Genomic DNA, 71008 nt, shown 5'->3' with positions numbered 1-71008 from the left:
GGATAGCAATGTTGGTCTATCGGCATAGGATTATGTGTTTTCCTAAACATGCTGTGTTGCTGCGTTGCTGCACGGTGTGCCACTTTGTGCCGGGTGTAAGATAGGGCTCTTAGTGTTGTTCCATGAAAAGTGAGACTTGTGTCTCAAAATGCATTTCATAACTACATCGATACACTCTGGACTATATAGCTGGCTATCAGTGTAACAAAATTCCAGCTCCAAACAGAGGCTCTGATACCAAAACCTGACATTTATCATTTAGCCTATTTCTGTAGATTGTGTTGCCTTTTGCAACGTGTCACAGCTGTGTGACTGCATGCTCTGTCTCTGATGTAGAGTCTGCAGGGATTAGACTCCCAGTAAAGGGCCAAGTAGCTGCTCATATTAAAGTAATTCAAAAGACCCCAGCTGCAAATGCTCTCACACACACACACACACACACACACACACACACACACACACACACACACTTTGCTGGAGAATGTAAATTACTGGCCACACACATTAACACAACACTGTGCATATGCAGACTTGCACACGAGCAGGCACACTCTTAACAGGAATTGACACAGAAGATAATGGCCTCATCCTTGTGTCTATCCATTTACTAATGTCCCATATGTGCTCGCTTGGTTGGAATACATCCTGTATGCCTGCCTGCATTTTCTTCAATGACTCACAAAGTGCGAGTGCATCTCTGGTGTGTAAATAGAGCGTCTCAGTTAATGGAAAAATCCATCTAAAAATATAATTTCTAATCATTTTTATTTTTCGAACCCTCGAAATACAGTCTGCTGTCAAGCCAAATTCCTACGTATTTGTATGACTCATCACAAATAATGTGAGTGGCTTTCAAGTGAAACCTCTGAGTCGTAAAGGGATTCTTATATATTCCGATTTTGTTGTAATTTTTGCTGAATTGGATTGCTGTGAAATACCGCAATGTGTATGCAAAATCTGCTCAGAAATTGTTGTGTAGTTGCTGCACCACACTCAGATGAAGGATGTTGCTACTGCTCCTCACTTTGCAGTAATATCCTGCCACATGAAAGTTAAGCTTCATAAATGATGTCTACTTCACTGGTGATCTTTTTTTGCTCTTGACCCACAACCTCACTGATTACTTTGTTGCTCTTCAGCTCTTTTCTCCGGCTCTCTATCATGCAGCCATTTGACGTGTGTTTCACGACTTATTTTATCTACCTCAGGAGAACAAAGACACAGAACTGGGCCTCCCAAGACTCCTCTTACAGTTTGCAACGGGAATATAATCATATTGATTTGTCCATCAATGTACTAAGAGACTACAATAAGAAACAGGTGAGAGCCTCCACCTGAAAGCTATTAACTTTGCTTTCATGTGATCTGTCTATTTATTTATCTTCTTCTTTTTGACTTGAAGAGTTACAAGATAAGTGACAACAGGGCAGCAGCAGACCATAACTTAGCCTTGTCTGGAGCCTGATTTCTCTTTTTAATGCTAATAAGAGAAAAGGGGGTCAGGAGGGTTGGTGCCTAATGACGAGTTAGAACATGAGCAGTTCTTTAGACATATGAGGTGAATAAGGACAGGACAGGAGATGCCTTGGGAGGAAGCTATCAGTTTTACTAAAGTCGATAGATTAGGTTTCAGACGATTTCACAATGTGTCTTAAACTCAGAGGAATTCAGTGTGAGTGTGTGCATGCTTGAAGCGTCTCACTGAAGAAAACATTGAGTAAGGATGACTTTCAGATTGTCACTCAACATGTTGATACCAACACATCATTTGGATTCTTTTAGACTATCGTTCACCAGAGCTTTGTTCACAACCAAACACATTTCCTCAACTGTGACAACTGTAACTCTTAAATATCAAAGTGAATGAGGTATTTTTCAAATGCACACACAAAAATAAGAATTTGCATACACGCCCTCACACATCACTCACACATGCACACCAAAGTAAACCTCAGGTGACGCCTGGAGTCATGTTTGACTTGTATCTCTGTGGATAATAGACAGCACAGGGGACGTCAGCATTAAAAGTAGGTTGCCAGAAAATAAACTTTGGGGGAGAATGTTGTTCAGCACACAGAAATTAGATCGGGAACAGTGATTCATCACATCACATAGAAAATGACAGCTAAGATTGCACTAATCATGTGTTAGCTTAACTAATAAAAGCAAATAAATATGTATTTCTCTCTACTGTATAAGGCGGTGTTGACTAATGTCTCACATATGCAGCTCTTATGGGGTATAAAATCAGTCATCTTTAAATCATAGTTTAGCAGTGTACACATACACACAATATGTGCATGGATGTGGTGCCATCTGGTAGTGATACACAGTAATTCACCAACATTTTGTGATTCCTTCATTTTTACTTGTCCCACTATTGACCGTCCTGCCAGCAGCGAACTGTGATCCTACAGGTGATCTGTTACAATCAACTATTTCCAAAAAATAAAAAAGTGGTAAAGTCAGAAAAATAAGTGCCAACTCGTTCATATTATCAAGAAAAATAGTTTATTGAAAAGATAAAGGAAAGGCTTTGAGAAGCAGTTTTAAACTTTACAACACAATCTAACATTGCTGTGAACAATGTCAGCAACTTATTTACACTACTCCTGGTAGTCACAGTAACAATGCATTGAGCAACACCAAGCACTCAACTTGTGAACCACTGGTGCAAGGAAATAAAGAGCTGGATTGAGATTCGGAGTTTCGTGTGCTTATGTTTCATAAGACACAAACATGATAGTTAGAAGGCAACGATGACATTTTCAGTAAATGCAATGTAATGAACAACCAGCTGCAAAAAAAACCAAAAACATTTCCCCACAACCAGAGCCGCCTAAAATTCAAAATGTCAAAGTCACACAATCAAAAATGATATGGATTAAGACACAATTTACATCTACAGCACATATACTTAGTGGAGCTTTGCAAAATCCTCAATTTGACATACTATGCTCAAAGTGGAGGGCCGGCAAAAAAACACTATTTACAAAAATATCAATGACCTTTTAATGCTACTCCCCTTTCACTTTCCCCTTGTCCTTGCTCTTGTCCTTTGGTATACGGCCCATGTTGTAAAATTCTAAGTTTGGCCTCATGTCGGTGAGGTGGGCGAGCCGGTTGGACATGGCGAAGAAAGCAGCGATGGCAGCGATGTCCCACGCATCGTCACGGTCAAAGCCCACTTCCTCCAAAGGCTGGAAATGCTGCTCTGTGATGGCGTCGCTGCGACACACAGCCATCGCAAAGTCCAGCATGGCTCTCTCCCGAGGTGCCAGCTCCGCATTCTCATAGTTAACAGCGACCTGCGTGAAAATAGGGAGGTAAATAATTACACATAGTGGGAAATTTAAGTGATTTATTTAATATATAACTTTTTTGAATCACCAAAAAAAAAAAAAATGCTTTTGCTCTGATTGATTAAAATGTCTAGTATAACTTAACTACACTTTAGTGACAACTGCAGTAATTGTGTATTATAAAAAGCAAAGGAGGGGCAAGTAGTAAAAATCAATTAAAGTTTATACCTGATCGCAAAGAGTGGGTTTCTTAGAGTAGATGCGGTGCAATGCACTGTGGGATACCACACAGTAAAGACATTTGTTGTGGACACTGGTAGCTACTACAATCAGCTCACGATCTGCCTTGGTCAGTCCGCCTGGAACACAGTAGACATCATATTAATGTGAAAACAATAACATACACTTACACAACAACAATAATATATAAAGTACACAGCATCAGAGCAGGCTGGCTGGTTTTAGTCAATATGGTTCTACAGATAAAAGAGAAACTTGTAAAAATGTAAAGTATGTGTGCAGAGATCCTGTGAGAGATAAGACGCAGCCTGCATTATTGAATGTGCAAGTCTGATCACCTGTGGAATGCAGTACATAACAAAAGCCAAACAGGGCGCAGCCTTGTAAAAGGAGTTTGCATACTGCCAACAAAAGGAAGACAAATAACATCTTGGCTTACTTAAAGTGGTGGATGATGTGAAGTCTGACCTAGTAGCCGGATAACGGGTAAAGTGTGAATGCTGGGGCCCTGGAGCATGTTTCAGGAGCCCAAGCGCTGTCCTCAAAACATTCTATCACCGCTCCCGAGTAACACCACTTGCATTAACTGCCACCACAGAGAAACATAACAAACACACACACACACACACACACCTGTCTCTTTGTTCATTAGTTCATTGTAGTAAGCAAAGAAGGCTCTGAACTCTGCTGGTCTATGAGAAAGGGTTTTGAAGACATTGGGTAAAAAGCCTCCCTGTAAAGAAATAAACGGGACGTTTAGCAGATGAAATAAGAGTCGATCTGAAGAGTTTAATACGTTGTTTTGTTTTTATACCTTTGACTCAACTTCCTCCATTAACTCTACTAGGTCATACGGTAGATCTTTTCTGTACGGAACTGGATACCGACTGACGTTCTCCGGTGACGGATCGCTGGAGAGAAGCCTGATCCCCGCTGCCTTCTGTCGAGGCACGCAAACCGACCGGAGAGACGCCTGGACGGAAGACAGGAGAGTCACACGAGTCATACGGAAACAGCACTAGCAGAGCTCAGTAGAAACGTCGTTAGTCGATAGCTTACCAGCTGTGTGAACACATGGGGACGAAACAACTTCGACACGAGAGTACTCGCCATTTCAGTCCGAAAGAGGAGCCGGAGGGAGCGTCAAAAACGTTAAAGTAAAAAAGTTAAGTAAGTTTGGTAAAAACATATATTATTTACCAGTCTTTCCAACTGTCAGTGGCAATATTGTTTTACTTCGTTGTTATATATGGTTGATGTTGTGGGTCAAGTCAAACAGCTAATCATAAAGTCGTACTGTGTCACGCCCAATGTTTTTCTTCTTCTTCGGTTTAAATTTCAGCAGACTAGACGCAGCCACGACCTGTTGCTGCCCTCCACGGTTTATTTGTAGACCTCAACTGTGTGCGTTATATCATTATGTAGAGTCCAATACAATGTTGAAAAGTTGGTGCTCCATCAAGGCGTGCTTTATAGTTTCTGCATCCCACAGCTTCCACCTGGATGCTCACCCACCATTGCCAGCCCATTGATTCAGTCCACAGTGACCCAGCCTTTGCCTAGTTATTAACACACTGTCTCGGCTGTCCCTTCTTGTATTTGGCTCCTGCTGCAATGTTGGCAATATAAAAAGAGATTTAAAAAATGCCCGTTTCCTGCGTCACTTTTTTTGCAATCCCTGTGTTATAAAGCCGTTAGACTTGAGCCTTCCAGACGAGGTAGTACAAGATAGGGGCTTGAATTTGAAGGATCCCGTACCCACGAGTTGCAAAAGAAAGTGCAAACACTCTTGAGTTACATATCCTAAACATTATCGCGGGAGTTTTGCAATTTGGTTTACATTCTAGACACGACCGTTAAATTGGTTGGTCAGTCTGTACTTTCTGTCCCTATATACAGTCTATTGTCCCACAGATTCACAGCCGGGGTCTGAACATTTCCATCTTTTTTCTTTCGTCGCACACATGCTATAGTTATGACCCCGTGCAGGATAGCTGGAAAAGGCAGGAGTTTAGAAGAAACTTCTGTGGTGGTACACGAAGAGCGTCTTTCTGCCATTGGTGGAGATCAACACCAACCTAGACAGCGTCGAGATGTACAACCCAATGTTCATATGTTGATCTCGGGTTTTAAAAACATCTTTAACTAGTAGTGAGGTGTTTGATGCACAGGAAGCCAAAAACTGTTTTACAACATAATTTTTCATTTCTTTTATTTTGACATTTCAACAATCCTCCAAAATATTTAAACTTTACATGAGAAATTGCCAAAAGGAGGAAGAACAGATTGAGATATGAGTCCCTGAATATGAAACCGTGGCATCTCATTCTAAAATCTACAATGTTGGAAAGATGAGGAACCCACTGAAGACACTTTTATGTATTTTTCCACCCTTCCACAGGATGACGTTGACGGTCTCTCCGACATTCAGCTCAAGGATTACCGTGTTGCTGGTGGTGTCACTGTTATCTGAGCCGGTGAATTCCCAGGTGCTCACTTGGTAATGCCTGTTCTTCACCAGGATGGCTCCTGAAGTGTGACCGGTGTAGCCGAAAGTCATGAATGAAAAGTGATAAACGCCTTTCTGTCGAGCAGTGAAGATGCCTGTTGAAGAGGAGAATGCAATGACATCAATAAGTTATAAAAACATTTGTCCTTACTTGGTTCTTAATACATTTTTCTACTCAACGGAAACACAAATAACCACCATCTTCTCAGTTAGATGATAAGATCGATACTCTTATGTCTGCATGTTAAAAATGAAGATAAAGCCATGCAGCTGGTTAGCATAACGATTACAAACTGGGGAAACAATTAGCCACCTTTATTCTAAAAGTAACAAAATCACCTACCAACACATCCTAAAGCTCGAGGGACTTATAGGAAACTTGTGGGAAAACTTCAGATGCCGTGGAAGGAAGATTTTGCAATGTTCTGACCATATTACGAAATCAATGTTTCCCATATGATATCCAATAATATAGAGGATGCATTCTATTTTATTAAAGATGCATACTTTCATATCGGTTAATCATTGGTCAGTTTTCTGAAGGTTATGCATCTAGAACATACCTGTTTTACAGTTGTAAGCGAAGCCAACGTTTGTGAAGACTCTGTTATAGATGAGAATATTGTTGGTGCTGTTGGTGCCGTTGGTGCTGGGTCCAGTGAACACATCGTTGGATTCCATTATAGTTGCAGAAAAGGCCACCTTGGCATTGACTGACGAAAGAAAAGTAAACATTGTTAAATTCAGTTGTCTGCGTTTGGCATCTTGAACCATTACTTACTATACTTTCCCTTACCTTCTGCTGTAAGGCGCATCCCCCCTAATGAGAGTTCACTTTCTTCAGTTCTGAGTTCTGCAGGAAAGAAAAAAAAAAAAAAAAAAAGTTAAACATAGAATTTACATTCTACATTTATTAAAAAAAAAAAAAAAAAAAAAAAAGCAGCTCAGTAATTATCCATTTTCAGCATACAAGTTGCAAAGCTTTAGTTAAGGGATTGTACTATCTCGTCGCTCTTGAGACAGTCAATGTCAGCCTTCCGCAATTTTCAACATTCCTGAATCCATCAACTTCAGCCTTTTGATCATTCAGTTTTGTGCTGAAAGCTTGAGTCATTATCAAAAGGACATTTTTGCAGTCAATTCATAAAAACACTTGTTAAAAAAAAAAAAAAAGTTTTACGATAATACAGACTTCTAAAAACTTACCGCTGCTGTCATTTTGTGTTGCCGTAAAGTTAGCTTCAAGTTGCGTCTCCGTGGCATTCAGTAGGGCTTCGACTTTGACTTCAAGCTCCCGGGCCGTCGAGTTAAGGTGGGAGAGTGCCTTCTTGTATAGAGTCAGCAGTTTCTGTGTGGCATTGAACGCAGCCCCAGTTTCTGCCTCCAGATTTTCAAGTTTCTCTTTTCTCTCCCTTAACTGCCTCTCAGTTGTATCAAGTCTCTCCTCAATCTCACTGATGTTTCCCCCGACTCTCTCCCCGTGTTTGACCAGCTCTCCAACTTCTCTCTTCAGGCTGGCAATGTCAACTTCCTGTTCCTCCAGCTTTGTCTTTGCATCTCTCAACTCCATCTCAGTTTGTGACGCCATCTCTTCTAGGTCCTTTTGTGCGTTTGAAACATTTGTCACTAACTTTTCAAGCGCACTAATGTTGCCGCTTGCAGAATCAAGCTGCAGTCTGGTCCTATCTTCCATAGCGTCAATTCTCTCTCGCAGCAGCATTTGGCTCTCTTCAAGTTTTGTCTCAACATCATCGAGGTGTAAAATCTTTTTGTAATTTGAGCAAAGAGTTGGCGTTTCTTGTCCTTGCTCCAGGTCACACCGCCGTCTGTGTGGGAGTTCTGAAGATGCCGCTCCAACAAAAGCCAGAAGAAAAACCACCATGGTGACCATCTTCAGAGATAAGTTAAGGTTCTTTACTTGACCAGTCTGCAAAGTTAGGATTCCTGTGCCAGTCTCGTGTGGCAGCTCCCTTTTACCTTTTTTGAGGTGGGCGTGGCAAAGGGTCATCAGCAGAGTGGAAACACCTGAGCTCATCAGCAACACTGGCAACACATGGGCCCTTTGTGCCAATGCACTCTTTTAAAAACCCTGTTTATTCTCAGTAGGTCCCTGTCTCCTGCCTGAGACACTCATATGTTTTTTGGTTGACATCATGGTTTGTTTTCAAAGCTATACATTACACACTTTCCACTCATGCACTCACCTGCACTGCTGAAATTACTGATTTCACACACCACTGTTAGTTTAAGCTTGCCATTTATGTTGCCTTTAATTTAATAATTTGTTTTGTTGCGTGAGTCTCACTCGTCACTGTCGGTTTGTGACGAGGTTGCAACAAGAGTTTTCTTACATCTAGGGAATGTCCCTCACCACTTAAACCACCAAACCTCTCTCTTTGATTTTCTGCCATGTGTAGACTTCTCTTACTATTCTGACATGTAACGTAACTCAATCGAAACTTCTGCTGGGTTCACGCAACAGCAATGCAAAAAGGAAAACCATCTTTATGATTCTTTTTCCAAGGTAAATGCAGATTCTATATAAAAATAACTGCTCACAAAATTAGCCCTTTTGAGCAAGAAATGGATAGGGGTCTGTGGTTTTAACATAATTATTATGTCATGCGGTGCTCAAAAAAAATCCCATTCTGAACCCCGTATAGTGCACTTTTAATGGTATGCGCACGATTTGACAGAACAAGACTAGAGACGTAATGCAGCAGAGAAATGCCTGAAAGGGATGATCCAAAACAATCAAGAGCAAAATCATTCATTCATTCATAATTGTGTGTAATAAAAAAGAAAGTGCACATAACACTTCAGTCAAATAATGATGTGATATAAACAGGCCAATAATCTAATAATACAGTGTAGTTTAGTCTGGATAATCCTGATGATCCTGAGGAGAGGTTGGGCCAGGCTGGCGTACTGATGACCGGAGTCCGGTTCCCCCTCATGACCTTTCGAGAGGTCAGGGCCATTAACCTACGCATAGAGGGCGTCTGAAACAAAGAGGTGTAACTCTGTGGTTCAGCGCTCAAGGAATTTGGTTTCAGCCTTCCAGAAACCCAGGATCAGTGCCGGGTCCGATGTCCCAAAGACGCCCTGGTTGTGGTTGGGGGAGACCAGCTGAACCCAGATGTGGGACAGCGCATACCAAGCAGGGAACTGTGGCTTGCAAATGCAGTGGTATAGGTTTGGTGAAGAAGATTGAGTGGAGGAGGCTGAATGGGATGCCAGACAAGCCAAATATCAGGCATGGAGTGGCAGCAATGTTGGGAAAGTTGTATGTATTTGGAGGATGTTACCACTACTGCAAGGATGACATGATAAAATCTGCCTACAGGTAAAAGGACACAACTGGTGCACAAATATCCTCTTCTCACTTTGAATAACCTATAATCTAGGTGGTAAGGAGGGGTACTGCATGAGAGTGGGGACAGATCATACCCACTCTCATGCAGTACCCCTCATCATCGCCAGGAGTCAGTATAGAGCGCACTGGCAGCAACAAAAGCCCATCTATCTACCCTTTGCCCCGGAAATGACTTAACAGCGAACGGTCGCGATTGAGCGGCGGATTCTGTCAAGACGCTTTGGATAATTTATCAAAACAAAAAAAAAATTAGGAATTGAACATTACGGCAAAATGTTTTACCATGTAAGTATGTGTAATACCCTCCGCGTGTGAGCCGGATATTAGCCGTGTGGTGGTGTTTTGATTTATCAATGTGTGCCGAGCGTGATCGGTTAGCGTAGCTATTGTAGCTCAACAAAACTTCTCAAACTCCTCCACGCTGTGATTAGCGTTGTTGTTGTTTTATAGCCGGGCAGAAACACCACCAGCTCTCTCGTCTGTGATTAACCAGATGCAGTGTGGCGGCCACCGTAGTATCACATACATACCTTAAAACGGCATAACATCTACAACAGTGTGCAACCCGCATTATCAATGCAAGCGGTGTCTTATAATGCGTGTATTGTTTTGTGTTATCAGATTTCTTTGGAGCATGAAATCTTACTACATCCGAGGTATTTTGGCCCTAACCTCCTGAACACCGTGAAGCAGAAGCTGTTCACAGAAGTGGAGGGTACCTGCACTGGCAAGTGAGTGGCTGCGAGACTCAAGTTCACCTGTCATTTCAGTGGAAGTTTAGGTTGTAACGTGTAAAGTGTAGTGAACTTAATAAACCCTATGCACAGGTGAGTATGTGTACACGCTTTTAGGAAGAGGCAGAAATCTCATCCTCTGGGATAGAAAATTTGACAACTTGTGTAATAATTTGAAATACTTTAGTCATTTTAAATTATGGCCTGTGGAAAACATTGCTTAAAATTTAAAATTAAAAAACAAACACAATCAAAGGCAACAGATCAGGGCTTTGTTTTTTTGATCGATATTTGTTACACCCTTTAAGTCATCAAGACGGTATTCACCTGCGTCGGGAAGTTATTAACTTTGCATTTATATTCCCACATGTTATTGATTTATGTGTGTCCCTCCCTTCAGGTATGGCTTTGTCATCGCAGTCACCACCATTGACAACATCGGGGCAGGTGTAATACAACCGGGGAGAGGGTTTGTCCTGTACCCCGTCAAGTACAAGGCCATTGTGTTCCGCCCGTTTAAAGGGGAGGTGGTTGATGCTGTGGTCACTCAGGTCAACAAGGTATGGGACAATACAGCTTACTGGCCACGATGCAGATGTTTAAGCTGGAACATATCGTATCTGATGACATGTGAAATCTGACATATTGATACTATAATAAATCATCTTGACACTGCACTGTTTTTTATCTAATTGTCCAATGCCAAGATGTGTACATTTGCTTCTGAAAAATTGGCACAGTAATGTAACTGGCTATTTGAATGGCTAAAACTTGTGTTGTTAAAAAGTAAAACAAGGTGCTTTGTAATATAAATCATAAAGATAACATAGATAATTGTAAACACCCATATTTTATATTGGTTAATGAGCACATCTTTTAACTTTATCATAGTAAATGTGCCTCCAGTGGAGAATTTATGCTTCTGTAGTGGTTGATGTTTTGAATATTTACTAAGTGATAAATAGCTGATAGTGGATATTTTTCTCTGTTTCTTGCAGGTTGGATTGTTCACAGAAATTGGTCCCATGTCCTGCTTCATCTCTCGCCACGTGAGTCAGCATGAAATGTATAGTTGTGACCGAAACGGTTCGCTTTTGTAGACTCTTCGGTTTATATCCTCTTTGTTAGAGGTTGACCGATTAATCGGATATTTTGCATATAGAAAATTGCTGACAGAAGTAAAGCATGTCATAAACGTCAACTGAAACTTTCACTTTTGTTCTTTCAAAATAAATGTATGCTTTGATGTTTAGTTCCAGATTTATTTTTGAATTACTTTGAGTCTGATGTGTCCGATTATTAAGATGTCAGCTAATTCCTGTTCCAAACTATTGTTATTATATCTGCCTTTAAAGGTCCACTGTCGGTTGATCTCTAATCTTTATTTTACAAGAAACTTTGTGTTTTCAGTCCATCCCTTCAGAAATGGAGTTCGATCCCAACTCCAATCCTCCTTGTTATAAGACAGTTGATGAGGTAAGAATTCATTAATTGTTGCTTATTAGCAGCTGGAAGTTTAAAATAAACACCAGTTTTTATTTCTATAGATGTTCCCCAAATATTTTCCTTGCTTTGCCTTTGACAACATTTAAAATGAATGACCTCGTACAAATCCAGGTAATTATAGTAACGCTGGGGTAAACAAAGTTATTTTTTAGACAACATAATAAAGCACGAGTGAAATAAAAGTACAATGCCATACATTCTGGATGCAAAGTAGTTGCAGTGCTGCACACTGTTGTGGTCCTATTATTTTACTGTTCCTGAGTCTTTGATGTTTTCTCCTCTTTTCAAGGACATTGTAATCCAGCAAGATGATGAGATTAGGCTAAAGATTGTGGGAACAAGAGTGGACAAGAATGACATTGTAAGTGTTTTTCTATTTCGGATCAGATGTTACACAGCAGTTTATAAAAGTGATGTACTGTATCTTAATATACGAGAAGTTAACAACAAGCTTTTCTCTTGTTTCTCAGTTTGCCATCGGTTCTCTCATGGATGATTATCTGGGTGAGTATTACACAGAATATAGTCATACAGGTTCTGAATCTGTTCGTCAATGTGAAATTATTCTGCACAGTAATGTGATATAGCTTCAAATGTTTTATTTTCTGTTTTATAAATGATTGTTGAACTTGCCTTCTGTACTTCCAGGTCTTGTGAGCTGATTCGCCCCAGAGGGAGTACATTTCACATGGGACATTTTATGTAGTAGCTTAGTTATTTCGTTGTTAAAATTAATATTTTTCTACACTGATTGATACGGTGACAGGTGGAGAAGCCCCATAGCGACATCATTTTGTTATAATGCTGCACAGTAAATCCAGGATAATGTTTGCTAAATCTATAGCAAGATGGCATACAATGCAGAAGCAGAACATGTATTGTTTCTCTGTAGAATTCACAATTTCTATCTCAACTATATATGGTTTTGTTTTTTGTACACTGACTGTAATAAAGTATTTTATTTGTTATATCTTTGTATCGGTTTTAAATGTCTCAGCATGTTAATATGTCAGAGCATTGATCTTTCTTAATCTGCAAAAAGACTTGATGCACAACTGCATCTGTGTGATGTGGCAAAGCAACATGAGGCGACACGTGAACGCGGAAACGTCGCAAGTGCGCGCACGACTCGCGGACGTAAATACGTCAGTAGAGCGCTCGTTCTTTCTTTCTCTCGTCCTGAAGATGGCGGCGGGGGTGAGTAAAATGGAAATATGCACTTGGGGTTTTTCTTTTCACTTTCCTGGCACAATCCGCCGTAAATCCGGCCCATCTGCACTGCTATTGAGTTCCTTTTAACGTAAACGACGTTTTAGGTCTGTTAGGTAGCCGTTATTGAGTGTATTTACGAAGAAATTCATTCAGTGTTCGTAGAAACTACAGTTAGCTTTTTGCTATCCTGACGTAGCATTCACAGAATGACGCCCCTCTTCCGACCCAGGCTTGTGCCACGTTGCCGTGACTATTATCTAGCTGTAAAAACGTATTGTTGCACTTAAAGGTAATTTGGCACAACCTTAGTGTTTATGTCCTGTGTTTGAAGGTCTACGACAAACCGGTACTCTCTTTGTCTAAAGCTACTTTGGCTAAAGCTATATTACCGGTATTGGTAGCTAGCATTAGTTAGCATTTAAAGCAAGCTGAAAACCACGTGAAACAATAGTTGCTCGTAGTTGACGTACATTTGGCATTGGTAGCCGTTAGTTTTATCTAAATAAACTAGACTCCAGCTTCACCCTGCTTCCATTCCAGCCCAGTCTGTTTTAAATGGTCGTGCGTCCAGGTTTATATAGCATTAACCATTTGTGTCAAGAACACTACCAGACCAAGCTATCTCACTCAAATGTTTCTGTGGCTTTATTTAACGCACCACTTGTATTTTCATAGATGTGTCGGTGTGTCAAGACCTTTCATATTGTATTTTAATGTAATATAACTAAAATACAGCCAGAATACATCATTTTTTGGTGTCCAACCATTGTGAGTTATTGGCATGAAAACATCTTACTGTTGCCTTAACTTCTGTTCAACATGCTAGCAAATATGTGATACATGTATGCTGAAGTCATGTGTATTTTTAAGTTAAACAACTGCTATTTTCTCCCCTTCTCCAGACACTATACACGTACCCAGAGAACTGGCGGGCCTTCAAGGCCCAGATTGCAGCCCAGTACAGTGGGGCTCGCCTCAAAGTCGCCAGCAACTCCCCTGCCTTCACCTTCGGGCAGACGAACCGCACTCCTGCCTTCCTCAACAACTTCCCCCTTGGCAAGGTTGGTGTGGTTATGATGTGCTTGTAGGACCTTTTTAAAAATCCAAAACGCATGTTCACGGTAGCTTAGTGTCGATGTTTACAATAGCAATTGCAAATTAGTCACTGCAATCAATTATCATTAGCAAAACTGCTTGATTCTCTGGATTGAAATGTGTTAAATCATTCTTGAATTCTGCCGTTGTTTGTAGGTACCTGCATACCAGGGAGATGATGGTTTCTGTCTGTTCGAGAGTAATGCCATTGCTCACTACTGTAAGTTATTATTAGTATTCGCATGATTAACTGAAGTCTCTTATGCACTATTCATCTTGGTGTGCATCCGATAGGTCCGTATTTATTGATTACCTTAAGTTTTAAAGGAAGCGGAGTAAATGCTGCTAGGTTTAAGGGACAGGTTCTCTGGGGTCAACAATTTGTGGTGGTCGTCGTCGCATGAGTCCGCCAACAATTCTAATTCATAAATTGCATAAACTACAAATATTAACTAGCTAGCTTATGTGGCGCAGGTCACTGTGCTCTAGCATGTGCGTATCATGGGTCCATGCACACATGCATTGAATCCAGTCATCAGAGGTGCAACGGATCGGATCAGCGGAAAAGGAGTAAATCACTTTTAGAGATCCCTGTTCATGTTTTTTTTGTTTGTTACAATAATGTAAATGAAATACTGAATCACTTTCAGTGACAGAAAAGTCTCTTTTTAATCAAAAAGCTGATGTCTTGCAGTATTTCACAATTCATCTCCAAAGACCTAGATATAAACAAAGCTCAACTCTTTGGAGGAAACGGATGATCCCCAGTCTTTGGGCAAGGCAGTGTCCAGTCATGGCACCAAGTCTTAATCTGACAGGGGAAGAGAAACTAGAGACCATGTTCATCCCAGTCATCTCTGTTCAGTGAGTTAAAGGCTGGTTCATGCTATGGCCACAGTAACAAGAGACTTACCTCAGCTAATTTAAATAAGACAACTGCTTAAGTTTTATTAGTTTCAGAAAAGGAGCAAATATAACTTTTAGAGATCCCTGATGTTTTTTGTTTTTTTTGTTACCGATCATTAATGATCCATATTGGTCGATACACATCCTTGTTTAATTATAGTAGCTGGTCTACAAGGCTCCAGGGTTTTCTTTTTACACAGTCCCAAAAATCATTTCAATTGTTCTCAGTGATAATCACCAACATTGTCCTTTTGATGTGTAATAAATCCACGGTTCATTATTAGTTATACCCGATAGACCAGTTAAATGTTTTAAATGTCTGTTGCACTGTTTGCTGCATTTCATCAGACTTTGTAACTAGTCTGCACTTGAAACTGCTTGTGGCGCATCCTGTTGAAGACAATACTTTAATACTACAATGCATAGTTAATGCCATGAAAACCAACTTTCCGTCCGCTCAGTGTTTAAAATATAGAAGGTTATGACATAATGATTAAAGATATTCGCCTTTCACCCACAGTGAGCAATGATGCCCTGCGTGGTGCCACTCCCCAGGCCGCTGCGCAGGTGCTGCAGTGGGTGAGCTTCGCTGACTCGGAGATCATCCCACCAGCCAGCGCATGGGTCTTCCCCACTCTGGGAATCATGCAGTTCAACAAGCAGGTTTGCAACTCAGCATTTTCTGGTTAAGCTAAAGACTTTAATTATGATTTGTTAGCTGTGGTGGGAGGTTGGTAACTATTTTATTTGGCCAGAGTGGCGTGTGCTGTAGTTGAGACTTGGCACTTGACCGTGTCGTAGACTTTATATGTTGTGTAATTTTGCATAATCATTCTTCTGTATGGGTCTGTCCAGGCCACAGAGCAGGCCAAGGAGGACGTGAAGAGGGCCCTTACAGTGCTGAACCAGCACCTGAACACCCGTACCTTCCTGGTGGGGGAGAGGGTCAGCCTGGCTGACATCACTCTGGCAAGCTCCATGGTCTGGCTCTACAAACAGGTTTGGCATACACACAGCACATAACCGGTACACACTGTTAATAATAAATATTATTTTGTTGCAGCACTTCTTATGAATGAGTTAGGATGCTCTCCAGGAGGACCTAACACACCTCTGTCCCCTGTAGGTCCTCGAGCCTTCTTTCCGCCAGCCTTACCCCAACGTGACTCGCTGGTTCGTCACCTGTGTCAACCAGCCCCAATTCAAGACTGTCCTTGGAGAGGTCAAGCTGTGTGACAAGATGGCTCAGTTTGATGGTGAGTAGTCGGCAGTGAGATCAGAAGACGCACGTTGCTGGCTGCTGGAGCACACGGTGTAATTTAAGAGATAAAAATTTGACATGCACTTGCCTTCGACTGATACTTTTAATTTTTCAGCTGAAATGTCAACACAGATGTGTAACTACATCTTATGGAAGGGCTGTATTCTGTTTACATGTCTCGTTAAATATGCAGATAAAGATAAATGGTTGTGGTTAAAGGATTGCACCAAAATAACTGGATGGCATTTGACAAATGGCTATTTACTTATTATTATTTTTAAAGTGTTACAATAATGTAAATGATCTCCTGAATCACTTTCAGTGACAGAAAAGTCTCTTTTTAATCAAAAAGCCGATGTCTTGCCGTATTTCACAATTCATCTCCAAAGACCTAGAAACAAAGCTCAACTCTGTGGAGGAAACTGATGATCCCCAGTCTTTGGGCAAGGCAGTGTCCAGTCATGGCACCAAGTCTTAATCTGACAGGGGAAGAGAAACTAGAGACCATGTTCATCCCAGTCATCTCTGTTCAGTGAGTTAAAGGCTGGTTCATGCTATGGCCACAGTAACAAGAGACTTACCTCAGCTAATTTAAATAAGACAGAACTGCTTAAGTTTTATTAGTCTTGACGCCAAAACCAAATAATTGCAACAATTAACAGAAAATATTTTTTTCCGTTTCTCCAGCCAAGAAGTTTGCCGAGATGCAGCCTAAGAAAGAGACGCCACCTAAGAAAGAGAAGGGAGGAAAAGAGGCAGCCAAGCCCCAGGAGAAGAAGGAAAAGAAGAAGGAAGAGAAGAAGCCTGCCCCAGAAGAGGAGATCGATGAATGTGATGCGGTTTTGGCCGCTGAACCCAAAACCAAGGACCCCTTTGCACACCTGGCAAAGAGGTAACAAGATCTTTATGATTTCCTTGTCTAAAGTATGTTTCCTCACACTTCAGCTAATACTGTGTAGATAAGCAGTGGCAAACCGTGTCCCACGGTGAGCTAATAGTCTGCAGGTTGCCAGTTGATCACTTCAGCAGATTATTGAGTTTATTTGGTGCATCTTAATTAGGGTTGGGTATCGTTTGGGTTTTTACCGGTGCCTAAACGGTGCCTGAACCGATACTTTTTTCTTCAAATTGAACAATATATTAACTGTTTAAAGTATACTATAAATACAAAACACTTGGCTTCAAACTTTTTAACTTCAAACTATGAACAATATATTAACTGTTAACAGTTTACAGTATACTTATATAAATAACAATAAATACAAAACACACACACACACTCTGTACACACACTACAGCTTCAAATTTCAGCAATTCTTTTGCAGAAATATGAGCATATTTGCCCTCTGGCGAAATAAGACCTCTCCTGACTTATTTTATTTTATTTAACCAGTTGGTGGCGCTAATGCGCCAATTCATCGTTTGCCAACCGCCACTACACCTCAAAGAAGAAGAAGAAGAAGCTTCCGCGTGCCTGTGTTGTTGTGCTTATGAGCGGCAGCGCTAAGTACCCGGATGTCGACGGAGGAAGTCAGTAGCCTGCCAGCCGTATGACAGATCTCGTTCTCGTTTAAAAAAAAAAAATAAATCATGGCCGAAGCTTCGCTAGAATGATGGAAGGGTTGTAATAATACTATAAGTGAGGAGCGGAGGACCGACGCTATCGTTAGCATCGGTCCTAGGATGAGCTAACCTAGGACGGAGTCATCAGAGTAGTGTAAAAAAAGTATTTCAATCGTCTCAGGCACCGAAAGGGAGCACCGAAATCTGCGTTGCATTTCGGTCCGGTAGATACCGGTCGTATAGGAACCGGTACCGTACCGGTTTTCGGTACCCAACCCTAATCTTAATGGCATATTGAATGCAAAGGCTGAACACTAATCTCAAAACTGATGATCCCCAGTCTTTGGGCAAGGCAGTGTCCAATCATGGCACCAAGTCTTAATCTGACAGGGGAAGAGAAACTAGAGACCATGTTCATCCCAGTCATCTCTGTTCAGTGAGTTAAAGGCTGGTTCATGCTATGGCCACAAACCAGATTAAACTTCAAGATCTACAGTTGTTCCTTTTCTCTGTAAGACTTGTTAAGTTGTGTAAGTAGTCCGTAGTGGCTCAGTTTTCCACTTCCTATAATGTAGTCCTACAATTTAAGTAAGCGGACAGCAATGCTCTCTTTTTCAAAATTATTTTTTCTTTTAAATTGCAAAAAGAAATGGTTGAAATTGGTGTGCAGGGGTAATTAAGAATCGAAAGTTTAACCAAACATGTACCTATGCGTCTGGTCGTAGCCTTTATGATTAGGGCTGTCGCGATTAGTCAATGACGTCGATGCTGAAAATCCTTGGAGCTACTAAATGCACCACGTGTCTTTTTTTAATTTTAATTTATTTTGTAGTGTAGCCGCTTAGAGTACTTCTAGTTAAAAGTATGAATTTTTCATAAAAGCACTGGTGACTTTTGCCAGTCTGTCTATCCTGAGCCTTGTATATCAGACAGACACTATTATGACAAAGACTAAAAAGCTCATTTATGGGAGCAGATCAGTCCGGCGGACACAATGTTGCTGGTGAGCGTTGTGCTTCTTGCTCTAATCTTTCGGCTGTCAAACTATGCGGTGACGAGGGCATCCATACAACGTATAAAGGCAACAAGTCACGCAAATATATGGTAGCCCGAATAGATAATAAACATGAAAGGGGCGATGCTAGTCGCTAATCATACAACAGTAGTCAGAGTGGTGATATGTTGTCATAAAAAGATAAAAAAAGCATTCGGAGCTCTCTTTCATAGAACGATGGGATGAAGCGCTCCCCAGGCTGATTTTGTTTTGTGCTGCATTATACAGAATATTGTCAAAATACAACGGATATATATTTATGACCCAATCTTATTTTCCCTATTTTTCTTTTCTAGCGCATTTGTCATGGACGAGTTCAAGAGAAAGTATTCCAACGAGGACACCATGACAGTTGCCATTCCCCACTTCTGGGAGAACTTTGACCATGAGGGCTACTCTATCTGGTACTGCCAGTACAAGTATCCTGAGGAGCTCACGCTTACCTTCAAGAGCTGCAACCTGATCTCAGGTGAGACTCAGCAGCAGCTGTTTAACCAAACGCCATGAATCAAAAGTGAATCACTTTTCTTTTCTTTTTTCAGTCCTGCTTATTGGAGCAATAATACTGTGAATTTTCTCTGTGATGACTGATTCATGTGTTGGCGTGAGTTTCCGTCATTTGTTCAGGTTTGCTCCCGTAGTCTGAAAACAATGAGTGTTTTTTTTTTAATAGTGGTGTACATCATGTTTGGGTTCATGAATCATCTGGAGTCTTGGTGTAGATTCTTTAACATAAACCAGGTTCCTGAGTGGTTTTGGCCCATATTTCTGTGTAGCTGAGCTCTTCTGTGTTCATTGACATCATGCTTGGAGAAAGGATAACAAACCAGGATTAGTCGATAATCAAAGCTTGTTCTTGTTTTAGGAATAATTCACTTTTGAAATCTTGGCTGTTGCTTCTCAAAAGTTGTAGAATCAGGCAACCCCCCTTGTGGGGGAAAGCATATGGTCCCCAGTCTTTGGGCAAGGCGGTGTCCAGTCATGGCACTATGTCTTAATCTGACAGGGGAAGAGAAACTAGAGACCATGTTCATCCCAGTCATCTCTGTTCAGTGACTTAAAGGCTGGTTCATGCTATGGCCACAGTAACAAGACTGACCTATACAGAGAGAACGACCCTAAAGGTGTCTTAGTTTGGACCGTATCTTAAGTTGTCGTGGATCATCCAGATGAACTTTAAAGAAAATGTTCAATGAAGTCCTTTTCTCAAATGTATGACTGCACTGGTCAATGTGTCATTGATATTACTTTTAATGTTTTGACTTGTTTCTATTGATTTAATATGTCTTAAATCCCTCTATGTTCTTCACAGGTATGTTCCAGCGCCTGGACAAACTCCGAAAGAATGCCTTCGCTAGTGTCGCCTTGTTTGGCACCAACAACGACAGCAGCATCTCTGGCATCTGGATCTTCAGAGGCCAGGACCTGGCCTTCCCTGTAAGTTCAAAGTCCTGACTTGATAACATCCCCACCCTCAAGCATGTAGTGCTTGTGTTTGACACACTGATTTGGGCAGTCGTTCATGTGCATAGTTGCTAAAACATGCTGCGGCTAAACATTAAACCAATGTTTCCTGAGTGACGACATGTTTGATTAGATCATTTAGATCCCCAGTCTTTGGGCAAGGCAGTGTCCAGTCATGGCACCAAGTCTTAATCTGACAGGGGAAGAGAAACTAGAGACCATGTTCATCCCAGTCATCTCTGTTCAGTGAGTTAAAGGCTGGTTCATGCTATGGCCACAAATGATTCCCAAAATCTAAATATTAGATGTTTTAGGTTGATGGGTGTCTTCCATGCTGTTTGGGCTTTCGGCTAAATTAAGTCAAATGACTAAATTAGACTGAACAGATTGCATGAGACCATGTTCTAGTAAATCTTTTCTAGCTTGACATTCTTGAATTTGTTACACCGAAGCGCACGTGGTCTGCATTTCAATGCACACCATGCGATGGTCCAATTACTCTCCACTGTCAAGTAGTGGCACATTATCAATTCATTAGACCCGACGGTAATTCACTCTTATTAAAAACATGTGTTTTTATTCCCCTCTTAGCTATCTCCAGACTGGCAGATCGACTATGAATCATATGACTGGCGCAAGCTGGATTCAAACGGCGAGGAGTGCAAGACCATGGTGAAGGAGTACTTTGCCTGGGAGGGTGACTTTAAGCACATGGGTAAAGCCTTCAATCAGGGCAAGATCTTCAAGTGAGAGGACACTGGGGACGTCTGAACAAAAGCACTCTACACTCTGCTGTCCCGCACTTAAAGTTGATTGACTTTCAGCCACCACGTGCTTACTTTACTGCAAGAATGACTTTGAATTACAGTGTTTAAGGCGGGAGTGAATTGTCTCAGTGGCCCCAAACTGTTTTTTTTTGTTTTGACCTGTGAAATAAAAGCATTTTCCACAATGCCATCTATGGGATATGTCTGTGGTCTGACTTACGTCTGATTTTTCTCTGTAATCAATTTAGTGTACACAATGAGCAAAATATGAAGAGCTCTGCAACAGTTTTTCCATTCACCTCCAGTCAGAAGTAGAAGTGGAAACCTTGCTACAGTTCAAGAAAAGCTGTTTTCCCAGCATGAGTTCCCTGGTGCATGGTATAACATAACGGTGCCCCTTTCTGACCACAGCGACTGGCAATGCTGTGTGTGTGGGGTCGGCAATACGTCACAAGTTAAACTTTAAACCAGAAGACTCGGTTAAACAAAGCTTCTCAGCTGGCTGTCAAATCATACTAGACACATTTCACCTGTACTGCTGATGTTGTGAACGGGTGAATACATTTAGCATCTCGACTGGGAAACTTTAGTTTTATAACGCTTGAATTAGTCCCCGAGGAGCAGTTCGTCACCGTTACACTTACATAAGTGATGCTGCTGTCTTCTCTTAGTCCAGTAGGGGGCAGCCAGAGACTTGGAAGTTGGAAAGCCCTTGAGCGTGTTGACTGGGGAACATCCAATAGGGAGAGAGAATTACTGGGCTGAGCTCTGGTTTGCTCAATCTAAGACAAGAATGTTGTCTGCTTCAAACTATGGCTTGTTTTGATGTTTCTGGTACTTTCCCAAAGAGCGGACGCCTGAAAATATTTTATAAAGAACCTTGAATGCCCTTTAAACGTCTTGTACAAGGCCATGTGCCTTTTCCTTTCCAAGTTTAACAGACTGCATTGTAAAAAAGAAGTCTGCATACTGACTACAATATCTTTTAAGTAGACTGACACTTTAAGTTAATCCACTAAATTGTATTTTATCAACAACCTGCATTGTTCTTTGTAAATTATATTTGAGGATGACTTATTACAGGCAGATATAAAAACTGTTCTAGTTTGACCGCACTTAAATGTAGAAATGTTTTGGTGCCTACTTCTGCAAGTTGGTATTGTTGATCTTTACATTAACAGGAATAGAGTATGTGTGTAGTCTCTGCATATATATATATATATATATAGCCATTATTTAGACATAAGACTGAATGCCTAAATCAAAAAACAGACTTCTTTCCTAATGAGTGAGGGAAATATTTCTAAAGCTTCAGGATTTGTGTCCCAATAGAGTAAATATTGGACTGTGAATACGAACTGTTTGGTTTAATCGGACACACCCAACCATATCAGTTTGTGTTGCACTTTTCCTCATTTGATTGTTCCCACACCTTCAACCTTTCACTTCAGCTATGACTGAATTCTTTGTTTGGTGATTTATTGTGTGTCGTTTATAGCTGCAGGTAAAATAGGACACCTGGGACGGCCCATGTGATTTATTTATCTTCATAATACAAATTCACATCTTATTCACATCTTAGAATGTCGGTCTCGAGATGTTTAGTAATATATTTAGCACAATCAATCCTCGTTTTAACCCTAAATATGTTAAATCTAAAGCTGAAAAGATCTTGGGTGGATCTGTTTTTCTATGACACACACACGCACACACACACACACACACGAAATGCACAAGAAAGGAATCCCATCCGGGAGTGAGTCAGAGCTGTAATTTCTTCCAACCTCAGCGTGATTCAAGATCCTTTTGGTTCAACCATCTTCCGCCATAGTGTTGAATCAGGGAGGCCATTTTAGTTTGTTCTGTAGTCTCATGGAAATCAGAAAATGGAAATGTTCCCACAACAGCAAAGCGCCCAAGTCCTTGAACACATGACTCACCCATCCTGTGGATCGTGGTGGAAGAGGGCTGTAACTTGAGCAAATAACTCCAACTTCATCGCAGCAGTTACAACACCGCTGGTGGCTAACCCTTTGATTGCTGAAGGAGTGGTGTTACAAAAGCCTTGTAATCTTGCAATCAAATATGAAATTAATATGAGGAAAGCACAATTCAGTTTTACACTCTTGCAGCAAGTTTCCTTTGCAAAGGCTGCGATATTCCAAACTGTTTTCTGATCCTTATTTGTGTTTAGTAACTTTAGAGTTAAAAAGCAAAACTAAAGCCAACCACAAGAACAATACGCAGTTTTATGCCAACAGCAACATTCTTTCTTCCAGCCCTGCCAACCATCCTCGCCCTGGTCTTTATTTCTCTCTTGGCCACACACTCACTACTACTTCTTCCTTCCTCTCTTCCTCTTCTCTTCCTCTCTCCTTGCGCTCTGGACATATTTCTATGTCCATACATGTGCTGGTGTTGGGGGGGGGGGGGGGGGGGGTTCTTAAAAGCTGTTGCAGCAGCTAGGAGTGGTGGCGAGGGAGGAACACCAGAGAGAGGCTGTATTGTTTCACCACATAAGGTCCCTGTGTGGCTGTCAGCCCCCTGTAGCAGCTTTATGCATGTGCTGAGCATCTGGTGGTGGAAGACACATCTGGTAAAGAGTGAGGCGGCCGGTGGGGGGGCTTGGAACAGCGAGGAGAAGGGCTAACACTGGGGAGTCTGAAGCTGACAACTGACAAAGTTTCCTTTAAAGAAGCTCAATACATTGCAGATGCTGTTGCTAAAGAAGTTATTTTCTGGGTTTAGCGTCTTGGTGACTCGAGAAGTTATAATCAAACAGTAGAATGAGCAATTTATTTGTTGTTGTAGCCGCAAATAACATACAGTAAATAGATATTTCTTCCCCTTTAGAGATGTTTACAGCTCTGCCACAGTGTCTGGGCTTAATGGTCGAAACAACATTGTGTAAGTAATGTCAGACTGTCGTAGGAGCGTCTCAAGGCGAACAGAAACAACACTCAGCCGCCACACGTAGAGTCCCACCCTCCGAGTTTTATGGAGTTTCCCTTAGACCCTAGTCTGGGTTTGGGCTTGCAACCCCACTGACACAAACACACTAAACCTGAACAAAAGCAAAGGGGGCAGGAATATGGATCCTTAGTCAGCACTTGAGGGCTTCTCCACCTTAAGCATGCCCCCTTTGCTTTTGAGGTACAGCCATGTGAATGCTAGACTGGAATTCTAGGGAAGGCAAGTAAGGACAGTGACAAACGCATGTAAAGCAGGGGAATTATGTAAAGCAGGCAAACATTAGACGGTGGTAGAAATGCATTTCTACATACAACCTGATGTGATCTGTTTCGATTAGGCAAGAAAAGTGACCTTCGTATTTTAACCTCGGTTCCGGAGAGAGGGGCGTTTCTTCCCATTGGTGCACTTAAAGGGGTTTGAACCTTTTCTCTGCACTACAACTCAGCATAGTAATTTAGTACTGGAATGGAATGAGGGAGGTCAGGGGTGGGTTTGCTGAAGGGGATATCGCTGAATAAGGCAGGGAGAGACAGGATGATATGTTACAGCATCCAAGGAGGCTTTGCTCCATAACAATGCTTGCAAGTAACATCCTTAAATTGAAGCGGGACATTGTTGTTTGGAAATGGGATTATTTATTAGTTATTTCTTGGTGGGTTTGCGTTGCCCTGCAACAGAAGTTGCCAGTGTGAGAGTGGAGAGGAAAGTGCGTGACAAGAAGGAAGAGCGAGAGAGGTACGGCGGAGGGAAAACAGACAGCCCCTGCGCTTTTGGACATGAAACCCCAGAGTTGCCTCTGGCTCATATTACCAGAATCTGGAGGTGGGGCACTGAGGGATATTGTCAAACTAAAGGAAAACTGTAATACGCAGCACGACTACAGAGTGTAGAAATATTGATAACTGTCATGGAAAATAATAATACTAATTCATTCCCTTTCATCATACTTCCAGTTGATACACTACCTTCCAATAATATTCAGAATTGTGTTTGAGAAATACTACCTTTAAAAGTTAGTCGTCAGCTTCGCCAGCACTTTGTGGTTTGGGTGTGTGCTGAACCTTCAATTTCCCTATTGGCCCCAGGCTATCCATTATCTTCCCACGAAACACAACTGCAATTGTACCTTGTTGAAAACAGGTACTTTGCAGGTATAAGAACTAAAATCAGCACTGTTTAGAGTAACTTACATTGTTTTTAGACATTTAATAGACTTCCGCCTTCATTGTTTGGTTACTAAAGAGGCAGTTTAGGTCTGGATGAGCTTTCTGAACAAACGGGTACTCCAGCCCTGCATGTGAACGTATAGATTACAGTTTCATGTATTGACTTGTTGGTGGTGTACGATGTACATCACACCCAAAGAAAGAGTAGGAGTGTTGGCCCATTTACAGCTGTGACTGGAATGTACAGCTAAGGAGGGTTTCTCCTTCCGTTGAAGCACAACAGATGGCTGGTGAGCCAAAGGGAGGAACAAGTCTTGCAAAACCCTTCATTCCCTTGGATCAATGATTCAAAACAGTTAACAGTGAGAGATTGTCAGACACTGTACAGAAAGGGATCACATGGTGGGCTGTCATATGCACACACAGAAGTATCTGTCTCGACATGAATGTGTCAAATACAAGGAGTTTCCAGGGACTGATATGTTGAAACAATTGGGCATCAGTAATACACCTAAAAGTAAACTTGTAGCGTAATTACTCTGACTGCACATTGTGACGGCAGGCCAAGACTTGTGAAAGGTGTTCCCAGCATCTGTTTAGATGAGTCTAGTGTGCAGACATGAAAAGAACGGGTGGGGAATTATCTTCTAAAAAATCAAAAAAAAACAATCACAAACAAAGTAGCGCAAAATTCCTCCCTACATTACCAACGTCTTTGTGGCATGTGATATTTATCCATACACACACAGAGCATTGCTATGGAAACACCCCTGGAAGTACCTGCCCCCTTGCTTATTATGTTGCTATAGCAGCCATCCCAGAATAATTTTCTCTGTCTCTGTCCCTCCCTCGTGTTCGTGACTCACAACTTGCAGTGGAAACCACAATTCATCTGTCTCTCATTCCCCTTTTTTTCCCCCCTGTACATTCTTCTCTGTACCAAAGGATCAGCTCGCCTCTCTGAATCATCGACGTGTGCGTGAGGGAGCACGCAGGCGCTGTGGGCGGATTCCAAAATGATTACCAATGATGAGTTACTATGGTGAAGGCAAATATCAGGCGGGGTGACCTGCGTGTTTGCAAGATAGTGTCGGCTATCTTGAGTACGGCACACACTGTCGTTAGCTGACTGGGATTTCTTTGTAGTTGTAATCTCTCCATGGCTACGCTCTGCTCTCGGTTGTTACTTTAGGTCCACTTTGTTTCGAGAGGTTGCAATTTGTGGTCTGCTTACTCACGGGGCTCCAGGCACAGGGATAGCACAACATCACGTGTTGCATATGATGCAACACGTGATGCATTTGGTAATTAAGTTAAGTTAACTTTTTGCACATCATCTCTCTTTTGCTTTAGTTCCATTGTCCCTAACTCATTTTCCAAGAGGATGAAGAAAATCCAATTATCTGTGCTAATTCAATTAAATTAAATTGGATTTCTAAAACAGGATGAGGCCAATCCTTAACTTTCACAGCAAATTAGTGAAGAATTTTCCTATTATATTCAAAGCTTCACTGGTCTCAGTATAAGCAAATAAAGAATGGAAGGAAGAGCCAGTGATGTTTGACTGCGGTTAACAGTTTAAATTTTGTTCAAATATGTGTTGAAATTGTTTCTGGCAAAATGAAATTAAATAACGTAAAAGTAAGCAGCAGAATGGCCCCTTTCGTCATTTTATTGTTATATATTATAGGACAATTATATTTAAGCATAATATATACGCAGACTTTCTTTGTTGTTGCAGTCTGAGGTGGAGCGAATGTTAAGTACTTAATATGCTGTTAGGTTACGTAATTATATAGCAGTATCTAAATGCTACTGAATTTCTTTATTGCATTCCAGCACTGATTATAAAGAAAGGGTTTCACTTTTCGAGATAGTAATGACTATATGTAAAGTGTGCAGTATTTCAGGTGCTAATGAATCAGATTAGTCTGAAGTTCTATTTATTTGCACACAACCTTGTTAAACTATTTACTTAGAATATCCAGTTTGTTAAACATACTGTAAAAAAAAAAAGTTGAAATTCAGGTTATCCAAAAAGTAATTGTATTCATTTTATTTTATTAGCATGTAAATTTAAAGATTAGTGAAAGGTTGAGTTTGAAGATGGGTGTGGTCAGAGCGAGGGCACTAGGACAGTAGGGGGGTAGTAAGAGGAGAGAAGGGGCCATTGACCCCATGGCCTCTACTTTGATTTGAAGACATTTTTATCTCAGCAATGCAGTCAATAAATTATAGATTCAAACAGTCAACTCATTTGTAATCCACTGTGTTTTTGTTAATCATTCACATATAAGAGATACAATATAACACTGTCAGGAATACACAGGAATAGTTTGTCTTGTTGCATTTATTGAGTTAAGGACTCTGACCTGAGAGAGCCGATGCTGCAGGTGATCGATCACACTTAACTTACATTCGTCAATACCTTTATACAAGAGAATCTGGTGTGTTATTTTTTAGGATTCCCTGTACATGTGAAAAAGAGTTCCTATCTCAATGAATCTACCTGGTTAAATATAGGACACAAGGTCAAGTGCACTTGAAATGAACAGTAACACCAAAAGTAAACAGCAGTCGGAACATATCGCTCAAAAATCGCCTTTTTGACTCAACTTCAGCAATAGCACATTTATTCGTTTATGTGGAGCACAAGTTGAATCTGTAGTACACTTGCTTTGACATTCTTCAACACTGACAATGCCTCTTTGACAGTCTTTATCTAGTCACAACATTGACAATGTTGCATTGTGTGAAAAATCGAATGAAATTGGTATACAAAGAACTCTTCCATCTGCACACAATATGATATGTGTAGTGAGTCCCTGCTTTTATTGCTGATCTTGACAATGACCTTTTAAGTTAAATGGCATTTTTAAGTGACCACAAATGCAGCAAACGAGATCAGTTTCAGTGAATGCAGGCCATTTGAATGGGCTTGTTGTTTATGTAAATCGTATACAGTTATTGGTTAGACATTACAGTACTCTCGCAATAAATGTTGTTTTAGTCACCTTAGTAAACATGGAAAAAAAGAAAGATAAGAAAAGGGAGACAAAGAGCAGCGAACATTGAGTTACATTCTCAAATGTATTTTGGCGTAAAACCCTTCTATTGTATCTCATGTTCTCACAAATTATCTTGATGACTCATACCACCGAGGCCATGTGCCATGTACACTGTGTGCATTGTCTGAATTTAGGACAGAACTTCAGCTGACAATTGTGACACTTTGCCAGTGTAAGACATGGGTTTTCTCTCTTTTCATCGCATTCCTAACCTTTTTCAGCTATCTACAAAACTATTGTTTATTTGTTTGGGTTAAAAACTCTGTTGAGAGTGTGTTCAGATAGTCCCTTGTGTCGGATTAATCCTGCATTACGCAATAAAATGGGCAACTTCCACCCATCTGGCTCTCATGCCAATAATGGGCTGTTGCTCAATGATAGAATTTAAACCATTATTATATCTAGGTGTGGTGTCAGTTTTGCTTAATCGTATCACAAGTTACAGTTCTGCTCAGAGGCCAGTGCCATGTGACTTCCCTTATCCTGCGGGAGATATTAATCATACACACACAGTCACAATTACACACACACACACACACACACACACACACACACACACACACACACACACACACACACACACACACACACACACACACACACACACATTCAACCGTCCATCCCCATATAATCCTTTGATTTTCCTCTCCTCGACAGTCTGAGCTGCCTTGTTTTCATTGTAGTCATGAGCCGTGAGTCATCGAGCTCTGAGCCAAGCTATTTGCGCTGGTTCTCACTGGCTGACACACCTAGGACCAGGAAACACCCATTCTCACATATTCTTGTATTCAACTAGAATGACCTGCCACAAAGTGGTGAAAATAGGGTTTCAGTTCGTTTAAACATGCCTTGCATGTGTGCAAATGATCTAATTTGTTGTTGTGTATTTTTGTCCCTATTGCACAATCCACATTTTAGTTCCTAATCTTGATCCTGATCTTCAACTCCTGTTGTGGATTGACTTAGCTTTAATACACAACAGGTGAATCAATAAGTAATCAGGCTGTTTATCAGATAGTCACCTCATCAGTGTAAGAATGAGCTTTTAAGTTACAGTGAAGGTTCATCAACATGGTCATTCTGAGTAGTAAAGAACGTGCAGAAGTGCCAGTGTGTTATTTGACCTTAAAGTTGTTGAGTAGCACACAAGCCTACCGCTGTTTACATGTGCACACACTATAGGATACCTTGAGCTGGAACTGTTCTTCAAAGGGAACAACGGCCACACCTCAGTGGCAACGAGTCAAATGTGTGGAACTGAGCAAACCGGTGCAGTAGCAGGACACTTTGTGTACATATTATAATCATCCTTTTCACCGATTAAGCCACACGGTTGAAAAGTACCAGATGGTTTCTCTAACATGTGGACAATATAAATGATCTCTGCAGTCAATGAAGTGAAATGTAATGTCATGCATGTTGTCCACCTACTCATTCACAGAATAGGATCTAAGAACTTTCTGAGCCCTACGGTAATGTGAAAAGCATTGTTTATACAGTGGTTGCAGTCCAAAGAGTAAAGCAATGCCACTCTTGCAAACAGAGTTCTTTAAGATCTGAGTTTATTTTGCACACAGAAGGGATTACTCCTTCACTTTTATCTCAGCATGCTCACAATTACAGACAAATACACACATGCACGCACATCTTCTTTTTGAGGAGGAACTGCACCCTGTGTTTGATACAAAACAAAATCAGAGCTGTCTTGGCTCATGGTGGTGTAATGTGGTAATATTAAAGTATGTGTGCGCGCGCATGTATGCTTGTGTGTGTCTGCGTGCCACTCCCTGTTCGGTGTTTGCAAAGCCACGCAGTAACTTCCTCTGTGTCTACTCCTTGCATGCTTGCTATTTCACCTCACTAAGCATGGGTGTGACATGTACAATGAGGAAAGGGTGTTTCAAAGACACTGAACATTGGTGTGAGAAATGAACATATCCTAAATAATTTCTAACCAGGGTGAGTAAAGTAACTAAACTGAGTTAAAAAAAAATAGAAATTCTGTTCTGCTGCTTAATTGCCAGTAACAACACTTAAGTACCACAGTCTACAGTTTGCTAGCTAGCAGTGGTGTACTGGCCACCTGGCATGCCAGGACAAATCCCTGTGGGCCGCCCCATCGGTGGGTCGGTGGACTGTCAAAGAATCCATTAAGTTTTTGCCAGCCATCCAGCGCTGTCTGCCTTCTTACCGGCCCTGTCTGTGTGCGCTACTGCTGCGGCTGTTAGATGGTGGCTACATTGTTTTGAGCGTCACAACCTACCGGAATGACATGTTTCAGAATCAGAATTGATAACATTTTAAAAGTCCTCAACCTTTCTCTTCTGCTTACTAGTAGCAACGTAGCCCTTCTCAGTTAGCTTAGTGTTAGCGTGAACCCTCTACAGCACCGGGCTTCCCTTGATTGCACTTGACTGTTATGTTCGTGTCCTTTCCTTTGATAAAGTGTAGGTAATGGGAGTACACCCATTTTTAAAATGTAGACTGCAGATTCTGCAGCCATCTCAGCCATCGAATTTTGGCATGAGGATAATATACTGTAATAATATCACCAACATCCTATTAGTAATGTGTTGTATTACTTTGCTACTGTTTGTTGCTAAAAGCAATGTGTTACTATAAGGTGTTACTTTTGTAAGCATCACGCCCAACACTGGCAGCAACGGCATTGTAAGAGTAGGATAACTGAAACATCATTCAGTACATCAAAGCAGTAAGAGGAACTGTACCATGACTATGGCGCCTCACTCTTAAAACAATTTTCATGTGACTCTGGCTATTACAAAAATATGCAGGGGAGAGAGTATTCAAAATCTTGGACATGACCGAAATGAAATTATTTATATATAAAACATGCAGCTCTTAGAATTCAGTAAGACTTAATTCAGGGCGGGCATTGTTAAAACAAAAAACTTAGAAAATCCTGTCTTGTAAATACACACTTTGCCTTTTGTATGTAAGTAAAGGACGTACTCCTGAGTCATTTTTTGTTAATGATAACTTTGTGTCAGTTTGTGTGCAGTAGTTTAAACACTGTAATAACATGTTTATGCCATTGTCCAGCATATCACATTGTGGTGTGTTACTCTGTGTATTTTATTCTTACTCTGAAATGTGAAACAAAAACGATTTAAAACGCAAGAAGTGAAGAAACGAAGACACAACTGGTTTTGACTGCTACACTGATCACTGTGTAAGCATTTATGCACGGCAGTTAAAGTCTGCTGATGGCTGTCAGTTATATTTACACAAAATATGCAAAGCTACCCTGCTTGAATAATCTATTATATGACTCAAACAATATCTTGTCAGTCACTGCTAGTTGCTCACTTTGATATTATAAGTACTTTTGATAAAAGCAGTTTTAAAAACTCTGACTGCTGGTAAAAGTTTAGTGATAAATGTATTATGGTACATTTGATATAGTTATTTTATAGTAAATAACCTTTTCTCTCCATTTTCGTTTAAAGCTGAAGTTACTTTTCCTGTTGCGTGTCACCGGAGCCCTCTATCAGTGGGTGGTCCCACGGCTGCTGTGAACCACTCCCTCGCACTGATCCCCTCCCCTGAATTCCCCTCCTTCTGCAAACCAGGAGCCCTACCCATGCAGCTCCCTCTAACCACTCTGCACAGCCTAGAGGAGCAGCCACACGGAAAAAAAAGTTAAAATCAACTCAGAGCAGCGGAGGGCGGGAGAGAGGGGGAAGAAAACGCCCTGGGAACTTGGTCTTGATCGAGAAATAGGAAAAGAGTGACAGAATCCTAACAAAGTTGTGACGGGAAGAAGTGCTTTTCTTGGGCTGGGAGAAGAAAACAGGACAAGTTTTCAAGGATGCTCAAGCCGGAGTGAGGCTTCTTGGGCGCAAAGACTGCGCACAGGTAAAGATGCACTTTTTTTTTTTACTTCTTTAGATTTAAGTTCATGCTTTTTAAAAACTGTGTTTGTGAACTTTGTTGCCAGCTGTGCTTTGCTTCAATATTGCTGATTGTTAATTTTGCTGAAAAATAGCAAATCCCTTATAATAACCTGGATTTAGTTTAAACAACTACGTTGCAAAATCCAACATTCTTGTAATATTCCAGGCAACTGCAGTGAGTGTGTGTAACAGTGGTACGTTTATAGTGACTCTGTCCTACTTTATTTTATGTGTTTAGCTTCTGTGGTAACCTATGGTTGTTTTTTTTGTAAAGGTTTTGTGATAGTGATGTTTTGTATAAAGACAAAATTTATATCATTACTTATGTTTTTTTTCTGTGGAGCTGCAAAGTGGCAGTGATTTTGTGCGAATTTCATCAGAAGTTTATATACTGTGTTAAAATAGGGAAAGAAGTAAGAAGTGGGTGTGTACCCACAGTCGCCACATGAATGCAGAGGGCTTCACTGGAGTTGCGCACTTTACTGTTCTTTTAACTGCGCACAAAGGTTGTTAACCAAGGTGCATGTGAGTGCTGAACCCACTGTTATAAAAAACATACACGGTATCTCCATATGATTTAAGTCAAGAAATGAGGGGTACCCAATATCACTACTTGTGTAGTGATTTGACTTTGAATACACGTAATCACTAGACTTTGGGAGAGTGAACTTTTTTTTTACTGCACTAGAATATCGCACACAGTAGATGAAAGTAGAGTGGAGCTTTTAGATAAAAGAGTCGGGTACTTTTATAAATGTTATTGGTCAGGTGTTTCTCTTATCTGTCCAACGACGTTTTGCTAAGACCGTGAAGTTTAGAAAGTAATTCTCTATGAACGCTTGCAGCAAGCTTGGGTGTGGATTCCTCCCTTTCACCTCCCTCCACCCCCGCCTTTCCCCCCCCCCCCTTCCTTCTTGCTTTGCTGTCTCCTCACAGAGGCACACCCTGTATAGCAAAAAAAAACATACATGCTGCCGACTTCTGTCGCAATGGGTCCCTCTGAATCATACAAAGTTTGACCAATTAACAGTACTGATCATAACCTTTTCTCTGCATATCGACTGTGTTGTAGGGTGTTGTATTATCAGCCATAGGGAAAAATGAACAATTAATATATGGGCCTTTTTAACACAGTCTGCTTTTGTGGAATGCGGAAAACATGTATGAAGGTTCTTGATATGACATAAATCAGTTTTTGAACAAGGCCTTTCCCAGCTAGCGTTACGTAAGAGAAAGTTGGCAACTATCACTGCTGCTTTGTTCTGAGAATTCTCATGACTTACTTTTTAATATTTCGGATGAAGAGAGATTTCTCTGTCTTTCTTTTACCTTGGGTCTCCTAACCTGGGCACCCGGCCAGGGTGTGCAGGGGAGGAAAGAGGGGGTGCGGGGAGGAGAAGGAGGGAGGAAGACAGGGAAAGAGAGTCAAGGAGTGAGTAAGTGAGGGGGGATGGGCGGGGTGAGGGTGAGGAGGGGAGTAATGGAATGTAGTGGTTTGGAAAGACAAGCTAATTGAAACCAGGTTTGAGGCATAGAGGGGGAGCTTAGGCTTGGCACTTTTGCAGAAAGAGCGAAACGCACTTTATCGGCCCAAAAACGTTATGTAATATACATTTTTCTGCCTGACTTGCGTACATAGCATTAGCGGCACCTTTCCAGGTGTGGTTCAAACCAGAATCATCACATATAGTCTCGTTTGATTGATATGATGTATTGGTTCATGTTGAGGCAACAGTTGTGGGAAAAAAAACGACCAAATGTAATCGTTTGTCGAATCTCGATTGAATGTCAAATGGCTTAGCGTGGAGTTGCTCCACTGCTCCCTCTTGCCACACCCAAAAATAATTTCAGTGAGTGTTAGGGAGAGCTGCTTTTTGCTCCGCTCTGCACAATCTTGTCGACATTGCGCACTTAACTCATATTGAGGGCCTCACAGTTGTACATGTCTGGCATTTCTCAAATTGGTCTTGTCAAGGTGATTGATTGTGACTGCTTGAGCAGCCAAATAGTGACACAGGGCTAAAAGGCATTTGGGTTGTAATTTAAGCTGTTTACTGTTCTTAGCATTTAAAAATGACATGCTTTACTTGGGGATAAAAAACATATTAGTAAAGGTGCAGATTTATTGCCGGAAGGGGGTGGATCAATACAAACATTTGAGAGCTAAACCTGTCATAACTGCTTCCAGACTACATGCAGCTAAAACGCTTGTCCGTTAACAGCCTTATCTTGACCTGGGGGCCGATACTGTTTGTCAGAACAGTGTAGAGGCTATTTTACATTGACACTTGACGTAATGTCTGACATTTTCAGTTCCAAAAACCGCACTGTGAAGAAGCTTGATTGCTCAGTCATTGTAGCCAACATTGGCGGTGCACAGGGCCAGTCATGCCGATTATGATGCAGCTGCCACCCATGTGACAAGCAGCATCTTTACTAGCCGTAAGGACATGCATCCTGACTGTTTGGAGTCTGAGCACAATTATGTTAAGATACTTTTTACAGAAGCACTATCAATTCTTGACAGGCAGTACAGGCGAGAGTGTTGTTACTCAGCCGTGCCAGCGTGAAACGGAAAGAAACTGGTCTCTATCACACTTCCTCTACCATTTCCTCAGCGGGTGGTTGGAAGGAGGGACAGCAAGGAAAGGCAAAAAAGGAAGTTGGATGTACTAGTGAATACTCAAAAAGAAGGGAGGGTGGTTGCAATTTAGAAGCAAAGCTCGGCTTTCGGACATTATGCAGCAGACTCCCTGAGGGATTGGTTGAATGAAACAACAGCAAACTTGTAGATCCGCAGTTGTTCCAGTGAGGGAAGTTTGTTTTGTCATACAGCTGCAAATCAACAGCAAACTGCAGTGTGCAATTCAGTTGTGAGTCTTTCTAGGCAATCCACCCAGCAGCCACTCCCTTCTCGTCCATCCAGTGCCTGTTTGGAACGTTTCAACGTGTCCTCAGTATGCTCACCTATAATTAGCATTGCTTGCCTTGTTTTGGAGGAATAGTGATTTGAGAAGTACGATGGGACAGTCATCACAAGCACAAAGCCTCTGCAAGTCACACCCATGCACAGGCATGCAATTCAGACTTATTGTAGCTTTAAGCTTGGTGAGATTGATGCAATCATGGGATTTAGAAAGGGTGTGAATCATTTTTCTCATAAGCCGATAACTTTCGCCACTTCTCTGCCAGACAGTTACTACCTGCTCTCCACTAATTTTATGACCTACACCCCAACCCTCCAAAAAGCTGTTATGTTGCCCTGCGTAAGGAATGACAAAAACTCTCTTTGGAATGGGGCAGGGCGACAGGGCTCGGAATGTAAATTCAGAAATACATTCAGCTTTGCTTAAGTTTTCTTTATCTGCCACAAGATACTCAAGAATGGCACGTCATCACAATCCAACACTCGCTTGCTCTAAACAACTCTGCACTACTGTGGTGTGGTCTAAATGCTAAGTATGAATACATACTAACGCTGTGCTTATGCTTCAAGCTCTGAGGAAGTCTTATGTCTATATATATATTCTGCTGCTACGGTTGCCATCTAGCCCTCCTTAACCTTCTTGTCTCCTGCTCCATGAATGGACTTGCATTTGTTGTTATTTAAACAGCAGCTGCTGATGACAAACTAAAACGAGTTGAAGTTGGGCAGTTATGTGGCTTGGCCAATAAGGTTGTTATGGATGTCTGTAAATCTCACTTGATATCTTATTTTTGTGGCGGAACTGTGTGAACTTCATTGTCCTCTCTCTCTCTGGTGTAACTGTTTATGCCACTTTGCATCCTAAACTCAGTGACCTAAACTCAGCTTGTCATCGTCCTATTTTTTACTGTTAGTTTCTCAATGTTGGCTCTGAAACTGCCCACAGGCACCAGCCCAGGATCACTTCACATTTCAGAATCTCATCTATAGGCACAGTGGTTTGTTAAATGTTTGCAAAAATGTTACTGTTGTTTCTTTTTTATAGCCCAATATTACATATAATGTCTCAGTGGGATGTACAGGCCCACAACGGCAACAGTTTGTGATGCAACCTAAGTCCATGAGAAGACAAAGAAAAACTGCCTGAAAACATTAACGCATAAGGAAAAAATGAAAGAAACCCCGGGAGAGGAAATTCAAAGTGAGATCCTCCCTGCTTGGATGTCTAGGAGTGTGATAGAGAACAATGAGTAATTATAGGAACCATGATTTATCCGGTATTGCCTCATATAACATAGAAGAGTTATTTTACTATCCTTTTGTGAAAAATGATGCTTAGAATATAACTTACATGAAAATCAAGACATAGTTGACGCTGAGCGCAACCCCTGGTTCACTTTGTGATCTCGTAAAAGCAAGAGAACAGGATTTTAAGAGTTTTCTTCAGTTTTTCCATTCTGTGCGCAAATCCTGCCAGAATCACAATAGTTTAATCAGCAGCAGGCCAAGTTGGCCTCAGTGGGCAGGCTTTGGTTTATCTAGGACTTGTGGTTTAGTTGAGGGCTGTGTGGACTACGGAGTGCAGAAAAGAACCATTTATTTTGACGTGCATTCCTTTTATACGTGTCACACATGCATGTCCTATCTGCGGTTTTGAGGAAAGTCGGGGGGGGGGGGGGGCCTGCTGTGTCTCTTTTGGTATTTGTTGTACTTGCTCTGTCAAACTACAATAGCGAGAGCTAGAGTTTATTCTATTTTGACAGCCCAATTGATTTGGTCACTGCTTGTCTCTCTCTTTCCCTCTCTGCACTGAGGCCTTTTTAGTCATAATCGAATCACTCACCAGCATCACTGTGCCTGATTCACTTACAATTGAGCTTTAATCATTGTCACACTGCCCCTGTTTTCTGTTCGCCAAATTGATTAGATTTGGCAATCAGCATGATGGATTGACTACAGACACTTTGATCAGTTTTTAGTGTACTGGGACCTACTATGCACACAAGTCAAACTGTGCAGGTATGTGCCCTCATGGCATAGAAGAAGACACAAGGACTGGGAATGGGTGAGGTGTAGAGTGTTGTTTTTTGCATCTACTAGGTGCACAGGCGGAGCTAGCTAAAACGGTGATGATGGTGACGTGGATGGTGAAAATGGGATCCAGTGTTACTTCTCAGTGTTCAGTGTTCTTTTAAGAGCGTGTATTTTAGGGTGCCTCTAAACGTGCATATCTGACTGAATGTGGTGTGCAGGGTGCAGGGTGGGCGGCATAGAATGAGGCTGGAGTCGGAGAGAAAGAAGACATTTCTTTGGAGTTAGTCACTGTGGGGAGAGGCTGGGCTCCCTTCCAGCTGGCCTGACGGCTCTATCAAAGAATGTGTGTGACTGGAGGCCTGGGTGGGGCTGTGCACTGAGCTGCTCCCTCTGCAAGCAGAGCACAGGGGCAAAGCGACGTGATCCACCTCGTGGACGGTATTTCTACTATTCAAAATGGAATGTGTTTTTATTGCTTTCGCCACTGTAGGTGACCACACTTCACCTTACTGTGCATGCCTGCAAGTGTGGCCTCAACCAAGGTATTGAGAACAGAAGGTGTTTTCTATCTTTTGAGTCATGTATCTGGAAGTCGTCACAAATCACATTCATCAACAAATCTCACAAAATAAGTCATAAGCATCTCTTTCACAGAGATCTCAGATATCCTTTATCTAATTTAGTTTTTAGCACTAGTGATCCAGCTAATTATATCTCACATTACCTTTAGTAATTTAACAGATTCTTGACAAAAATCAGCCTTTTTTTTTCAGTCAGCCCTTTATCTGAACGACTGGCTATCTGATTAATATGTCTCTGTAACAAGAATATGGGTTAGAGAGTGTACACAGCTGCTCTGTCGCAAATTTCCCTACACAAACATGACAACCACAAACTGGCTGGCATTTGTCTCAGCTATGTCCCATCTATTTCAGTATAGGGCCCGTTCAAAAAGGTAATCAACAACCCATTCTTAGGCAAACCTTTGGCAACCTTAGGCAAGCGTTTTACAAGCTTTGTCGCTTGGTTTAAGGAGCATGTTTGCTCTCTGTCGCTCTATAGCATTTAGCATCGTTATTCAAAATTAGACTGTTTAGAAATAGGTTCAGAGTCTTGCAAACACAGTCATTTGGCATACGTTTCCCAGAGTATTGAGCAATTTAATTTGAACATGGGGGGCTGGGGAGGCGAAGGTTAATGACGGGGTTAGAGAGCCTGTCTCTGAAGAATTTGTCTGAGGGACATGTTCCCACTGGTAGACGCCTGTCTGTACACACATCAAGTCTGGTTCTGTTTGTACTGGGACTGACAAAGAGAAGGCTTTGTTTAGCAATATGCCGATGGGTTGTAGCAATAATCCTTGTTAGTCTGGTAAGAGTTTGAGCTAGTCACAGTGGGTAAAAGTGAGATTGACTTGGTATGCAGGATGACACTTGAAATCTAAATCATGATTATAGTCACAACATTTTTAATTGATATATTGGCTTTTGTAGCTGCCCATTCCTGTTGTTATACTACAGTGGTTTATACACCTTGGCAGTGCAGTCTTGTCTCACAGTCGTCTCTCAAGCAATGAAACTAGAGCAGAGGAATTTACAGGCATATTACATGTCCTTTTAAAGTTCCTCTTGAAGTGGATTGGCTACTTTTCAACTCTCAATTTCAAATTGCATCAAACTGAACTGGATCCTGAATAGATACTGTGTTAGTGTGTCCGTCTATCTTCTCTTCTGCAGAAGTGAGGGCCACACCAAACAAGTAGCTGGATTTATTTACTTAAAGGAAGTCGTTTTTCCATATTTACTTACCAGGGTCAGTGCTTCTACTTCTGTTGGTTTAATTATTAAAGTCTCTGAAGGCTCGGGTTGGTTATGGGCAGGACCATTGAGCATTTACACAAAAAAGCCATGAGTGAACCCTGGATGTATGTGGCTTCATGTGTCACGTTGGGAAACACCCCTTAAAGCAACAGTGACTTGTATGTGAGGAATATGCTTTGCTATCTGTCAAACATGAGTCTGTTATGCATGATAAATTGGCTTCTTTTGTATCACCCATGATGACGGTAAAACGTATTAACTTAATGTTCTTGTTATTTAAAACATTTTTAATCATGTTATTTAAATCCCAATCCTGTTTTTGTCCCTCTGCCAACAGAAGCCAAGAATTCAAGAACCACAGCATCAGACTGAAGGCCTTGGCCTTGCTTGAGCAATCCAAGGTAAGTGTCCTTAGACATGATGCAAGTCTTCCACGCATCTATTACTGGTTACGTAACTGAAAGAAAACATTTCTTATCACCCATCACTCCAAACCAAGGCCATCTGGTCAGTGTCACCTTAGAACAGTGTTCTATTATGCGGCCAGACACCAAACTTCTGTTGGAATGTTTGTTGCAAAGCCTCCTTTGAACCTGGAAGGTCATTCCACCACCATTCAGCTGTGAAAGGCCTACCTTGTGGAAACCTGACACTTAGCTGCTTCTGCTCCCGGTGCCTCCTCTTTGTAGCCCTCCTTCCTCCCCCAGACACCACCTGTTCCGCTAAAAACCCTTTACCCTTCTTATGAAACAAATCAAAGGCCTGACAAGCCCATACTGTTTTAACTGTTTGAAGTTGGCAGCTGTGGACAATTTATTCCTGAAGAGTCGAAGAATAGCATGAGAAGCTATACCAAACCCAAAACGTATGCAAGCCAATGACAGGCTGTAAGAGAGGCGCATCCAGAAAAGCTCTGTGGTTGCACTCTAGGTAACAGAAGCTTTTGTCTGTCTGGTTGTCCTCACATCCCCCCTTGCTCAACACACATACCAGGCCATAATAAAACATGATAGATAAACAAGCTCATCTGTTTCCCTCTGCCCTCCTACCTCCATGCCATCCTTTCCTTTCCTGCTTCTTGCAAAAATCGAATTTTGTTTGATGTACAAATATGCATTTTATGACATCATTAATCAAATTCGTGGACATGTGACATCACAAACATCAATCTCAGTCAGCGAATGAAAGAGAAAGAATAGAGGACTGGCTGATTCTCATGTTGCCTGACTGCTTTGAGTCACAGGCTGCCTGCTGGTCTTATGATCTCAAGAACAGAGGCTTACTTATTTAGCATCTGTTTACAACACAATTCATTTCTAATCATATGATCTTTGTCAAGTTAATTGTTTCTCTGTGCTCTATTTCCAAAAGAGGTTATGCTATGCAAGGGCCTATTTTAAGCTTGTCTTAATAGAGGGATTCTTATACTTGCGACTCATAAAGAATGAAAACAGAGTGAAGCATGTATTTACGATGCCCTCTAGTTGTTGTAAGCTGCTGAAGAGACTCTTCAGTGATAGCCCTATTTTCGAACCTTCATTTCCACCCATCTCTTACTGTTAACTTATATGCTTACATTTCACAGGGCAGTTTCACAACCATTCCTCTTCCTTTCTCACTTACTATCTCGCTTACTTTCATTTTTTTTACCATTTCCTCTTCTTTCCATCTCCCTCTCTCTCTCTCTCTCTCTCTCTCTCTCTCTCCAAGTTCCTTCCTTCCCTCCTATATTGCTGTGAGCCTCAGCTCCTCACTGCGGCTTGCTGCCAGAAATATGTCAAAGCTTAGAAATAAGGACAGCTCAAATAGTTAACGCGTGGTACAATGTGAGAAAAAAAGAAAATAAGTTGAAATATGGAAGGTAATTATGCATGGAAATAGAGAAAGTAAGAGGGTTGTGTCCTAAGGTTATACCTGTGAGTGAGAGATTGAAGATTGAATAAGAAAAAAGTTTTCTCTCCCTTGCTCTTGGTATTATTTTTGTAAACACATGGGTGTTGCCTTCCACTTTCCTCTGTGAGATTTTATTTTTCAAAAATATTCTAGCCAACAATAATATGTACCTCATTTGAGAATGAAAATACTTCAAATCCACTGTCCCCCTCTGAAACTGAAGTTCTACAGTTTTGTGTAATGTCAACAAGTCCTGAGAAGCATGTGAAAGAAAAAAAGCGAGGAAACCAAGATCATGTGAAAAGTTTGTCAGCTATTCTGGTCTGTTTTCATTGACTGAATGAAGAGAGGAGGCGGGTATGTAAAATGAGCTGCGTTGTGACCCATAGGGAAAACACAAATTCTTTTGGTTCAGTTTAAATGCTCTCGGCCTGGTTAAGATACTATAACTGGCAGTGTTAGTTGACCTAAGTGGAATTTGATCTTCATGAGTTAGTTGGGTAAAGCTGGGTTTGTGGAACTGCAAACTGCCTTGTTTGTCCCCTCCAGACACATTTCAGCTGTGTTTGATGCATATAATGTTATGGATACTGTAACGTTTGAGGTCTTGATAGATTTATGTTAATATTTTCAATCAAGTCACACTGACAGAGACAATGCGAAAGAGGGAGGAGGGAGAAGATCAGGTTGTAGATGCCTGCGAGTGGTTGGTGTCATATTTCGCATCAACACCATTCCTAACTTATTGTATTATCACTCTCGGTGGACCTGGCTCTTGTTATTCAGTCCTGAGAGTGTGCAAAAGGCTATTTTAGAGAGCAGGCTTAATATTACCCCAAAGCATGACATGCCTTTTACAGTATTCCCAATAATGCAGAACCAGTCTATTTATTGACCTGCGTTAATTGGTGTATTGCTTGTTGTGTACCCTTGGACAGGGTGCAGCAAACTAGGGAGACCAGTTTGCAAACAATTTGGCATTCCAAACTGTTTGTTTATTAATGCTTTCCCACACACCCGTAACTTAAAAAAAAAGAATGATGTGTTAATGGTTAAGATACAATTACGTCGGGAGACAAACTGATCTCTAACTCACACACACGCACACACACACACACGTCCACATTTACACAAGGAGCTACATGCACCACCAGCTACAGCATATTGTTTAAAGTCCTAGTGAACTAGCCAAAACATCAGTGGCGTCTTTTCTTAACCTTCTCATTTGTTTAAAATACTATATATACTGGTAGTGTGGCGAGAGTGCCAGATGGCCGTTGACCGAGTAATGCTTAATATCGACCCTTTTGAGCTGTTTCTTTATCTTTGCCTCAGGTTCCTCTTATTCCCAGCAGCTTGTTATCTTGCAGAGCAGTGTGGCAGCTTCAGTGAATGGGGAAGGGAGAGTTATTTACTGTGGTGCATAATAGTATGGAAAAATGTGTGTTTTTTCGGAATTATTTCTCAGATTGACATTTGCAAGACAATTTGCTCAGTTTTCCTAAAAAGAGAAAATCTAAATTATCCTTAAATCTTTTTTCTGATAACATGTAAATCCAGCTGTTGTAACAGTTTCTCATGAGTTTACATGTCTTATCTTGTTTTATTCACGTGTATGTGAATTAAATGATCACCCACGGCTTACTATGTACTATCTCAGCAATCCAACTACATGTCATCAGCTTAAATAATGGTCTTGAAGCAGGTCTGCTTATCTCAAAGGAAGACACTTGTATACCAAGTGGAAAAAGGCATGCATGAAGTGTGTAGCTGACCACCCAGAAGTTGTATTTTGCAATGCCCTGAATAAGTATGGTGTGGAGTGATAAAACTAGTAGAGAGCTTCTAGCGTCCGTTTCCAAGTTGGTCTCACGTTTTCATGTCCTCCCCATAAAAACGCAGTCAAGCAGTCACCGCTATGACTCATATCCTGTTTGTATCCTGTCTTGTGCCATCCTGTGGATAGGCTTTTGCCATTTATTTCGGCTGATTACATGCAAATAGACAATTTGCTGAAACCTAATGAATGGCTGCATAGTCTGATGTGGTAAGATGCATCAGTCAGCAGCGGAATAATTCCCTCATTAAAATTACAGTGGTATTACAGTTTTGTCATGATGTAATATCATTAACCAAAAAACTTCTTTCAGTACCGTCAAATATTGACTGGCTGCTGTTAGTATAATTAGGTAAAATGTTCTAGCATTGGATGAAAACATAGCCCACAGAACAACCTTGCCTATTTAAATGAGACTATTTATGACAAAAAAAGTGATCAGTGCAAAAAATATATCACTTTGCACAATAGTTTTAACCAAATTAATGCAATGTAAAAACACTCAAACCAATGCTGACTAGGTAGAGACACATGGCTCAGACAGCTTTGTGTAATTAAAGGTTTGGGTTGTGGAGAGTTTGGTAATAATGAAACAATGTTTTGTCTGATCCAAACAGCAGCATGTTTGAGGAGGCTGGGTTGAGACTGTTGTAAAAAAAAAACGTAATATCTTTGTGATGGTTGCAAATGAGTTTACTACAGCACGCATAGAGATAGAGTTATAGAAAAGCTAAACATGCCTGTAAGTTGGCTTGATATGAACCGATAGAAATATGGTGAATTGTTAGATTATTATTTGATTGTTCAAAGGGATTCTGTATTAAGACCAGCAATATCTAGTAAAGTTGACTGACCTCACCCAGTAAGTAATATGACGTGCTTTTGTATCGCTGAGTAAACCTTAAAGGTGATCAACTTTGTGATGCAGTGGTAGTCATGAATAGAATTACCATATGGTCAACCTAGATTGAAACTGATATGTAGCTGTCATTAATGAACAGAATAAGAACTTTGCTGGGCATTGTGTGTTTGAGAGCATTTAAAAATATGTACTTATTATTAGTATTAAACTACTGTTTGTGCATATGCATGTGTGTTAAAGAGAAGACATGCACCAACATACTTGGGTGTGATACTTTGTATGTGATACTGTGCATTTTCACACCGCTGTGTGTGTTTTCATAACACAAGGCAGCTTTAACCATCATTGTTCTCGCTATTGACATTGGAGCAAGGGTGTAGGCGCAGGATTGGGCTGTTTTCTTCAGGGCAGGGTGTGGTCTGACTCCAACTAAATTTGCAAAACACAGCGTGCAGAGGAGGGAGGGAGGGGGTAGAGGCTGTGTTTTCTGGAAGGGTTTTACCACCACCTAGTGTTTGCCATTTGGTCCTACATGCCAAACCTATTGACAGTGGGGTGGGTAAATGTTAAATTTAGGATTCATTTTAAGGGTGAAAGAAGAACATTTTCTCTGGAATAAATTACTTTGTGAACATAAAGGGATGGATTGTACTCACAATTTTGTCTTAATGATTATTATTGTCTTTTTTTTGTGCAGGAAAATCAAGATAGAGTTTCCAACACACCAGGGCGTAAATAGAGTAAAGCAAAACAAGGTATTTTACAAAAGTCATAATAAATCTCTTGTACTTTCTATATATAATGTATACCTTGGTGAAAATACACTGTACACTGTGCATGTACTGTAAGTTCCTGCCAACTACCTTGTAATGTTTCTCTCAAACATGTTATTTCTATGGTTATGTTTGCAGATGGCTGAAGAGGAGGAAACCAGAGAGGTGCTCTTTCCAGATTGGGAGGGCCCAGACAAAACTGGCTTGACCATTGAACAGACAAGTAGAGGAGATATCTTTGTCAAGGAGGTGAAAGGAGAGTCACCTGCAGGACGGTCTGGAAAAGTATGTGAAGGTAGGAAATAATTTTATTTTCTCAAATCATGAAGTAATGTATGTCTCACCTACATGCTGACTAGTATTCTTAACAGATTTTTGCCCTGTCTCTACAAAATCCATAGGTGACCAAATTGTGGGTGCCACTATCTACTTTGATAACATGAGCTCAGAAGAAACAGCTGAGCTACTGAAGACATTGAACCACCACAAGGTTGGACTAAAACTACAAAACAAATCCCCTTACTGCTCGCCCTTGAGCACACCGTGTCGTTCACCAGTCAGCACCCTCACATGGGAAGGGAAGACCAGGTTAGGAAGTTCCAGTCCAGACATCATCCTCGTAAGTTATTTTTTAAATTATATGATCACTGATTTGTTTGTGGGGCATCTATTGAACAAAATACATGTGATGATAACATTTCCATGTTGTACGTCTTACTGTATTTTTCTACAGAGTGGGGAGGATGAGGACTATAAGAGAATATTTTCAAAGAAGATTAAACCAAGGCTGAAGTCTGAAGACCTTGCAGAGGGAGTAGATGTTCGCACAGAGCGGCATAGCAGCACAAGCAACGATGGCAGCACAATTACGACCGTCACCCGCCGCATCACCACCTACACAGTGGATATGCCGGGTGGCATAAGTGAGCAACTTGAACTTTCAAACCCAGAGTTTAAGGGGCTAAGGCACGAATCTGGTGATGGCTCTCCTCGTAGACAATTCTTCCAAGGCAGCCCTTCAGGTAAAGTGGGAGCAGAAGAGGGAGTTTTTGAGTCAAGTAAGGTCTCTTACACTGGGCCACAAGTTAGCTCCACAGAGACAGGATGGGGCAGTGGGCCACAAGTTAGCTCCACAGAGACAGGATGGGGCAGTGGGAAAGTTCAGGTCACAACTACAAGAGAGGTAGAAAGTCCCAGATTTAAAGGACCTAGCTTTGGAGTAACAGAGGGTAAAGGCCAGAGAAGCTTTGAGATCTCAAGAGGGAGTGGGGAGCAAGGTGATGGCAGCATTCAGATGTCAGGAACAAGCATGACACTAAGAGACAGCACAAACACTGGTAGTGGAGGTGTTACAATAGGAGGGTTGGGAGGTGCAGAAGTAACCTCAACTGATGAGAACGGAGGGTCAATTGGTCTTTCTTTACCAGGAAAAAGCATGCAGATTTTGACTTCATCCATGGATAAAACACAAGAGGGAAGTATTGACACCAGTTTAGGTGAGAGGACAAAGATGAAGGTATCTGAAACTACCATCAGTCACCCGCAGGCAAAGGGATCAGGCAGCAGATTAGGAGGACCAGCAATAACAGTTGGCAATGTTTCCACAGGTTATTCCTCAGGGCCAGGCAAGATTTCGATGGCAGGTGACAATGTCAACATTAAGGGTTCAAAGTTAAAAGGTGAGGTTGATGTCAGCCTGCCAAGCACAAAGGGAGGAATAAAAGCACCTGGAATAGACACTGAAGTTCCAGGGCATAAAAATGAGGGGACTGCGAGTGGCACTAGCATTCAAACCAAAGTACCAATAAGTGATATCAAATACAAAATGGAAACGTCTGTTCTATCTTTATCTCGGCCAGATACAAAGGGTCTAGGGGTAGGGGGAAATATTGATTTAACAGTGGCAAAGACTGAGGGAGAAATGAAGTCACCCAAAATGGACACTAAAGTTCCAGCTATAAATATTGAGACGAAAGAAGGAGATTTAAAAATGCCTCAGATAAAGATACCATCATCTGGGGCCAAGGGAACAAAAGTTGATGTAAAAGCTTCTGGGGTTGACTTTAAAGCATCCAAAGTTAAAGTTGAAAGCCCAGATGTAAACATACAAGCTCCCAAAGTAAATATTGACCTTGAGGGACCTAAAGGTGGATTCAACCGTTCAAAGTTTACAATGCCGTCCATTGATCTGAAAGGTCAGAAACTTGAAGGTGGTGTGGCTTTGTCCAGACCAAAGATTAAAGGAGACATAACAGCACCTGAAGTAGACATAAAAGGTCCACAGGTTGATATTGAACGTCCAAAAGGTGGATTTGAAATGCCTAAAATTAAAATCCCATCAATTGGCTTGAAAGGTCAAAAGGCTGAAGGTCCAGATGTTGCTACAAACCTTCCGAGAGCAAACATTGACATGAACGCACCCAAAGTTGACGTCAAAGGACCACAGGTTGGTATTGAAAGGCCAAAGGATGGATTTGAAATGCCTAAAATCAAGATGCCATCCTTTAACATTAAAGGTCAAGAAGTGGAGGGTCCAGATGTGGATCTAAAGATTGATGTGAAAGCACCTGATGTTGACATTGAAGGACCGAATGCAACACTAAAAGGAGACAAATTCAACATGCCAAGCATATCAGGACCAAAAATCTCTTTGCCAAATGTGGATTTCCATCTGAGAGGTCCAAAACTCAAAGGTGAAGTTGATGTGTCCGCTCCAAAGATAGAGGGAGACATAAAAACACCTGATGTTGATGTTAAAGTTCCAGAGGTCAATATTGAGTGGCCAAAGGGTGGATTTGAAATGCCTAAGATCAAAATCCCATCATTCGGCTTGAAAGGTGCAAAGGTTGAAGATCCAGATGTTAATATTAACCTCCCAAAGGCGGACATTGACATTAAAGCACCTGTTGTTGACATTAAAGTGCAAAAGTTCGACATTGAAGGCCCTGATATAGAAATGAAAGGACCCAACGTCAAGATACCATCCGTAAAAGCACCAAAGATGGCAGATTTTGATATCAAACTAAAAGGTCCGAAGGTCAAGAGGGATGTGGATGTTTCAGTTTCAAAGATTGAAGCTAATCTAAAAGCTCCTGATGTGGGTATCGAAGGAGCAGAAGTTGACATTGGAGGCCAGAAAGGTGGATTTAAAATGCCTAAAATCAAAATTCCATCATTTGGCATCAAAGCTCCAAAAGTAGAAGGTCCAGATGTCGATTTTAACATTCTCAAAGCTAACATTGATGTAAAAATGCCTGAAGAAGACATTAATGCTCCAGAAATTGACATTCGAGGCCTGGATTGTCCAGAGTTTGATATTAAAGGGCAAAAGGGTGGGATTGAAATGCCTAAAATCAAAATGCCATCATTTGGCTTCAAAGGTCCAAAAGTGGAGGTTCCAGATGTTGATGTAAACCTTCCCAAAGGCAACGTTGATGTTAAAGTACCTGATGTTGACATTAAAGGGCCGGACATTGATGTTGAAGGCCCTGATATAAAAGTGAAAGGGTCCAAATTCCAAATGCCATCAATATCAGGACCCAAGCTGCCCGAATGGGATTTGAGTCTGAAAGGACCCAAAATGAAGGGAGATTTCGATGTGTCAGTCCCAAAGATTGAGGGTGACATAAAAGCTCCCAAGCTTGACATTGAAGGACCAGATATCGACATTGATGGCCACAAAGGAGGATTTAAAATGCCTAAATTTAAAAGGCCATCCTTTGGACTGAAAGGTCCAAACGTTGAAGGGCCAGAAGTTGATGTAAGCCTCCCGAAAGCTGATATTGACATTAATGCTCCTCACTTGGATATAAAAGGACCAGATTTTGACATTGAGAGTCCAAGTGGTGAAATCAGAGGACCAAAATTCAACATGCCAAGCATGTCAGGGCCAAAACCTTCCATGCCAGATGTGGATTTCAACCTGAAAGGTCCCAAAATGAAAGGTGATGTGGATATGTCAATGCCAAAGATAAAGGGAGGAATAAAATCGCCTGAAGTTGACATCAAAGGTCCACAGGTTGATATTGAAGGTCCCAAAGGTGGATTTGAAATGCCTAAAATCAAAATGCCATCATTTGGCTTCAAAGGTCCAAAAGTGGAGGTTCCAGATGTTGATGTAAACCTTCCCAAAGGTAACATTGATGTTAAAGTACCTGATGTTGACATTAAAGGGCCGGACTTTGATGTTGAAGGCCCTGATATAAAATTGAAAGGATCCAAATTCCAAATGCCATCAATATCAGGACCGAAGCTACCCGAATGGGATTTGAGTCTGAAAGGGCCCAAAATGAAGGGAGATTTCGATGTGTCAGTTCCAAAGATTGAAGGTGACATAAAAGCTCCCAAGCTTGACATTGAAGGACCAGATATCGACATTGATGGCCACAAAGGAGGATTTAAAATGCCTAAATTCAAAAGGCCATCCTTTGGTCTGAAAGGTCCAAACATTGAAGGGCCAGAAGTTGATGTAAGCCTCCCGAAAGCTGATATTGACATTAACACACCTGACTTGGATATCAAAGGACCAGATTTGGACATTGAGAGTCCACGTGGTGAAATCAGAGGACCCAAATTCCACATGCCAAGCATTTCAGGACCAAAACTTTCCATGCCAGATATGGATTTCAACCTGAAAGGTCCCAAAATGAAAGGTGATGTGGATATGTCAATGCCAAAGATAAAGGGAGGCATAAAATCACCTGAAGTTGACATAAAAGGTCCACAGGTTGATATTGAAGGTCCCAAAGGTGGATTTGAAATGCCTAAAATCAAAATGCCATCATTTGGCTTCCAAGGTCCAAAAGTGGAGGTTCCAGATGTTGATGTAAACCTTCCCAAAGGTAACATTGATGTTAAAGTACCTGATGTTGACATTAAAGGGCCAGACTTTGATGTTGGCCCTGATATGAAATTGAAAGGATCCAAATTCCAAATGCCATCAATATCAGGACCCAAGCTGCCCGAATGGGATTTGAGTCTGAAAGGACCCAAAATGAAGGGAGACTTCGATGTGTCAGTTCCAAAGATTGAAGGTGACATAACAGCTCCAAAGGTTGACATTGAAGGACCAGATATCGACATTGAGGGCCACAAGGGAGGATTTACAATGCCTAAATTTAAAATGCCATCCTTTGGACTGAAAGGTCCAAACATTGAAGGGCCAGAAGTTGATGTAAGCCTCCCGAAAGCTGATATTGACATAAGCACACCTGACTTGGATATCAAAGGACCCGATTTTGACATTGAGAGTCCAAGTGGTAAAATCAGAGGACCCAAATTCCACATGCCAAGCATGTCAGGACCAAAACTTTCCATGCCAGATGTGGATTTCAACCTGAAAGGTCCCAAGATGAAAGGTGATGTGGATCTGTCGATGCCAAAGATAAAGGGAGGCATAAAATCACCTGACGTTGACATCAAAGGTCCACAGGTTGATATCGAAGGTCCCTCAGGTGGATTTGAAATGCCTAAAATCAAAATGCCATCATTTGGCTTCAAAGGTCCAAAAGTCGAGGTTCCAGATGTTGATGTAAACCTTCCCAAAGGTAACATTGATGTCCCTGATGTTGACATTAAAGGGCCGGACTTTGATGTTGAAGGCCCTGATATGAAATTGAAAGGATCCAAATTCCAAATGCCATCAATATCAGGACCCAAGCTGCCCGAATGGGATTTGAGTCTGAAAGGACCCAAAATGAAGGGAGATTTCGATGTGTCAGTTCCAAAGATTGAGGGTGACATAAAAGCTCCCAAGCTTGACATTCAAGGACCAGATATCGACATTGATGGCCACAAAGGAGGATTTAAAATGCCTAAATTTAAATTGCCATCCTTTGGACTGAAAGGTCCAAACGTTGAAGGGCCAGAAGTTGATGTAAGCCTCCCGAAAGCTGATATTGACATAAACACACCTGACTTGGATATCAAAGGACCAGATTTTGACATTGAGAGTCCAAGTGGTAAAATCAGAGGACCCAAATTCCACATGCCAAGCATGTCAGGACCAAAACTTTCCATGCCAGATGTGGATTTCAACCTGAAAGGTCCCAAGATGAAAGGTGATGTGGATCTGTCAATGCCAAAGATAAAGGGAGGCATAAAATCACCTGACGTTGACATCAAAGGTCCACAGGTTGATATCGAAGGTCCCTCAGGTGGATTTGAAATGCCTAAAATCAAAATGCCATCATTTGGCTTCAAAGGTCCAAAAGTCGAGGTTCCAGATGTTGATGTAAACCTTCCCAAAGGTAACATTGATGTCCCTGATGTTGACATTAAAGGGCCGGACTTTGATGTTGAAGGCCCTGATATGAAATTGAAAGGATCCAAATTCCAAATGCCATCAATATCAGGACCCAAGCTGCCCGAATGGGATTTGAGTCTGAAAGGACCCAAAATGAAGGGAGATTTCGATGTGTCAGTTCCAAAGATTGAGGGTGACATAAAAGCTCCCAAGCTTGACATTCAAGGACCAGATATCGACATTGATGGCCACAAAGGAGGATTTAAAATGCCTAAATTTAAATTGCCATCCTTTGGACTGAAAGGTCCAAACGTTGAAGGGCCAGAAGTTGATGTAAGCCTCCCGAAAGCTGATATTGACATAAACACACCTGACTTGGATATCAAAGGACCAGATTTTGACATTGAGAGTCCAAGTGGTAAAATCAGAGGACCCAAATTCCACATGCCAAGCATGTCAGGACCAAAACTTTCCATGCCAGATGTGGATTTCAACCTGAAAGGTCCCAAGATGAAAGGTGATGTGGATCTGTCAATGCCAAAGATAAAGGGAGGCATAAAATCACCTGACGTTGACATCAAAGGTCCACAGGTTGATATCGAAGGTCCCTCAGGTGGATTTGAAATGCCTAAAATCAAAATGCCATCATTTGGCTTCAAAGGTCCAAAAGTCGAGGTTCCAGATGTTGATGTAAACCTTCCCAAAGGTAACATTGATGTCCCTGATGTTGACATTAAAGGGCCGGACTTTGATGTTGAAGGCCCTGATATGAAATTGAAAGGATCCAAATTCCAAATGCCATCAATATCAGGACCCAAGCTGCCCGAATGGGATTTGAGTCTGAAAGGACCCAAAATGAAGGGAGATTTCGATGTGTCAGTTCCAAAGATTGAGGGTGACATAAAAGCTCCCAAGCTTGACATTCAAGGACCAGATATCGACATTGATGGCCACAAAGGAGGATTTAAAATGCCTAAATTTAAATTGCCATCCTTTGGACTGAAAGGTCCAAACGTTGAAGGGCCAGAAGTTGATGTAAGCCTCCCGAAAGCTGATATTGACATAAACACACCTGACTTGGATATCAAAGGACCAGATTTTGACATTGAGAGTCCAAGTGGTAAAATCAGAGGACCCAAATTCCACATGCCAAGCATGTCAGGACCAAAACTTTCCATGCCAGATGTGGATTTCAACCTGAAAGGTCCCAAGATGAAAGGTGATGTGGATCTGTCAATGCCAAAGATAAAGGGAGGCATAAAATCACCTGACGTTGACATCAAAGGTCCACAGGTTGATATCGAAGGTCCCTCAGGTGGATTTGAAATGCCTAAAATCAAAATGCCATCATTTGGCTTCAAAGGTCCAAAAGTCGAGGTTCCAGATGTTGATGTAAACCTTCCCAAAGGTAACATTGATGTCCCTGATGTTGACATTAAAGGGCCGGACTTTGATGTTGAAGGCCCTGATATGAAATTGAAAGGATCCAAATTCCAAATGCCATCAATATCAGGACCCAAGCTGCCCGGATGGGATTTGAGTCTGAAAGGACCCAAAATGAAGGGAGATTTCGATGTGTCAGTTCCAAAGATTGAGGGTGACATAAAAGCTCCCAAGCTTGACATTGAAGGACCAGATATCGACATTGATGGCCACAAAGGAGGATTTAAAATGCCTAAATTTAAATTGCCATCCTTTGGACTGAAAGGTCCAAACGTTGAAGGGCCAGAAGTTGATGTAAGCCTCCCAAAAGCTGATATTGACATAAACACACCTGACTTGGATATCAAAGGACCAGATTTTGACATTGAGAGTCCAAGTGGTAAAATCAGAGGACCCAAATTCCACATGCCAAGCATGTCAGGACCAAAACTTTCCATGCCAGATGTGGATTTCAACCTGAAAGGTCCCAAGATGAAAGGTGATGTGGATATGTCAATGCCAAAGATAAAGGGAGGCATAAAATCACCTGACGTTGACATCAAAGGTCCACAGGTTGATATCGAAGGTCCCTCAGGTGGATTTGAAATGCCTAAAATCAAAATGCCATCATTTGGCTTCAAAGGTCCAAAAGTGGAGGTTCCAGATGTTGATGTAAACCTTCCCAAAGGTAACATTGATGTCCCTGACGTTGACATTAAAGGGCCGGACTTTGATGTTGAAGGCCCTGATATGAAATTGAAAGGATCCAAATTCCAAATGCCATCAATATCAGGACCCAAGCTGCCCGAATGGGATTTGAGTCTGAAAGGACCCAAAATGAAGGGAGATTTCGATGTGTCAGTTCCAAAGATTGAGGGTGACATAAAATCTCCCAAGCTTGACATTGAAGGACCAGATATCGACATTGATGGCCACAAAGGAGGATTTAAAATGCCTAAATTTAAATTGCCATCCTTTGGACTGAAAGGTCCAAACGTTGAAGGGCCAGAAGTTGATGTAAGCCTCCCAAAAGCTGATATTGACATAAACACACCTGACTTGGATATCAAAGGACCAGATTTTGACATTGAGAGTCCAAGTGGTAAAATCAGAGGACCCAAATTCCACATGCCAAGCATGTCAGGACCAAAACTTTCCATGCCAGATGTGGATTTCAACCTGAAAGGTCCCAAGATGAAAGGTGATGTGGATCTGTCAATGCCAAAGATAAAGGGAGGCATAAAATCACCTGACGTTGACATCAAAGGTCCACAGGTTGATATCGAAGGTCCCTCAGGTGGATTTGAAATGCCTAAAATCAAAATGCCATCATTTGGCTTCACAGGTCCAAAAGTTGAGGTTCCAGATGTTGATGTAAACCTTCCCAAAGGTAACATTGATGTCCCTGATGTTAACATTAAAGGGCCGGACTTTGATGTTGAAGGCCCTGATATGAAATTGAAAGGATCCAAATTCCAAATGCCATCAATATCAGGACCCAAGCTGCCCGAATGGGATTTGAGTCTGAAAGGACCCAAAATGAAGGGAGATTTCGATGTGTCAGTTCCAAAGATTGAAGGAGACATAAAAGCTCCCAAGCTTGACATTGAAGGACCAGATATCGACATTGATGGCCACAAAGGAGGCTTTAAAATGCCTACATTTAAATTGCCATCCTTTGGACTGAAAGGTCCAAACATTGAAGGGCCAGAAGTTGATCTAAGCCTCCCGAAAGCTGATATTGACATTAATGCTCCTCAAGTGGATATCAAAGGACCAGATTTTGACATTGAGCGTCCAAGTGGTAAAATCAGAGGACCCAAATTCAACATGCCAAGCATTTCAGGACCAAAACTTTCCATGCCAGATGTGGATTTCAACCTGAAAGGTCCCAAAATGAAAGGTGATGTGGATATGTCAATGCCAAAGATAAAGGGAGGCATAAAATCACCTGACGTTGACATCAAAGGTCCACAGGTTGACATCGAAGGTCCCTCAGGTGGATTTGAAATGCCTAAAATCAAAATGCCATCATTTGGCTTCACAGGTCCAAAAGTCGAGGTTCCAGATGTTGATGTAAACCTTCCCAAAGGTAACATTGATGTCCCTGATGTTAACATTAAAGGGCCGGACTTTGATGTTGAAGGCCCTGATATGAAATTGAAAGGATCCAAATTCCAAATGCCATCAATATCAGGACCCAAGCTGCCCGAATGGGATTTGAGTCTGAAAGGACCCAAGATAAAGGGAGATATGGCCACTCCAAAGATTGAGGGAGACATGAAAACACCTGAGATTGAGATCAAAGGTCCTAACGTCAATTTTGAAAGTGGACCAAAGGTGAAGTTACCAAAAATATCTGGACCGAAAATATCATTTCCAGATGTTGACGTCAATCTGAAGGGGCCAAAGTTGAAAGGTGATTTGAAAGGGGATATACATCTACCAAAAGCTGAATTTGAGGGTCCAGATCTTACAATTGACGTTCCAGAAATTGGCACAAAGAAATCTAAATTCAAAATGCCAAAGTTTGGTTTCAAGAGCCCAAAGATAAAGGCACCAGAAACTGATGTGGAAATGGTAAAAGGCGATATCAGCATCAAAGGGAAGACTGGTAGCTCTGAACATCTTGATCTTGACCTTGGGTTGACTGGTTCGAAAACTAAAGGATCAAAATTCAAGATGCCAAAATTTGGTTTCAAAGCCCCAAAGGTTGAAATGCCAGAAGTTGACATTAATCTTCCCAAAGCTGGCATTGACATGAAGAGTCCCAATGTCGACATTGAAAGACGAGGTGTTCAAATTGAGATTCCGGATGTAAAAGTCAAGGGACCAAAACTCAAAATGCCAACAACCTCAGGACCAAAAATGTCCATGCCAGATGTAGATTTCAATCTGCAAAGTCCCAAACTCAAAGGTGATTTGGATATGTCACCTCCAGAGATAGGAAACATAAAAATACCGGAAGTTGACATTAAAGGTCCAAAGGTTGATGTTGAAGGTCCCAAAGGTGGATTTGAAATGCCTAAAATCAAAATGCCATCATTTGGCTTCAAAGGTCCAAAAGTGGAGGTTCCAGATGTTGATGTAAACCTTCCCAAAGGTAACATTGATGTTAAAGTACCTGATGTTGACATTAAAGGGCCGGACTTTGATGTTGAAGGCCCTGATATAAAATTGAAAGGATCCAAATTCCAAATGCCATCAATATCAGGACCCAAGCTGCCCGAATGGGATTTGAGTCTGAAAGGACCCAAAATGAAGGGAGATTTCGATGTGTCAGTTCCAAAGATTGAGGGTGACGTAAAAGCTCCCAAGCTTGACATTGAAGGACCAGATATCGACATTGAGGGCCACAAAGGAGGATTTAAAATGCCTACATTTAAAATGCCATCCTTTGGACTGAAAGGTCCAAACGTTGAAGGGCCAGAAGTTGATGTAAGCCTCCCGAAAGCTGATATTGACATAAACACACCTGACTTGGATATCAAAGGACCAGATTTTGACATTGAGAGTCCAAGTGGTAAAATCAGAGGACCCAGATTCCACATGCCAAGCATTTCAGGACCAAAACTTTCCATGCCAGATATGGATTTCAACCTGAAAGGTCCCAAAATGAAGGGTGATGTGGATATGTCAATGCCAAAGATAAAGGGAGGCATAAAATCACCTGACGTTGACATCAAAGGTCCACAGGTTGATATCGAAGGTCCCTCAGGTGGATTTGAAATGCCTAAAATCAAAATGCCATCATTTGGCTTCACAGGTCCAAATGTCGAGGTTCCAGATCTTGATGTAAACCTTCCCAAAGGTAACATTGATGTCCCTGATGTTAACATTAAAGGGCCGGACTTTGACATTGAAGGACCAGATATCGACATTGATGGCCACAAAGGAGGATTTAAAATGCCTAAATTTAAATTGCCATCCTTTGGACTGAAAGGTCCAAACGTTGAAGGCCCAGAAGTTGATGTAAGCCTCCCAAAAGCTGATATTGACATAAACACACCTGACTTGGATATCAAAGGACCAGATTTTGACATTGAGAGTCCCAGTGGTAAAATCAGAGGACCCAAATTCCACATGCCAAGCATGTCAGGACCAAAACTTTCCATGCCAGATGTGGATTTCAACCTGAAAGGTCCCAAAATGAAAGGTGATGTGGATCTGTCAATGCCAAAGATAAAGGGAGGCATAAAATCACCTGACGTTGACATCAAAGGTCCACAGGTTGATATCGAAGGTCCCTCAGGTGGATTTGAAATGCCTAAAATCAAAATGCCATCATTTGGCTTCAAAGGTCCAAAAGTCGAGGTTCCAGATGTTGATGTAAATCTTCCCAAAGGTAACATTGATGTCCCTGATGTTAACATTAAAGGGCCGGACATTGATGTTGAAGGCCCTGATATAAATTTGAAAGGATCCAAATTCAAAATGCCATCAATATCAGGACCCAAGCTGCCCGAATGGGATTTGAGTCTGAAAGGACCCAAAATGAAGGGCGATTTCGATGTGTCAGTTCCAAAGATTGAGGGTGACATAAAATCTCCCAAGCTTGACATTGAAGGACCAGATATCGACATTGATGGCCACAAAGGAGGATTTAAAATGCCTAAATTTAAATTGCCATCCTTTGGACTGAAAGGTCCAAACGTTGAAGGGCCAGAAGTTGATGTAAGCCTCCCAAAAGCTGATATTGACATAAACACACCTGACTTGGATATCAAAGGACCAGATTTTGACATTGAGAGTCCAAGTGGTAAAATCAGAGGACCCAAATTCCACATGCCAAGCATTTCAGGACCAAAACTTTCCATGCCAGATGTGGATTTCAACCTGAAAGGTCCCAAAATGAAGGGTGATGTGGATATGTCAATGCCAAAGATAAAGGGGGGCATAAAATCACCTGACATTAACATCAAAGGTCCACAGGTTGATATTGAAGGTCCCTCAGGTGGATTTGAGATGCCTAAAATCAAAATGCCATCATTTGGCTTCACAGGTCCAAAAGTCGAGGTTCCAGATGTTGATGTAAACCTTCCCAAAGGTAACATTGATGTTAAAGTACCTGATGTTGACATTAAAGGGCCGGGCTTTGATGTTGAAAGCCCCAATATAAAATTGAAAGGACCCAAATTTCAAATGCCATCAATATCAGGACCCAAGCTGCCCGAATGGGATTTGAGTCTGAAAGGACCCAAAATGAAGGGAGATTTCGATGTGTCAGTTCCAAAGATAAAGGGAGGCATAAAATCACCTGACGTTGACATCAAAGGTCCACAGGTTGATATCGAAGGTCCCTCAGGTGGATTTGAAATGCCTAAAATCAAAATGCCATCATTTGGCTTCACAGGTCCAAAAGTCGAGGTTCCAGATGTTGATGTAAACCTTCCCAAAGGTAACATTGATGTCCCTGATGTTAACATTAAAGGGCCGGACTTTGATGTTGAAGGCCCTGATATAAAGTTGAAAGGATCCAAATTCAAAATGCCATCAATATCAGGACCCAAGCTGCCCGAATGGGATTTGAGTCTGAAAGGACCCAAAATGAAGGGAGATTTCGATGTGTCAGTTCCAAAGATTGAGGGTGACATAAAATCTCCCAAGCTTGACATTGAAGGACCAGATATTGACATTGATGGCCACAAAGGAGGATTTAAAATGCCTAAATTTAAATTGCCATCCTTTGGACTGAAAGGTCCAAACGTTGAAGGGCCAGAAGTTGATGTAAGCCTCCCAAAAGCTGATATCGACATAAACACACCTGACTTGGATATCAAAGGACCAGATTTTGACATTGAGAGTCCAAGTGGTAAAATCAGAGGACCCAAATTCCACATGCCAAGCATGTCAGGACCAAAACTTTCCATGCCAGATGTGGATTTCAACCTGAAAGGTCCCAAAATGAAAGGTGATGTGGATCTGTCAATGCCAAAGATAAAGGGAGGCATAAAATCACCTGACGTTGACATCAAAGGTCCACAGGTTGATATCGAAGGTCCCTCAGGTGGATTTGAAATGCCTAAAATCAAAATGCCATCATTTGGCTTCACAGGTCCAAAAGTTGAGGTTCCAGATGTTGATGTAAACCTTCCCAAAGGTAACATTGATGTCCCTGATGTTAACATTAAAGGGCCGGACTTTGATGTTGAAGGCCCTGATATGAAATTGAAAGGATCCAAATTCCAAATGCCATCAATATCAGGACCCAAGCTGCCCGGATGGGATTTGAGTCTGAAAGGACCCAAAATGAAGGGAGATTTCGATGTGTCAGTTCCAAAGATTGAGGGTGACATAAAATCTCCCAAGCTTGACATTGAAGGACCAGATATCGACATTGATGGCCACAAAGGAGGATTTAAAATGCCTAAATTTAAATTGCCATCCTTTGGACTGAAAGGTCCAAACGTTGAAGGGCCAGAAGTTGATGTAAGCCTCCCGAAAGCTGATATTGACATTAATGCTCCTCACGTGGATATCAAAGGACCAGATTTTGACATTGAGAGTCCAAGTGGTAAAATCAGAGGACCCAAATTCCACATGCCAAGCATTTCAGGACCAAAACTTTCCATGCCAGATGTGGATTTCAACCTGAAAGGTCCCAAAATGAAGGGTGATGTGGATATGTCAATACCAAAGATAAAGGGAGGCATAAAATCACCTGACATTGACATCAAAGGTCCACAGGTTGATATTGAAGGTCCCTCAGGTGGATTTGAAATGCCTAAAATCAAAATGCCATCATTTGGCTTCAAAGGTCCAAAAGTGGAGGTTCCAGATGTTGACGTAAACCTTCCCAAAGGTAACATTGATGTTAAAGTACCTGATGTTGACATTAAAGGGCCGGGCTTTGATGTTGAAAGCCCTGATATAAAATTGAAAGGATCCAAATTCCAAATGCCATCAATATCAGGACCCAAGCTGCCCGAATGGGATTTGAGTCTGAAAGGACCCAAAATGAAGGGAGATTTCGATGTGTCAGTCCCAAAGATTGAAGGTGACATAAAATCTCCCAAGCTTGACATTGAAGGACCAGATATCGACATTGATGGCCACAAAGGAGGATTTAAAATGCCTAAATTTAAAATGCCATCCTTTGGACTGAAAGGTCCAAACATCGAAGGGCCAGAAGTTGATGTAAGCCTCCCGAAAGCTGATATTGACATAAACACACCTGACTTGGATATCAAAGGACCAGATTTTGACATTGAGAGTCCAAGTGGTAAAATCAGAGGACCCAAATTCCACATGCCAAGCATTTCAGGACCAAAACTTTCCATGCCAGATGTGGATTTCAACCTGAAAGGTCCCAAAATGAAGGGTGATGTGGATATGTCAATGCCAAAGATAAAGGGAGGCATAAAATCACCTGACATTGACATCAAAGGTCCACAGGTTGATATTGAAGGTCCCTCAGGTGGATTTGAAATGCCTAAAATCAAAATGCCATCATTTGGCTTCAAAGGTCCAAAAGTGGAGGTTCCAGATGTTGACGTAAACCTTCCCAAAGGTAACATTGATGTTAAAGTACCTGATGTTGACATTAAAGGGCCGGGCTTTGATGTTGAAAGCCCTGATATAAAATTGAAAGGATCCAAATTCCAAATGCCATCAATATCAGGACCCAAGCTGCCCGAATGGGATTTGAGTCTGAAAGGACCCAAAATGAAGGGAGATTTCGATGTGTCAGTCCCAAAGATTGAAGGTGACATAAAATCTCCCAAGCTTGACATTGAAGGACCAGATATCGACATTGATGGCCACAAAGGAGGATTTAAAATGCCTAAATTTAAAATGCCATCCTTTGGACTGAAAGGTCCAAACATCGAAGGGCCAGAAGTTGATGTAAGCCTCCCGAAAGCTGATATTGACATAAACACACCTGACTTGGATATCAAAGGACCAGATTTTGACATTGAGAGTCCAAGTGGTAAAATCAGAGGACCCAAATTCCACATGCCAAGCATTTCAGGACCAAAACTTTCCATGCCAGATGTGGATTTCAACCTGAAAGGTCCCAAAATGAAGGGTGATGTGGATATGTCAATGCCAAAGATAAAGGGAGGCATAAAATCACCTGACATTGACATCAAAGGTCCACAGGTTGATATTGAAGGTCCCTCAGGTGGATTTGAAATGCCTAAAATCAAAATGCCATCATTTGGCTTCAAAGGTCCAAAAGTGGAGGTTCCAGATGTTGACGTAAACCTTCCCAAAGGTAACATTGATGTTAAAGTACCTGATGTTGACATTAAAGGGCCGGGCTTTGATGTTGAAAGCCCTGATATAAAATTGAAAGGATCCAAATTCCAAATGCCATCAATATCAGGACCCAAGCTGCCCGAATGGGATTTGAGTCTGAAAGGACCCAAAATGAAGGGAGATTTCGATGTGTCAGTCCCAAAGATTGAAGGTGACATAAAATCTCCCAAGCTTGACATTGAAGGACCAGATATCGACATTGATGGCCACAAAGGAGGATTTAAAATGCCTAAATTTAAAATGCCATCCTTTGGACTGAAAGGTCCAAACATCGAAGGGCCAGAAGTTGATGTAAGCCTCCCGAAAGCTGATATTGACATAAACACACCTGACTTGGATATCAAAGGACCAGATTTTGACATTGAGAGTCCAATTGGTAAAATCAGAGGACCCAAATTCCACATGCCAAGCATTTCAGGACCAAAACTTTCCATGCCAGATGTGGATTTCAACCTGAAAGGTCCCAAAATGAAGGGTGATGTGGATATGTCAATGCCAAAGATAAAGGGAGGCATAAAATCACCTGACATTGACATCAAAGGTCCACAGGTTGATATTGAAGGTCCCTCAGGTGGATTTGAAATGCCTAAAATCAAAATGCCATCATTTGGCTTCAAAGGTCCAAAAGTGGAGGTTCCAGATGTTGACGTAAACCTTCCCAAAGGTAACATTGATGTTAAAGTACCTGATGTTGACATTAAAGGGCCAGGCTTTGATGTTGAAAGCCCTGATATAAAATTGAAAGGATCCAAATTCCAAATGCCATCAATATCAGGACCCAAGCTGCCCGAATGGGATTTGAGTCTGAAAGGACCCAAAATGAAGGGAGATTTCGATGTGTCAGTCCCAAAGATTGAAGGTGACATAAAATCTCCCAAGCTTGACATTGAAGGACCAGATATCGACATTGATGGCCACAAAGGAGGATTTAAAATGCCTAAATTTAAAATGCCATCCTTTGGACTGAAAGGTCCAAACATCGAAGGGCCAGAAGTTGATGTAAGCCTCCCGAAAGCTGATATTGACATAAACACACCTGACTTGGATATCAAAGGACCAGATTTTGACATTGAGAGTCCAAGTGGTAAAATCAGAGGACCCAAATTCCACATGCCAAGCATTTCAGGACCAAAACTTTCCATGCCAGATGTGGATTTCAACCTGAAAGGTCCCAAAATGAAGGGTGATGTGGATATGTCAATGCCAAAGATAAAGGGAGGCATAAAATCACCTGACATTGACATCAAAGGTCCACAGGTTGATATTGAAGGTCCCTCAGGTGGATTTGAAATGCCTAAAATCAAAATGCCATCATTTGGCTTCAAAGGTCCAAAAGTGGAGGTTCCAGATGTTGACGTAAACCTTCCCAAAGGTAACATTGATGTTAAAGTACCTGATGTTGACATTAAAGGGCCAGGCTTTGATGTTGAAAGCCCTGATATAAAATTGAAAGGATCCAAATTCCAAATGCCATCAATATCAGGACCCAAGCTGCCCGAATGGGATTTGAGTCTGAAAGGACCCAAAATGAAGGGAGATTTCGATGTGTCAGTCCCAAAGATTGAAGGTGACATAAAATCTCCCAAGCTTGACATTGAAGGACCAGATATCGACATTGATGGCCACAAAGGAGGATTTAAAATGCCTAAATTTAAAATGCCATCCTTTGGACTGAAAGGTCCAAACATCGAAGGGCCAGAAGTTGATGTAAGCCTCCCGAAAGCTGATATTGACATAAACACACCTGACTTGGATATCAAAGGACCAGATTTTGACATTGAGAGTCCAAGTGGTAAAATCAGAGGACCCAAATTCCACATGCCAAGCATTTCAGGACCAAAACTTTCCATGCCAGATGTGGATTTCAACCTGAAAGGTCCCAAAATGAAGGGTGATGTGGATATGTCAATGCCAAAGATAAAGGGAGGCATAAAATCACCTGACATTGACATCAAAGGTCCACAGGTTGATATTGAAGGTCCCTCAGGTGGATTTGAAATGCCTAAAATCAAAATGCCATCATTTGGCTTCAAAGGTCCAAAAGTGGAGGTTCCAGATGTTGACGTAAACCTTCCCAAAGGGAACATTGATGTTAAAGTACCTGATGTTGACATTAAAGGGCCGGGCTTTGATGTTGAAAGCCCCGATATAAAATTGAAAGGATCCAAATTCCAAATGCCATCAATATCAGGACCCAAGCTGCCCGAATGGGATTTGAGTCTGAAAGGACCCAAAATGAAGGGAGATTTCGATGTGTCAGTCCCAAAGATTGAAGGTGACATAAAATCTCCCAAGCTTGACATTGAAGGACCAGATATCGACATTGATGGCCACAAAGGAGGATTTAAAATGCCTACATTTAAAATGCCATCCTTTGGACTGAAAGGTCCAAACATCGAAGGGCCAGAAGTTGATGTAAGCCTCCCAAAAGCTGATATTGACATAAACACACCTGACTTGGATATCAAAGGACCAGACTTTGACATTGAGAGTCCAAGTGGTAAAATCAGAGGACCCAAATTCAGCATGCCAAGCATTTCAGTACCAAAACTTTCCAAGCCAAATGTGGATTTCAACCTGAAAGGTCCCAAAATTAAAGGTGATTTGGATATGTCAATGCCAAAGATAAAGGGAGGCATAAAATCACCTGACGTTGACATCAAAGGTCCACAGGTTGATATTGAAGGTCCCAAAGGTGGATTTGAAATGCCTAAAATCAAAATCCCATCATTTGGCTTCGCAGGTCCAAAAGTCGAGGTTCCAGATGTTGATGTAAACCTTCCCAAAGGGAACATTGATGTTAAAGTACCTGATGTTGACATCAAAGGATCAGACTTTGATGTTGAAGGCCCTGATGCACAATTGAAAGGACCTAAAATCCATATGCCATCAATATCAGGACCCAAGCTGCCAAAATGGGACATGGGTCTGAAAGGGCCCAAAATAAAGGGAGATTTCGATGTGTCAGTTCCAAGGATTGAAGGTGACATAAAAACACCTGACATTGACGTCAAAGGTCCAGAGTTTAATATTAAAGGGCCCAAGGGTGAATTTGAAATGCCTAAAATGTCATTGCCATCATTCAACATCAAAGGTCCAAAAGTGGAGGGTTCAGACGTTGATATAAAACTTCCCAAAGGAAACATTGACATGAAAGCACCTGATGTTGATGTCAAAGTAAAAGGGCCTAAAGTCAAAGGAACGATGGATGCATCAGTGCCCAAATTGGACGCAGATATCAGAGGTCCAAATGCTAACATTGCTGTACCCACCATCACTATGGAAGGTGGGTCTATTGATCATGGACTGACCAGTGTTACATTTCCCAAGTTCAAAGGTCCTAAGTTTGGAATGAAATCCCCGGAACTTAGTGTGGAAGCACAAGGTTCAAAACCAGAAATTAGTCTCCCAGATACTGAAGCAAGTATTGATGCCCCTGGTATTAATGTCAAGGTAAAGGGGAAAAAGGGGAAATTCAAACTTCCTAAAGTGAAAGGAAGGGCAAAGAAACCTGATATAGACATAGAAACATCAGCAGCAGACCTGGATTTAGACACACACAATATTCATGTCAAAGGAACAAAGGTAAAGAAGCCTCTTTTTGGTAAGCTTCATTTTCCTGATGTGGAATTAGATATCAAATCACCAAGTTCTGGTATTGACAGTCCAAATTTTCATTTGGGAGAGACAGATGTCAAATTTAATCCTAAAGGCCCAAAAATAAATGTGAAAGGTGGTGCAGAGATTGATGCAAGTGTTCCAGGGGGCAGTGCAAGCGGTGGCCTTCATTACCCAGAAGGTTCTGTAACATTTCCCAAAATCAAGGTGCCAAAATTTGGTATTGCTCTGCCTCAGATGGAAGGCCAGGCAGGTGGAGGAAATGTTGAATCAGCTAGTGGAGGAATGAATATAAAGTCTCCATCTGTCAGTTGCCAAGTCAGTTCACAAAATGTTGAGGTTCCCAGTCCAGAACTGAGGCAAAGAGAAGGAAAGGTAAAGGTAAAGATGCCAAAAATGTTTGGTAAATCAAAAGCAAAGGGCAGTAGTGCAGGTGACCTTCGGGGACCAGAGGTAGAATTGAGTACAAGTGGAAAAGGCAGTAAGGCGCACACTGGGAAACTGATAGGTGGACAATTTGAAGTAGAGGGTGATCCTGGGCTCAGTGTGTCAACTAAAGGAAAGTCAGCCTCAATGGATCTATTCAAGAAATCAAGGCATCGGTCTTCTTCTCTGAGTGATGAGGGGGGGCTTGCAGTAAGTTCTTCTTCAGGTCACTTAGAAGCTGAGGGTGGTGACATTTCATTAGACTTAGGAGGAAGCAAGATCAAAGGAAAGAAAGGCAAGTTGAAGTTTGGCACCTTCGGAGGTTTTGGTTCAAAGTCAAAGGGCTCATATGAAGTGTCACTTGGTGAGGAGGGTGAAGCAGGTGCAGGTGTTCATTTACCCTCTAAAAAATCAAGATTGTCTTCATCTTCCAGCAGTGACAGTGGTTCGAGAGGTGGTTTCAGGTTCCCAAGACTTGAACTATCTGTTTCACCTAAAAAATGATTAATTATGAGGTAAATTAAACTCTTTCATGTACACCCAAATAGACTCTAATATGGCAAATTCTTCAATGCATACATCTTTAAAACCTAAGGGCACGTACAGTCATCTCAATATTGTCAACTATGTGTCATTTGTTTTCAGTAATTAGACAGGAGTGCATGAGATTGTTCAAAATCCCTTATAACTGTAAATAAGATACATTTGTATTGTAGTAATAAATATTGTTTTTTTTGTACATAGTCCAGATTTATTGAACACATGCCATCCCACCAAATTTTCACAAATAGTTCATTACAGGGTTGTCATTTTGTCCTATTTTATGCTGTTAAATGAATGTTATTAATGAACAGGTGTAGTATATTTGTATCCAGGGGTTTATTGCACAGAACAGATAGTTACAATTGTTATTTTGAAGGAAAATGTTGTTTGTACACCCAGACACGAGTATAAACAGTTACCAGTTATTTTATGTATGAAATGATTTTATTTTCAAGCTTTGTAATTATATAATCTGTGTAGAAGCATATTTAGGCAACATAGAGGTGGCCCTTTATAACCCATTCTAAAGAGTAACGGTGTTGTCTATACCGTATTTGCAAAGACAATCACTGTCACGGAAACTATCAATTCTCTTGTGCTGTTCATTTTTTAAGAAACTTTATTCATCCTCTGATTGTGTAACATTTCCGAAAAATATGCATTGTTTCATTTGTTTTAAACATGTTTCGCTTCCCAATCCTGTGTCATTTCCATCCTCACCTGTTCTGTTTCCTGTCACTGTCCTTTTGTACACTCACCTTATGATAATGTAAAAAAACAAAACAAAACAAAAAAACAAAGAAACTGTCACTTTTAGACTTGCAAAAAAAAAAAATCTGTGTTAATAGCGAGTTGCATAGTTTTGATCAGATATGATGGAGATAAGGCATGCTTCGTTGGGTCTATTCTTTTGTGTGCATTCTGCCAAATAAACTAAATAAAAAGATTTATAGAATGTATAAGGTTTCTGAAATCCGTGTTTGCAAGTGCCTTAATCATGTGATATGATACAGGCAATACTTGATTGTGTCTGTCTGTATTTCGTTCTATGTTAGTCATTTTATCCACGTTTTTATCAATATCAATCATCCATTAATCAATCCAACTTGAGTCATCATTGAGTCATCAACAGTTCTTTACATTATGTATAGTTAACATCTTAAACTTACAAAATTTGTGCCGTGACCACTTGTGGAGCCTTCACTCTCTACGCACAGGCAGTGGTAATATCATTTTTTGCTGCACACGCCTTGCACCGGTTTCACTACGGTGAATATTAACAGTGTTGAGTCATAGTATGTCAAAAATGCATAAAAAAGTCATAGTAATGTATGTCAAAAAACTAATATATATGTTAAAAAAGCCATAAAAAATTCATAAAAGTCATGATATATCATGTTGAAAGAAAATCATAAAAGGTGGTAGATATGTTAAAAAAATTCAGTGTAGCATGTAAAAAAATAAAAATATAAAAAGTCATAGTATAGTATCCCAAATTATAATGAGACGAATTAATGCCATACTATAATGTTGGGAAAAAAAGTCATTGTATAGTCAATAAAAAACTCAGAATTACTCATAAAATAGTCATTGCATAGTATATTGAAAATAGTCTTAAACAATTCATAGTAGAGTATAATGAAAAAGTAATTAAAAAACGAATAAAAAGTCATGGTATATAGCATGTCTAAAAAAGTCATTAAAAAAATAATATGTCAGAAATGTCATAAAAAAGTCACAGTATAGGATGTTGAAAATAACGTTAAGTCATGGTATAGCATGCAATAAAAAGCTATAAAAGTGAAAGAATAGTAGGAAGAAAAAAGTTATAAAATAGTCGTAAATTATGTCAAAAAAGTAATAAAAAGTAATTGTATAGTATGTTGGAAAAAGTAATCGAAAAGTATGTTATCAATAGTCATGAGAGGTTTGTTGTATAGCATGTTATTAAAAAGTCATAAAAAGTCTTAGTATCGTATATCAAAAAAGTCACAATTAAGTCATAATAAATTATGTCAAAAAAAGTCAGAAAAGTCATAAAAAAGCCATAGTATATCAGTGTAAGAAGGTCATATTGAAGCATATTAAAAAATCATGAAAAAGTGGTTGTTATACCGAAAAAAGTAATTAACAAGTCATCATATAATATGACAAAAAAAGTCATTTAAAAGTCACAGTACAGTATTTCGAAAAATGTCAGAAATATGTCTATAATATATCAAAAAAAGTCAAAAAAGTCAAGGTATAGCATGTCCAAAATAAGTCAGAAAAAATGGTGTACTATACATAGGACAATATTTTGAGCTGCTTCTGACAAGCCTCCGTGTTGTTCTCCAGCTGTTCCAGAATTTTTTGCAAGGATCGTGATGCAAAAAAACAACAAAAAATGTACATACACTTAATTATTCTTATATAAAAATCTCGTAATTTGACTGGAGCAGTTTCCACCTGTGTACAGGTGATAGTGATTTTCAGGTCCATCTCTCTTCACCTTTCTGTCCTCGTCTCCATCCAGTCTGCTGCTGCACGTCCCAATCCCTCACCATCTTTTCCCTGAGAACCAACAAAGAACACAAATGAGCTCCTTAAACGGGCTGTAATGTCAACTTCAGATTTTCTGAAGTTCTGGTTATAGTCAAGTTTTGGATAATGATGTTCTAAAGAAGTTTAAATCACTCTGAATGATGTCTGAATGTCCATGTCTATTACAGACCATATCCTATAATTTCATGAACTTTCATAGGGTCATGACGAAGCTTAAGAGGCCACTGAATTAAAAATATTGTGTACGCTCTCAATATTCCACAACATTAAACAGCTGGTAATGAGAAGAAAAAAAAACATCCTACCTCAGAGCTTTAGCAAAGGAAAGATATTATCTCAGTTGTCCTGTATATCGTTCCTCTTCTTCCCAGATATCATCCATTGACGCTGCATATCTAAAAATATGCAATAAACAAAATAGCCTGTCTTAAAATACAACACAATTAACAGTTAAAGTGAAAAGCATACAACAAGAATTTGATTTTATAGAATTCAGTTATATAGCTAACATTAACACTCGAAAGTGGAGAATTCCAAAACATTCATGAACAAAATGACAAAGATACACAGGATTTGGCAACCTGGTCTCACTCCCAAATCATTAAATACCTACTGTTGGTCAGTGCCCCTTGGTCTTTGAACTAACTCCAACGTAAACCCACGGCGTCATTATAAAACTGTCAAAACAACAGCGTAATATAAAGAGTGAGATAGTTTGCACAGGTCCAGTGGTATGGGAGGGGGAGGGGTTAAACAAACATAGGACTTTCATTCCAGAGACCGTGAGTCGGGTCCTGTGCGAAACTTAAGGTCAATTTTGACATTTTTGCACATTAGTCATTAGTCACATCTTGAAAAGACACTATTCATTTAACGAGAGGAAACTGACATGGCGTCCCTGCCTTGTCCAAAACTAACACGAGGCGTAGAGTGGTGCCTACAGCGCCATAGCTTGAAGCTTAGAGCCACTGACCAAGTGTCAGCATTTGCCGAGTTGGGAGTGAGAATGTGCTGGATTTGGACAAAGCTGTATTGACTAGTTTATAGTCTACAGCTGCTTTTATCTAAACCAAACAGTCATGACGTGCAAATACACATAACTGTATGTCCGTTGTAATAGATAAGCATGAATAATAGATATGTGTTGTGATTAGACAATTACAGTTTATCATTCAGTTGTGTTGAACAAACAGGATATTGTAATACTGTTTAGAAGAAAAAATACAATTTAATTATATACGTGTATCACTAACTGTCACATTATCTACAATGTAGCTCAAATTTGGCTTGAATGTGGGAATGAAGATGGAGAATGTGGTCATTTTGGCAAAGCAGTTTTTTTATACCCCTTTGAGATGCCTAACCCATGAAACTAAACTTAAACTGTTTCAGAGAAAATGTTAGATATGTGAATTCTAATATACCACCACTTTTACATGGATTTGATAAATACAGTCTTCAAAAGACTTTTAGACTGACTTTTTTGTGATGATTTAATTCTGCACTATATATTATCACACTCTTGGTCACATTAAATGTATTAACAAGTGTTAAAGAAACACAATCTGTAGTGTAAGGCTTTGTGAAAGCAATGTTTTACCTCAAACACAGGATGTGATCCCAGTGCCCCTGGTTGCTTGAATGCAGTTATTGTTGTAGTGCAGAGGAAGGAACTTATCAGGAGTTTCCTTCAAAAGAGGAAAGTGCAGCCTTCCTTTCTGGAGAGGCAAACATTTTTTGCTGAAAGAGGGACACAGGAGAAGAAAGAGTTCAGCACAGTTCCTCTGTGTAAGTTACTGGATTACATGCAGTTTGCCTCTGTTGGACTTCCATTTTAGAAGATAATTGCTGAAGATCAGTTTTTTAGGTAAGAAACATATTTATAACTAACACGTTTTAAACTGACATCGAAAAACATTTTACTTTAAACAGTAGCATAAATCTGGTCAGTTCCTCTGTAAAAAAAATGCTATTTTTTACTCTATATTCTGGTTATGGTATGTCCATGGTTACAATCAGACGTGTCCAAAACTGTCTATGCTATAGGTTCCTAGTTCAGGAGGAACAGTAACCTTGGCAGTTCAGAACACTAAACATCATTTTCTCATACATTTTCGACTTGTCCCCCCTGACCTCCATAGTGAGTGAAAGGCTGCATCTCGTTTCTGTATATTGGTCAAAAGCATATGAGGTCAGGGATGTTACAGCAAATACTTAAGAGATTCTTACATTTGAAAGTAGTATTTTTTTGCCATCAAATTTCAAATCACTATTTGTGTGTGTATGTGTGACTTGTACATGCTGTGAGTGCCGGTGAGCATGTGTTAGTGTGTGTGAGTTTAATTATTGCTGAGCTTTAACCTCTTGTTCGTCTCATGGATATATGTCCATTGTATTTAAAATATCACTACCAAACACTGCATGGGATTTGACATGTGAGGCCTTTCCTTCATCTTTCCAAGATGCATTTAGATGCATTTAATGCTAGGATCTTGCAGTTGTAGCAGGGGGTGGTGGGTTTTCCCATTCATGGTTGTATCCCACATACTCCACAGTATAATCCTGTGAATACAATGTAAAACACCCTGTACATGGATTTCCGAGTAAAGCGTGGATGTTGTAGTTTTCCTTGGTTCTAGGCTTTTTACTGATTTACCTTCCATATTATATAAGACAATTAATCACATGTAATACATATTGTTTATACCATTATACAAAAAGGATTTAGGATATTCTCTCCTTGCTAGTGCAAGGAGAGAATATCTAGGTATGTTCACTGGGGAGGCAGATGTTGGATGATAATGTGGTTTACCACACCAGTCTGACATCTGACATCTCATGTGTCATGCGGAGTGCAGCCAGATGGTGTCCTTGACTCCTGCAAGAATAAAAGAGGTTACACAGTGTGATGGCATGTTACTATACATTAGATCATATCTCACTCTAATAGGCCTTTCTTTTTTATGCTACATCTAGACTTCCTTGTCATAGTGTCCTGAAAATACACTATTTATTCTATGGAACAGTAATAGGACTGATGATGAATAGATGTAATGGTAGATAATACATTGAAGCTAATAAGGATTTGGATAAAACTGCTTAATTTCTGTGTTTTCACTGATAATATAATTTCACACTAAATATTACCCTTTTTGCTCATTTTCATTTTTTCCAAATCTTCATGTTTTTCTGGGTACTATACAGCAAATACACAGCTTTATTTAGAAACTGCTTTCAGATCATGTTTGATTTAAAAGGTCTCAAGTGCAAAGGAGCATCAAGTGCCTATTGGACTAAAATAAATGCATTTGAGAGACATTAGGAGCTTTTTCACAAGTTTACATATACAGGTAATGCCAGGGATAACAACAAAATCCATATTATTTACATTTTTATGCCTGTAGTAAAGCATGTCTGATTCTGGTTGTAGAACAGTGGAGGGAGGTTAGTAACACCACTATTTTATTTAAATATAATGTAGATAATGTATTGCATGTACATTATGACACTTAGTGAAAGTGATTAGAGCATTACTTAGTGCACCACCATGAAAGAAAAATGTGTGCAACATACTCAAGCTTGTGATCAATACATTTCTCTACATCCAAAGGTCTTGCTGCTTTTAATTAATGGAAGGCATTCCTTTCCTGATGGCATTATAGATGATCACTCTCTCTGCCGTGAAACAGCA

At 40.8% G+C, this 71008-nt stretch overlaps 5 protein-coding genes across 5 annotated transcripts; 3 read left to right on the top strand and 2 right to left on the bottom strand.

Annotated features, from left to right (window-relative positions):
- Positions 1-2492: 2492 nt before the first annotated feature.
- On the bottom strand, positions 2493-4858 carry LOC142963295 (uncharacterized). Its single transcript, XM_076104051.1, has 5 exons — positions 4602-4858; positions 4357-4515; positions 4176-4275; positions 3531-3661; positions 2493-3308 (listed from the first exon to the last, which is right to left on the bottom strand). Exons 1-5 carry the CDS (start codon positions 4653-4655, stop codon positions 3018-3020), a joined length of 735 nt encoding a protein of 244 aa, XP_075960166.1. The 5' UTR covers positions 4656-4858; the 3' UTR covers positions 2493-3017.
- Positions 4859-5737: 879 nt separating this feature from the next.
- LOC142963293 (uncharacterized) lies at positions 5738-13933 on the bottom strand. Its single transcript, XM_076104050.1, has 4 exons — positions 7258-13933; positions 6848-6904; positions 6615-6764; positions 5738-6146 (listed from the first exon to the last, which is right to left on the bottom strand). The coding sequence occupies exons 1-4, from the start codon at positions 8084-8086 to the stop codon at positions 5878-5880; spliced, it is 1305 nt and encodes a 434-aa protein (XP_075960165.1). The 5' UTR covers positions 8087-13933; the 3' UTR covers positions 5738-5877.
- On the top strand, positions 9558-12635 carry polr2g (RNA polymerase II subunit G). The gene is made up of 8 exons (XM_076104052.1): positions 9558-9712; positions 10049-10158; positions 10562-10721; positions 11160-11210; positions 11572-11637; positions 11957-12028; positions 12138-12171; positions 12316-12635. Exons 1-8 carry the CDS (start codon positions 9701-9703, stop codon positions 12327-12329), a joined length of 519 nt encoding a protein of 172 aa, XP_075960167.1. The 5' UTR covers positions 9558-9700; the 3' UTR covers positions 12330-12635.
- On the top strand, positions 12774-21188 carry eef1g (eukaryotic translation elongation factor 1 gamma). Its single transcript, XM_076104049.1, has 10 exons — positions 12774-12864; positions 13782-13940; positions 14131-14194; positions 15401-15543; positions 15736-15879; positions 16007-16136; positions 16829-17033; positions 19055-19227; positions 20071-20195; positions 20814-21188. Exons 1-10 carry the CDS (start codon positions 12853-12855, stop codon positions 20970-20972), a joined length of 1314 nt encoding a protein of 437 aa, XP_075960164.1. The 5' UTR covers positions 12774-12852; the 3' UTR covers positions 20973-21188.
- Positions 21189-31833: 10645 nt separating this feature from the next.
- Positions 31834-65735, top strand: ahnak (AHNAK nucleoprotein). Its single transcript, XM_076103252.1, has 6 exons — positions 31834-32075; positions 39231-39294; positions 44183-44240; positions 44397-44553; positions 44660-44877; positions 44992-65735. Exons 4-6 carry the CDS (start codon positions 44397-44399, stop codon positions 64732-64734), a joined length of 20118 nt encoding a protein of 6705 aa, XP_075959367.1. The 5' UTR covers positions 31834-32075; positions 39231-39294; positions 44183-44240; the 3' UTR covers positions 64735-65735.
- Positions 65736-71008: the final 5273 nt, after the last annotated feature.

This window comes from Anarhichas minor, unplaced genomic scaffold (assembly GCF_050575085.1).
Source record: "Anarhichas minor isolate MPS153535 unplaced genomic scaffold, ASM5057508v1 ptg000028l, whole genome shotgun sequence".
NCBI lineage: Eukaryota > Metazoa > Chordata > Actinopteri > Perciformes > Anarhichadidae > Anarhichas > Anarhichas minor.
This window is presented reverse-complemented; position numbering and strand designations above follow the sequence as displayed.

What these genes read in the sequence shown, in the direction of transcription:
- LOC142963295 (XM_076104051.1), bottom strand. Translation starts at nt 4,655, where the DNA reads ATGGCGAGTACTCTCGTGTCGAAGTTGTTTCGTCCCCATGTGTTCACA. An exon ending in ACTAATGAACAAAGAGACAG is followed by an intron (nt 3,662 to 4,175) that starts GTGTGTGTGTGT and finishes ACTGTGTTCCAG; the next exon opens with GCGGACTGACCAAGGCAGAT. An exon ending in AACCCACTCTTTGCGATCAG is followed by an intron (nt 3,309 to 3,530) that starts GTATAAACTTTA and finishes ATTTTCACGCAG; the next exon opens with GTCGCTGTTAACTATGAGAA.
- LOC142963293 (XM_076104050.1), bottom strand. Translation starts at nt 8,086, where the DNA reads ATGAGCTCAGGTGTTTCCACTCTGCTGATGACCCTTTGCCACGCCCAC. An exon ending in GATGCGCCTTACAGCAGAAG is followed by an intron (nt 6,765 to 6,847) that starts GTAAGGGAAAGT and finishes TTCTTTCGTCAG; the next exon opens with TCAATGCCAAGGTGGCCTTT. An exon ending in CGCTTACAACTGTAAAACAG is followed by an intron (nt 6,147 to 6,614) that starts GTATGTTCTAGA and finishes CCTCTTCAACAG; the next exon opens with GCATCTTCACTGCTCGACAG.
- polr2g (XM_076104052.1), top strand. An exon ending in GAGGGTACCTGCACTGGCAA is followed by an intron (nt 10,159 to 10,561) that starts GTGAGTGGCTGC and finishes CCCTCCCTTCAG; the next exon opens with GTATGGCTTTGTCATCGCAG. An exon ending in GAGTGGACAAGAATGACATT is followed by an intron (nt 12,029 to 12,137) that starts GTAAGTGTTTTT and finishes CTTGTTTCTCAG; the next exon opens with TTTGCCATCGGTTCTCTCAT.
- eef1g (XM_076104049.1), top strand. An exon ending in CAAGATGGCTCAGTTTGATG is followed by an intron (nt 16,137 to 16,828) that starts GTGAGTAGTCGG and finishes CCGTTTCTCCAG; the next exon opens with CCAAGAAGTTTGCCGAGATG. An exon ending in TTTGCACACCTGGCAAAGAG is followed by an intron (nt 17,034 to 19,054) that starts GTAACAAGATCT and finishes TTTCTTTTCTAG; the next exon opens with CGCATTTGTCATGGACGAGT.
- ahnak (XM_076103252.1), top strand. Translation starts at nt 44,397, where the DNA reads ATGGCTGAAGAGGAGGAAACCAGAGAGGTGCTCTTTCCAGATTGGGAG. An exon ending in GTCTGGAAAAGTATGTGAAG is followed by an intron (nt 44,554 to 44,659) that starts GTAGGAAATAAT and finishes CAAAATCCATAG; the next exon opens with GTGACCAAATTGTGGGTGCC. An exon ending in CCAGTCCAGACATCATCCTC is followed by an intron (nt 44,878 to 44,991) that starts GTAAGTTATTTT and finishes ATTTTTCTACAG; the next exon opens with AGTGGGGAGGATGAGGACTA.